The sequence below is a fragment of the Abrus precatorius genome, unplaced genomic scaffold, assembly GCF_003935025.1.
Source record: "Abrus precatorius isolate BTA unplaced genomic scaffold, Abrus_2018 Scaffold11, whole genome shotgun sequence".
Taxonomy (NCBI): domain Eukaryota; kingdom Viridiplantae; phylum Streptophyta; class Magnoliopsida; order Fabales; family Fabaceae; genus Abrus; species Abrus precatorius.
Window position 1 is genome coordinate 13,022,480 of NW_020874303.1, and position 66,984 is coordinate 13,089,463.

A 66,984-nucleotide genomic window follows, 5' to 3' on the forward strand; every position below is an offset into this window, starting at 1 on the left:
AGTGCTCCCAGGAGGCAACCTATGTCTTTTATTTTATTTAAATTTTATTTTTTTTTTGTTTATTTTAATTTTGCTATTGTTATTTTATTTTTAGAATAAAGAATAAGGATATTAAAAGATTGCAAGAACGAAGTTGATTGTTCCCACACTTTTGAGCTCTGATTTGGAAGCACGCCCGTTCTCGTCCCATACACGGCCGTGCATTTAGTCGCAGTTATGAGAGAAAGCTTTACATCATAAGCATGGGCGTGCTCAAGATTTCAGCATGGTCGTGCTCCCTTACCCGAAGTCGTCGTGCCAAGAATTATCAGGGAACTTCTTTCCTTTTATTCAATTGCCCTCTTTGCATGCTTTTAATTTGATTGTTTTCAAACATTGACGACAATGTTTTGCTTTAAGTATGGGGGAGTAGTTCCTAATTGTATAATTGTTAATTGCATGTTCTTGAGTAAAGTGTCTATGCTATTTTTTTTATGATAATTTAAAACTTTTTCCCTCATGGAACCCAATTTTTCCAGATAGAAGAGCATGTTGAGTGATTATTATTGGCATTATAATTTCATTTGAAAACTAATAATTAGCTAAGTTCCTTACTTTTATGCTCTACATTAAAATTTAACCCACAAATGTGAGTTTTGAGCCTTAAAGAGGATTTCTATCTTAATTTAATTAATTGTACCCCTTTTCTCATTGTTTTGTGTGATTATCTCCTTAGGATTTGTGCTCTAGAACTTGACTTGGAACTGACTTAAGACTTCTCTTTTCAATTGCACGTTTTAATGTGATTGAGGCATAATAGGATTTTTATTCTTGGCCTTCAGCATGTTTGAGATACAACTAGTTGTCCACTTTGAGCTTTATTGATTTTCTTGGTCCCTTGCATTAAATTTATAAAATATTTTGATGACCTTGAGTTTATGAATGGAGCAATTGAGTTGTTGAATTGTTTGATTAATTCTCCTATATATCTCTCATATGCAAAAAGAAAGAAAGAAAGTATGAAAAAGAAAATGAAAAAAAATAGAAAAAAAGAAAAGAAAAGAAAAAAGGTTATATATGATTGAAAGGAGAGAAGAGTAAAGATATTGTTCACATACAAAAATATAAAAATTACTCCAAGAGCTTCATTTGTAAACTTAGGAGATGTTTATAATTTTTATAATTTATTACCCCTTTGTATATTCCCTTTCATTTATCTCACCTCAATTATTATAACCCCTTGGCTATATTATAACCTGAAAAAGACCTCATGATTTTTACTTGCATTTAATTTATTTAGTGGAGAGTCGGTTTATAGTCAAGCCTATGGTAGTACACTCTTCTTTAAGAGAACTGAGTGATATCTTATTTGGTCCCTTAGTGAGAGAGGAAAGTAGAGTACCTCAGTTTGATGTTTAAGTGAAAAGTATGAAAATATAAGATTCTAATTGGGAATCCTTTTGATTGCTTATGCTTAGTGATATTACTCTTGTTGCTCTCTTTATCTCCTCATCTTGGATTCCTTGTGTGGTATTATATTTTAAGTTATTATGTTACTCTTAACTAGCACTTTGCTTGAGGACAAGCAAACAGATAAGTATGGGGGAGTTGATAAGTCTGTAATTAGGCCTTTTTTTGCAGTCCATATATTCATATTTGACTTTTATTTTATTTGAGTTTTACACTAATTTATATATATATATATATATATATATATATATATATATATATATATTGTGTAGTTTGGTATAAAGAGGCCGCAAGTGGATTTTGAGTGCATTCTAGGTCCAATTGATGGAAGATTAGAGCTTCGCAGTAGTCAGCACGCCCAGACCCATTCAATAAGCACGAGGTGCTTTGAGCCCATGCACGATCGTGCTTAAGGCCTTGCACGGCCGTGCTCATCTGCGGGAAGCTCAATTATGAATAGTTTTTAGGGTTTTTAAATCCTATAAAAGGGGAAATCTCAGGCATTGTAAGGGGACCATTTTTACATCTAGTCTTTGGCTTTTGGATACACTTCTGATCTCGTCTCTCTTGCACGGGATCCTTGGCATATGTTTGGCGAGACTTAGAGTTTCAAGCGATCGTACTTGAAGACCGAGAACACATCTCATACTCTAGTTTGGTATTTCTTTTGATTATAGCTTTGTTCATGATTGTTTTAGTTCTTTTCTTTAGCATGAGTAACTAAGTCCATAGCTAGGACTATGGAAACTATTGTTCATGAATTTATGGAATTTTTATATTTGAATCTAAATTTGATTTCTTTTTTGTGATTAGATTTTATCCTATTGTGTTTCTTTCTTAATCCTAATTAATTATATCGTCAGGCGACTGTACCTCGGTTAATTAATAGATCTATAAGGTAAAACGAGACAAAGGATTAGGTGGACCAAACCAATATTTCTCTTCTAATCGTTATTAAATTAACAAGTTCATAGGTTCCTTAAGCTTTCTTAAATTAATATCTTGCATGACCATTAGAGATGTTAATTTAAAGAAAACAATATTAATATTGCATGACCACTGAGTATTAATAGTATTCGTAGGAATGATTGGTAATCACAAGGAAATCGAATTTAGAGTTAAATAGAAAAATAACATAAAAGATTGAATGAGAAAAATCATATGCCCTAGGTTCTTCTCCGATAAGTTTAACCAAGACGTGCATTGTATTCCTTACTCTTAGTTTTATAATTGATTTTATAAATTTTTGTTTTTAATTAATCTCGTATCTTTGAAGGTTAAACAATTGAATTAGAAAATTCTTAGTAATTGGAAGTCAATCCTTGTGGGACGATATTTCGGGAACTTAAATTAAGAACCCTTTATTAATTCTCAATGGGTACACTTGCCCTCCGAACACTTTCCATCTTAACACAAAGCAAAACCAACTTAAAACATTAATAAACAGCCATATCTTAAAATTAATTATGCAGCTACACAGATAAACTACCAAGCATAGCACATATACAAATCAACACAACTAACCACACTGCAATACAGCTTCATTCATAAAAACACAGAATACCCTAATGCATTAAAATCATGTATGTCGTGGCAATTCAACTCATTCAACACAGTATTAATATTTACAAGTAATACAGCTAAGAGACATAATTGCTTCAACAACTCATCACAACTCAGCTTAGCAACACATAGCCCATGCAACATAACGTACCTATAGCTCACCCAAGCATCATATGTCAAAATTTCCTACATCTATCGTGTTAGAGAACTGAGGTGATCAAGCTCTTTCCCTCATAACTTGATGATTATAAATTATAGTACATGATCTACAGATAAGATTCACTACTTAAAATACACAATATAAACCTAGTAACCTCACCCTATAGGTTTTACCTAAACTATGCTCTGATACCACTAAAATGTCATGACACTTCCATAAAATATATATATATATATATATATATATATATGCCTATTGTACAAATTTATCCACTAAAATAAAGTCAATCAAAATATTCAATTCAATATGAATTACAGAAAAATTAAAACTCAACATCTCAATGACAGAGTAAAGCCTCAAGAGCATTCTCATAAAATTAATAACCATAATCATCTATTGACAATTTATAGGTATATACAAAAACTGCTCAGTATGGAGCTAAAAGTATAAATTTATCATATTTTTAAATATTTATAACTCATATTCAAATCTTTAATTAAGTAGCTCAGTCTCATAACTGAGGCCTAGATTACAAATTTTTTTTAAAAAAACTATTGATTCAAAAAGAATGTCACTCCACTCCTATCACTTCTCAGTTTATCACTCAGCATGTGAAGTGGAAGCATTACTTGTCACGTCTGCTCACGTAGCATCGTACGATCATCGCAACGCACACAACACACCAACACAGACAGAAAATGTAAGAGTGAGCTTAAGAAATCAACAATCATGATCACAAGATATGAAAATATAATATAAGTTATTATACAACTTTCATAATTGGTCACATAGATACTTGTGTTCTACCCTAAGGTTTACTCATAAATTGATTTATTCTTAGCATATCAAGATTCGCACACAAATATTTATATGGATAATCACAATAACTTAGAATAAGCTCCCCTTACCTGAAAATCGATGTTTTCCTAGATCACTCCTTTTCGTAAGCCCCAAAAAGGTATATAATGCTCAAAGAACTCATATATACTTATCATTACAAAACATAAAGCTCTTGAGAAGAGAAATCAAGGAAATAAGGAGTAAAGATGGAGAACTAAGCTCTTAAAACTTACCTAGATCTTGTATGAAATAGGCGTTCTTACTTGGATTGAGAAGAAGTTAGGCTTTGAGAAGGTTTTTCTCAAAAAGGGAAGGGTGGAAGAACAGAGAAAATCGCAAGAGGAAGATGATTTTGTGTGGAAAATGAGGAATTTTAGCTTAAAACATCTAAAATACCCCCTAAATACGCGATCTTTTCGCTATAGCGAGATATACCAAACAATGTATCTCTCTTACTATCTGTCATTTTCTCTACAACGAGCATCTCTTGCTATAGTGAGGGTCTCTCTCGCTACAACGAGAGGGTAGTTGAGTTAATCTTATCTACTTCTTGCTACAGCGAGAGAGCTCTAGAGAGCATCGTTCTAAACGACTTATTCTTGTTACAGCGAGATATCCTGTAGTTTTACACTAACAAAATATATTCAATCCACACAACTTGTATTAGTTCTATACTCAGCAACTATAACTCACACATAGATAAATCCATGTCATTTCAACCCATTATTAACATACAACATCGCATTCAAAATACAAAGACATCATAGTTAAATGATTACAACATCATCTTTAAAAGAAAATACACACACGCACACACACATATATAATACAGGCTTGATAATTGATTGGTGGCATCCACATATGGTGGCTATTAATAGGAGAACGTGGATTCGTTTGTACGGAGTGCCATATCATGCTTGGTCAGAGGCATTCTTTCGGAAGATGGTGTCACCGCTAGGAGATTTTGTGTGCATGGACGATGATACGACGTCCCAAAGATGTATGAATTTTGTAAGAATTCACCTATGGACTTAAACACATTCACTGATTAATGAAGACTTAAGGATTCATGTTAATGATCTCATGTTCTCAATCCGGATGGTCGAGAAAAATAAGGGAGAATTCTTTCAAGAAGGATAGTGGTATCATGATTTAAATGCTTCAGCGTTGGAGAGTTATGACGATGCTTCATTGGATTTGGACCCTTTGGAAGATGAAAGTTCAGATGATGGTGAGAAGGGTTGTGATCTAATGATAGGAAGCGTAACAAAAAATAGTGACCAAAGATGGTGTGGAGAGCACGGAGGAGAGGAACAAGGGGTGGATTATCAGGGACAAATTTTACGTGATTCCATGTCAGACATTGCATAATATCAAGAGGAGTTTGAAAGTATAGAATTAAACTTCATGGAGAACGTAGTAAATGCGCGAATGGGAAAAAATTCAAATTATGAAGTGAATATCAATAATGACTTGATTTTCAATTATTATGTAGATGTTGTGTGATTGGGTGAGGATGCGTTTGAAAGGAGGCTGACTGAGGTGGGCCTTTGTTGGTCGAAACTTATGAGAAAGAGAAGTGGTGGCACATGAGAGCTAATGAAGGATTATGCCAACTTGGTGTTATTGATAAAGGAGCAACCGAAGGCAAGGATGTAACACAAAAAGAGTTTATTAGCAAATCTAATAGCCTGATTATTAGACATTCTCATGGGTTAGACAAGGCTAATCACATATTGAGTCAAAAACTAGATTCCCTTTAAGGTGAGGAAAGAATTAATGTTAGGAATGCACTTTGCAAGATAATGAGGAAGAAGGGATCAAAGCTTGGGCCAAATGCTTGGAATATGTATCTTGGAAGCTACTTGCAACAAAGCCTTTAGAAAGATTGATTATGAATTGGATTAATGATCCCTTGACATGTATTGTTAATTTCCTTTAGAGGTGTAACGGGTTAGAGTACCCCTTATACTCTAACTTTGTCCTTTAATAAAATGTTGATGTTTAGTAAAAAAAGGAAAAATATTATTATGTGGAGGATAATTATAATGTTAAATATAAGAAAGATTTTCTAGTTATAGAAAAAGAGGATAAAGCAGTAAAAAAATTTACTTTGCTTGTTTGGATGAACAAAAAAGAGAATAAAAGAAAATATAATTTATATATAGGCTTAAAGTCATGTATAAACAAAAGTTATCTTAATACACATTATAGATCTCTTTCATTTTAAAGCATGTTATAGTTCTCATTTAATGAGTTATATGATTGCATTTGAGGGCACACAATGTTAAGATGTTTTACCTCACTTGAAAAGATAATTAGAATATTTTTTATAAGGCCTGAGTAACTCCTTTAAACTAGTTTTTAAGAATGACTTAAGCATAATTTTAAAATATGATATTAAAATCTATTCAATTTGAATGTAGGTTCACTGACATATATTTAGTCCTTGAGTTTGAACAGATACATCTTAGAAGGCTTAGACAATCTTTATTCTTTTAAGTTAGATTTAATTTTTTAATACAATCAATTATGTAGACAACAACTAAAGTGAAAGGGAAATGTAACTAAAATAAATACATGAAACAATTGTGTCATTTTTTATCGATCACTACATGTAAATTACACAGATCATTGTATACTATACTTAAGACTTCAGAGCTTGGAAAGAGAAGAAGAGAAAGGATGAGAAATGATAGTTAATAAAAAATATAATTTTTTAAATTAAAAAATTCGTAACTATAAACTTAAGAGGTTTTTGAATGATTTATAAACCCTCTTTTGTCTCCCTGACATTGACCATTAACATATAAATAATGTTGCTTGTCTCATATATCAAGTAATTATAATGTTAATTTCTATCAACTTTTGCTAAATTAATGTTCTGTCTTGGTGCATGTATTGTTTGTTTCATTGTACTCTCTTAGTATAAAATAACTTTAGATTGACTATACATGAGTTTTATTTATTTATTTATTTTTAAATTAAATTCTTCACCTTAAAATTTTATTCAATAATTAATAAAAATATAATAGAAGTATGTATTTTGTTGATTTATATAAATAAATAAATATATAAAACATTCAAATAAAAATACAAAAAAATATAATAATATAAATAATTTAAAAATAAATAACTTAATTTGAGCATTAGAGAAATTAAATTGAATAATTAAAATTATAAAACCAAAATTACAAATACATTATAATAATATATGGATCAAAATTGAGATTAAACCAATTAATTTTTTACTTCCACTTCACCATCTAAATCCTTATTTATTGAATTTAACTGATGGACATGATCCTTATTTTTTCTAATCAATTCACCAAGCAATTAGTATACCAATAATATGTTTTAAACAATTTTGAGGGATAACTTTTTCTTTTTTACACGTTAATGAAAATGATAGAGAAAAAATAAATTAAAAATAGTTGTGTATAGTATTATGTAACATCAATTTTTACTTGTTCAAATATCATAACTGATAAATATATAGTTTAATATGACCAAAGGGCAGCAAGCAGAACATCAACTTAAAAATTTCGTGTTCACAGAGCATATCAAAACTGAAATGAGAAGTATTAATAACGTATACTTCAATACAACTTTTTATTATTTATTATCGATTAAAATTTGTTAAAAAATAATTTATACAGCTCTCACTTTATTTTAATAAATTTTACTCTCGATAATAAATTTTAATCAATTAATAATAAATTTAACGAAGTATATTATAAAATCCATTCTTAAGAACAATTCTTAAACTCAAAAATATCGAAGATGACCTTCAATCTGCGATATACCTTATGTACATTATTACATATTACATAAGTCTAGTAGAGCGTATCAAAGCTGAAAAGTTCATACGGAAATTGTCGATTTAGTTGCTCCGATGAGGATCTAGAATGGAACTCGTTGTAACCAGGTTTCAACCAATTAGGCTCAAGCAAATAGGCATCATCAGCACTCCATTGTTGATTACTGGAACCCTTGTGAACAGCAGCATCATGAGCATCATCATTATTAGCCTCAACGAACATTTCCGCAACATTGGAGTATTGGCCAGTGAGTTCCTGCACAAGTTCCCTGAATTGTGAAGCACTAGTCTTCACCTTCATGGGGCTTGAAATGTAAGTCACTTTGACATCCTTTTTGTTCCTTTTGCTGTGCCTTTTCCCCTTCATGACATGGTTGCTAACTCCAAGCATCTTCATAAATGATAATATCGCACAATGGCTTATTTGTGCACAGAACAGTAACGGGTATAATTAGAAAGGTCGAAGTTGGGCAAGTATTTATAAAAGGGTAAGGACGAAAGGGGTGTTGCAAAGTCAAGGTGAATTTCGGGGAAAGTGAATAAAGGACGAGAAAGAGAGGCGTTGGGGGTGGAAACGGAAGCTAGTTAGAAACTGCACGCTTAGAAGGTTCCGCTGGGAATTAGGGATGCAACACACTTGTCCTCCACAAAATTTTGTACCATAATTTCAGATCACACACTCATTTTTTTTTTTTTGTCGTGTTCTAATAATTAACATCATATTTTAAATTATATTAGTGATTTTATTTCTAATGCAGCTAAATATAAGAAAAGATTTTAAAATTTATTTTAATTTAATTTTATATTTATTATACATAATGTTATATTGATTTTGTTAATCTTTTCATTTTATATATTAGCCGTAATTATGTGATCCATTTAAAGCATGGATATTATGGTGACACTGATACTTACGTTTTGATTCCTTGCAGTTGGTGTTTGAATGAACGGTTTGGTCATGCGCAGCCATGGATGACTGCGAAGCTTCGGGCGAACACCAAGAATCTATAATACCTAGAACTCAGCCTCAGCCACACAAGCAAACAGTGACATTTTATTTTCCTGGGATTCAAATAAAAAACTTTACTTCTCATTTTTTAATATATTAATAATGCGATATGAATATGACTGTATTTAGTTAAAAATATTTGTGGTTCAGAAAAAATGTTATATTATTGGTGAGTATTTTAAAATGATTATTGACATGATTTTTAGACATATATTATCGTTAAAAATATGACAAAAATTATTTTTAAAATACTTAAATAAAATTTAAAATTAATAATTTTTTTACCTGACAAATTCGAACTTTCCCATTTAAATAATTTTTGTATCAATAATAATAATAATATAAAAGGCCTTCTAATAATTTTTTTTACAACTTTTATTGTCATTAACAACTAATTTTAGATGTTGATTTTAGGATTTTAAATTATTTTCTTTTAAATATCTATATATCATATTTGAAATTTCACCAAAAATCTTAATTCATTTTTAAAATCTTAAAGTTACGGTAGAAATTCAAAATAAAATGCCAATGTCGAAAATTATGATGAGAAAATATATTCTTCTGAAGATAATTAAATTAAAATAAAATAAAGTATTACGCATTGATATAACAAAAGAAAGCAAGCAAATCTAAAATTTTAAATACGTCACTTTTCAGTTTGTGTTTAAAAATATTTGATTGATTTTATTCTTTACAAAGTTCATAATTTTTAAAAGTGATCCTTGACACTATTTAGTAAAACTATGATATTTATTTATATGTGTCACGTTGATGATCTTTGTCTGTGACGTGTATAATTAGATGTATGTCGCAATTACAATGATTTTTTTAAAAAATTACATATAAAGTTTGAAACACTAGAAGAATTAGGAGAGTAACAGAATTTAAATTAAAAAAAAAAAAACTTAATTTGCTTAAAATAAAATGAACTCTTAAAAGATGAGAGATATGTCATCTTGTGTGACAAGCGACTTGGATGGCCTTTCAATATATAAAATTAAACAATTATTTCTGTTATTTAATGAAAAGAAAATATAAAAAATGTTATTTTAATATTTTAATTTTATTTTTTTTATATATTAAATGTGAGTCATTATTTTTAAATTAGAGTATTCTTTTAAAAGTATATCTTAAAGGATAATTTTTTAAAAGTTATTATTTTCTTTGTTATGTCATGGGTTTTTTTTTGCATTTAAAATTTATTTTCTTAATTCAATCTTAACATGAATTTGAATTCTTTTATAATTTAAATTTATTTGTAATATAATTTTAAAAATTTTATCTTTTCAACACAATCTTGTATAATATAGTAAAATATTTGTTTTAAAACTTATAAAATTTATGAAATTTAAAAATATTTTTTTAAAATTTTACTTTAATTTAATAGTACATGTATACTGTGTGGAAATTTAGTACAGTATATTATGAATCAAATTGAACTTGTACCTAAAATTTTTAATCGTTTAATTTCAAAAATCATATTTATGTTTGAAAAGTTAATATGAAAAAGTATCACATAGAGTAATGATATTTCACACCTTATCATAAGATATGAAATAAATGTAAAATGAAGAAATATAAAAAGTAAAGGATGTAAAAGCAAAAACATAATAAATGAAAAAAAACAAAAAAATATAAAAATAAATTATGTAATAAAAATATAAATAAAATATAAAAGACAGTGGATGTGCAATATTATTATTTCTTTATTCTTGACTTTGCCAAAAGTAATATCTAGTTTATCTTCCAAAGAGCTCCAAGTCACGTGCACGTTTTGTTTATCTGGTTAGTCAAAGGGTTGATTTCCCGGAAGGTCACGTGGTTTGAAAACAAAATTGGAAAAGAACGAAATCTAAGTTATATATAATCAAGAAAGTAGATAAGTGGGCAGGAAGACGTTTTTTTTAATAAAACTATTTGAATGCAAAAATCATAGATTAATAAAAAATATTATTTATATTTTTTTATTATAATTTTCAAAATATTTGTTAATATAATTTTTAGTTAATTTTTATTATTAATTAAAATTTATTATGGCTCACAAAATTTTAAATAAATTATGATTTATTTAATTTTTTTATACATAATTTAGTGAATCTAAATAAACTCTAATCAATAATAAAAATGATAAAAATATATTGTTATTATTTAATTAAGAATAATTTTAAATTCTGTTATAATATTTTTCTACAAATTTTCATATTTACTGATTAAAGAAGAAATTAAATATATTTTATATTTTAAAGATATTATTAATTATATTTATTTAAGAGAAACTATTATAAGAAAATTCAAAATTATTCATTAATTTTTAAAAAGGAAAGTCGAAGGAAAGGACGGATAAGAAGATCCGAAAAAAGAAAACAATGTTGCTGTAACTTTTTGTTGTGACAGATTGTCTTAATCGAGCCCTAAAATTGTGACTATGGTTCAAGGTAGCAAACGTAACTTGGCAGCCAAGTATGACGAGTTGGATGTGGGGAGCAGAGAACCATTCCAAATTGCGAGTAAATAACAAACACCAAAGAACTTAACAGGTAAGCATTGTCTACCTAGCCATGTCTCACAATGGACTTCTCGAAGGCATAGATAAACGAAAATGATACTTTAAACGTTCCAAAGAAAGAGGGAGATAAAAAATAATGATAGGAAAAGAAAATAAATAAAAAAATTAATTATACATATATAAGAATTAAAAATAAAAAATAATTTTCATATTGAAGTTAATAAAATGTTATTGTAAATATTATTTTATTAGCTTGTGAGATATTTGTTTGTAAACAAGTATATTTATTAAAAAGTAATAAATAATTTTAAAATAAGTTTTTAAATATTATCTCACAAAAATTATTTTTAAGTATAAAAAATATCTTAATTCAATTATTTAAACTTAAGAAATATAAAATTAAAATCAAGAATTTAAATTCAAAAGAAATTAAAAAATAAAAAAAATAGTATAATTTATGATGATAAACTATTCAAGATGAATTCTAGGACGTATAGTTTCACTTTTACACTTTTTTTATATTTACTTTTAGATTAATTTTAATTTTGATTCTTTTATGATTACGAACTATTCGTACTAAATTTATTAACATTTAATAGTCATGTAATGTTTAATATTTTTTTTCTAATCATACAAGACAAAAAGAAGAAAAAATATAAAGATTTTATAAACTATTAATTTAATAATAATGGAAAGAGAAGAACTAAGTTTGGTTCACCTAATTCTTTGTTTTGATTTATCATATAAATTCATTATTATATGTGGTATGATTGTCTATAATATAATTAATTATGATATGTTTAAGAGTTGTTAATTTTGAATATATAAATATAGTGCAATAGAATAAACACCAACCAAGAAAGAAAACTAAAATTATCATTAATCACAAAGAACACATAGAATTATGCAGAGAATCTATCATAACTCTAGTTATAGATTTAATTAAACAAAATGTAATAGGAAATTAAAATAATAATATCCATAATAATTGCAGAAAAATATGAAGTGTATTTTTCTTATTTAGGAAAAATACAAAAGAGGTATAAATAGAATACAAGGGAATAAAACTGTACATTTAATCTATCCTTGAAAATCAGAGAAATAATTCTCCCTATAAATGTTGTACCTAAATAAGGAAATAAAACTGATCTTATTAACATTAAATTCTATTATGGGCTGATCTCCAACAGATTCTAATTGATATGCGCTGATCTCCAATACTCCCCATCAATCTGGGTGGTAGATGTCTATCATACTCGATTGGATCTAATGTTTTCATATGTGTTCCTTGGGAGAGACTTTGTCAGGATGTTTGCTATTTGTCTGCATGATAAAACATGGTCAACTCTTATAATGCCATGGTCAATTTTTTCTTTAATGAAGTTTCGGTCAATCTCCACATGCTTTGTCCTATCATGGTGGACTGGGTTCTTTGCAATGCTTATAGCAGCTTTGTTGTCACATAATATCCTCATAGTGTAATTGATAGGAATTATGATTTCATCCAGCAACCTCTTAAGCCAGATTCCTTCAAAATACCTTGAGTCATAGCTCTGAATTCAGCTTCTACACTACTCCTTTCCACCACAGGCTGCTTCTTACTTCTCCAAGTCACCAAGTTTTCCCACACAAAGGAGCAGTAGCCTGTAGTTGATTTCCTATCAGGGGGATATCCTGCCCAATCTGAGTCAGTATGGACTTCAATACCTCTGTTTGAGTTCTTCTTGAAGTAGAGCCCTTAACCTGGTGTACTTTGAGGTATTGGAGTATTCTGTTCTTTGCTTTCATGTGGGCCTCAGTTGCGACTAGCCAAGCTCACAGCAAACCTAATGTCGGGCCTAGTGTGAGTTAGGTAGATTAGCTCCCCAATTAGGCTTTAATATCTATCTTTATCAGCTGGTGGACTTTCTTCTTTACCTCTCTTTTCCAATTCTATGGGAGTATTGGCTGCCTTGCACCCAAGCATGCCGATTTCTTGAAGTAAGTCCAGTGTGTATTTCCTTTGTGACACATAAATACCATTCTTTGTCTGAGCAACTTCCATCCCTAGAAAATATTTAAGTTGTCCCAAGTCCTTGACTTCAAATTCTGTGGCCAAAAGTCCTTTCAGATGTTGGATTTGATCATAATCGTTTCCTATGATAACATATCATCAACATAAACGATAAACAAGGCTACTTTCCCTTCCATAGAGTGTTTGACAAATATAGTGTAATCTGTTTGGCATTGGTTGAACCCATCTTCCTTGACAACTCGAGTTAATCTATCAAACCACGCTCTCGAAGATTGCTTAAGGCCATATAGAGATTTTCGGAGCCTGCACACTATGCTTGAGGTTTTGGATGATTCAAGTCATGGGGGAATTTGCATATAGACTTCTTCTAGTTCACCGTTTAGGAAGGCAGTCTTGATGTCTAGTTGATAGAGTGGCCAATCTAAATTTGCAACTAAAGAGAGTATGACTCGAATTGAATTGAGTTTAGCCACCAGTGCAAAAGTTTCCTCGTAGTCCATTTCATATGATTGAGTAAAACCTTTTGCCACTAGTCGGGCTTTGTACCGGTTTATACTACCATCGACATTGTATTTGATGGAGAATATCCACTTGCATCCAATCGATTCTTCCCTTTTGGTAGAGTGGTGATTTCCCATCTACCATTTTGAACCAAGGCTTGGACTTCTTCTGTTACAGCTGCTGCCCATTCAGGTTGTTGGAGTGCCTCTTAAACATTCCTTGGGATATGTGTGCTGTCAAGAGCTTCCACAAAAGACCTATACCCCTGTGACAATTTTCCATAGAACACATATTTCTCAATGGGGTGTTGAGTGCAAGATCTTACCCCTAATGTCAATGTCATCAATAGGTTTAAGATTAGAGACTATATTACCTAAGGAAAACTCATTTTTTGGAGCCTGGTTGGATTTATGGCTTTGCCTTGGAGCTATGCTGGACTCTACTCCCTTCCTTCTCTTCCTAAATTACGTCGTCCAGTTATCTCCTTATGTAGTAGAGCCTTGATTCTGCTGAGGTGCAGTTCTTTCTCTAGCTTTAGTTAATACAATTTTTACTGCACCTACTGCAATTTCATCTACTGCAGGTGCATTCTCAGCCGGCCTTGCATTTGCTGTTGCAGTTTCTTCTGATGTAGGTACATTCTCGGCTGGCTCTGCATTTGGGGCAGATTCAAATGGTGCAATTTTCTATTACATCTACTGTAGTTTCCTCTGCTGCAGGTGTAGTCTCGGTTGGCTTGATTAGCTCAAATCTTAAAAGGCGGGATTCTATCACTTCAATTGGATAAGTTTGCTCCCCCTGAATGCCAACTTTGGGGTAATAAGGCTGATTCTCAAAAAAGGTGACATCCATGGTATGGTAGAATTTTCTAGTTTGAGGGGAATAGCATTTGTACCCCATTTGGTGAGGGGAGTAGCCAAGGAAAATGCATTTGATGGATTTTGGGTCAAGTTTGTTGCGACGAGAATTGAGGTTGTAGATAAAGACTGAGCATCTGAATATTTTTAAGGGAATGGATGTAAGGGTATGACTAGTAAGGTATGAGGTTTGGAGAGTAGAATAAGGGGTGTTAAGGTTTAGGATTTGGGAGGACATTCTATTGATGAGGTAGGTTACATAGAGAATAGCTTCTCTCCAAAATTAGTTTGATACATTTGTTGCTAACATGAGAGATCTGGTCACTTCTAAGAGATGTCTATTCTTTCTCTTGGCGACCCCGTTCTGCTAAGGGGTATCAACACATGAACTCTGGTGTATGATTCCGTGTTTTTGAAGGTAGGAATTGAGTGCAGAGTGATAGTACTCTCGACCATTGTCACTCCTAAGCACCTTAATTTTGCTTTGAAATTGTGTTTCCAACATAGTATGAAACAATTCAAATATTTTGCCAACTTCTAATTTTTCCTTCATTAGGAAAACCCAAGTGACCGTGTGTGATCGTTAATAAAGGTGACAAACCATCTTGATCCAGTGACATTGTTTACCCGTGATGGTCCCCATATATCACTATGAATTAGGGAAAAGTTTGAGAGGGTTTATAGGGTTGAGGTGGGTAGGAGCTGCGGGTATGTTTGGACAATTGACATATTTCACATTGAAACAACTCCTGATTTTTATTGAATAATGTGGGAAACATTCTTTTTAAATACATAAAATTTGGGTGGCCTAGCCGATAGTGCCACAACATTACAGAAGTTTTACTATTTGGAGGTACTGTTGCACAAGAGTTGGCCTTATATTCTGCTTCTGATGCTTCAACTTGGAGAAGGTAGAGTCCAACACATTCTTCAGCATTGCCAATCGTCTTCCCTGACTCCAAAATCTGAAATTCACATAAGTTAGGAAAGAATTTAGCGACATATTTCAAATCTCTTGTCAGTTTGCTAATGGACAACAAATTATAGTCAAGTTTAGGCACATAGAGGACTAAACTCAGGGTAGTATTTTATGAAATAATAACTGAACCTTTACCCATGACCTTAGAAAGAGTCCCATCAGCAATCTGAACTGTGTAATTATTGGAGCACAGAGAATAACTTTTAAACATAGTTAAGTCTCCAGTCATGTGATCTGAGGCTCCTGAATCAATGATCCATGACTTTGATTTTCCTTTGCTAGTATTTAGAACATGCAAGAAATTACCTTTTTGTGCTACTGCAGTTGTACTGATTGTTTGTTGGAGAATTTTTTATAGTGCTTCCATTTGCTCCTTGCCGAATGGAGATGAGTTAGAATTTACCTTAGCTTTGTTACCTCTGCTATCCAGGTTTTTGGCCTGTTTCGCCTTTGAAGGCTTGCCATGAATGATCTAGTAGGTGTCCTTCGTGTGACCCAGTTTCTTACAATGAGCGTACCAGGGCCGATTTTTCTTTTGAAATGGATGAGCTTGGTTCCCTTTTGTTGCCATTGCTGAGCCTTCAATGGGTGGGGCTACACTTGACTTTCCAAGCATCACTTTCCTCCTATTTTCCTCCCTTTTCACCTTTGAAAATACTTCCCAGATTGTTTTAAGAGGTTTGGTTCTAAGGATTCTTCCTTAAACTTCATCAAGTTCTGTGTTCAGCCCCAATAGAAACTTGTAGATCCTATCTTTCTCCACCAATTCTTTATACTTCTTCTGATCCTCGGTACAACTCCATTGAACGTCTTCATATATGTCCAGTTGCTACCACTGTCGACTGAGTGTATTAAAATACTTAGTGACTGAGAAATCACCTTGTCGCACGTCATGAAGTAAGCTCTTGATCTCAAATATTGTAGACATATTGTCCACATTTAAGTAGGTTTTCTTCACTGCATCCCACATCTCCTTGGCATTGTCATAGTACATGAAATTTTCTCCAATTTCATTAGTTATGGTGTTAAGCAACCATGATATGACTAAATTGTTTTCCATTTGCCATTTATTGTGCCTAGGGTCATCCTTTTTTGGACTCTCGAAGTCTCCTGTGATGTAACCTTCCTTCCCTTTTCCTTGAAGAAAGATCTTAATAGATTGCACCCATTGAGGTTAGTTCTGGCCATTCAACTTGTGATCAGTGGTAGGAAGAGCAGGTCCTTCGAACAAATTGGTGGCCGAACCTTCTACCTTGTTCTCTACCATGGTTGGCTGCACTAGGTTAGGGATGGTTCATATCGTTGGACTGCCCATAGATGTCCAGTCCTGTTGGGTCCACCTATGCAGATGTCCAATCCTGCAAATTTTACGCACCAGATGTCCAATCCTGGGTATGAGGAGGTTTGTTAAGATGTCCCACATTGATTAGAAATAGAGCTCGAGTACTCCTTATAAGGGTTAGGGCAATCCTCCTCCTATGAGCTAGCTTTTGGGAGAGAGTTAGGCCCAAGTTTCTTAACAATAATCATTCAAAGAGTAAATGCAAATTAAAGTAGTTTTTAATAGAGAAGAGATGAAGAGAGTTCTTGATCTAAAAATGTGCTTTCAAAGCTTTAAAAGTTATATCTAAATCGTAACTTAAAATCGTGACCGAGCATATGACTTGCAGCATGGGCGTGCTTGATATGACCCTATTTTCCATTCAATTTGGGTCAAAATGCACAATAAATCCCAATTGTGACATAATGTCAAAACCAAGTTATTGTATTTTTTTTTCTAATTTTTAATTATATTATAACCATGCCATTCAAAATAAAGAGGACAAACAATTATTAAAAGAGAATAATAGGATATTATAAATTAAAAAAGGTATTTACTATGGTACCCATAAATTTGAGGGGGTATTTATTATATACCATCTCTAAATTAACAGTTGTGATTTATCTAATTTATTAGAAATTAAAAGATATTTATGTCTTTTTTAAATAAATTACTAACTCCACTCTCTACTAATTTAAAATTAACAGAGGTAATTATACCATGTGTGAGAGGGCATAAAATGTCCTCTTAATTTATAATAAAAATTACTATTAAAAAATTATTTCATATAGAGAGAAATAATTATTTTTTAAAAAAGAGGGAGAAATAGTTTGTCTTTACTCAATAAATACATCCATTCTTTGGATATCTAATTTAATTTAAGAGAGACAAATAAGCATTCAAGAAATATTATATAAATTTAATAATTTAGATACCTATTTTGTGAATAAAAACAATTAAAGAATGAATATTAATAAAAAAAGATAAAAATATTTTTCAAAATAATTTAATTTAAAATTATATATCAAAATAAAAGATTGAGTCAGAAAACTGTTAAAAAAAAATAAATAAGAAAAAATTATATAGATGTCATGCCTTAAAACAAATAACATAATTTATCCTAATGACTTCTTCCTTTAAGGTAGCGTAGTAATTTTATAAAATATGATTCATTAAATTTGTTTTAACTAAAGTGATTGTTTGAAAAAAAGAGAGTTAATAAGCTAAAAATTGAGTAACAGACATAGTAATAATAACAACTAAAATTTTATGAAAAATATCCATCAAATTATCTTAGTTAAAGTGATTCCTATGATAAAGAGAGTTAAAAATAAGTACTTTTATTCTTTGCACAACTACTATTCCATGCTATAATTATAGAAATTTCTCTTAATTTTTATAAAATTTTATATAAATAAAAGAAGAGAGTTAAAGGAATGCCTAGACTCATAGCTTGATAAAATAAACACAACAGAATGTAAATTTTTAGTACAATGATCTACTTCAACTAAATTGCCGTATCTTGATGCTTTATCTTTTGACAAGAAAAGAGTAAATTTTTTCTAATTTAGTATATCAAATAACATGACCATTCTTTTTATTTTAAATTTATTAAAGCTTTTATTGTTTTTTAATAGGATCTAAACCTAATTTTTACTTATTAAACATATTATTTTTTATTAATAATTTAAATGATATACTAAAATTAGATGTTTATATTAACTTCATAAAAATATAAATAACTCATAAAAATGGCTTACCCTTAAGCCCTTATCGCTGCAAGCTCCCATCGCAAAACGTAGGTCCCAAATGTGAGCTTAGCCGCATCGTGGCAACGAGTGTTCAACCAGCTCCACTATCTATGCATCATCATCATTTGGATGCCTTATCTCTTGTTAAAAACTAAATAAGTGGTTAATTCTAGACTTTCTAGTAATACATGCTTGATTCTTTTGAAGTAAGGTTTCAGGTTTAAGTTGAAAAATTTCCTATTATTTGGAGAGTTTACCAGCCTTACCATGCCATGGATACTCTCGATTCAAATAAAATTATCTCTCTTAAAAGATATTTATGATATTTTGATCATAAAAAATGTTATTAAAATATAAATAATAAAACTTGAACAAATTCAAATATGCTTCACACATTTCATGATGACCACTACAGACCACACCATATCCTGAACCTTCCTCCTCTCAAAGCCTTCGAAAATTTGTACCCCCTCACTTCATATTCCAACACAAGACATAAATCTACTGGATTTAAGTCTCACAAACAGCGTTTTGGATTCTTGAAAAGTTGTGAGAAAAAACAATAATGTCTTTTTCTTTCAAAAATAAAATAAAATTGGATAATTACTTTCTTTAAAGAAATAAGTTAAACTATTCATACACTTTCGGTAGAGATTGTTTTTTAAGATATAATTGCTTATTTTAAAAAATTATCTAAAAATGAATAAAAGTAAATTATTAATTTTTAAAATAAGCTGAATTAGATATACATTTAATATTTGAATGAATTATCAATTAAATTTTGGTAAATATTAATTCGGGTAAAAAATGTTTGATGCAAATAAATTATAATAAATAATTGAAAATTGACAGTTAATTAGATTATTAATATTTTAGGAAATAAAAATATTCAAGTGATGCATCTAACACATGATTTTATGATAATAAATTTTATACTAATAAATAATAAAATAATTAAATATTATATATATTATTATTATTATTATCTATCAAACATATTTAATGCTTGCAGGTGACACATATATGTCTCCTATACTACTTACAGGTAGTTAGTTTAAGAAGAGTGACTTTATTTTTATGAGTAATATATGTGCAAGTTTGTCAATTTATAATTATGAAATTTCTTTGAGATTGTATATCAAAATTTAGATTTGTAGAATAGATAAGTATATTTTTCATAGTAAATTTTTAGGTTGTTATTAAATTCATAGTGTTGTGATTTCCAATAATTAATTATGTATCAATCATAAATGTATAATGTTAAGCAAGAATATTATAGCATTATTCAGTCTATAAGAGTGGGTTAATTATACTCTGAAGTGAGTTGACCACATAAAGTAAGCTAAGTTATTTGTTTTTGGTAGAGTTACTTGATTTATTTAAGGTTCATGGCTTGTCCAAACCTTAAGGATTTAATGAAATTTTTAGTACTATGAACTTTACTTTATATGGATTCTTGTTTTTTTCGGCTTTGTGAATTATTTAGACCTTGATCCATCTGAACTTGGGCTGAATAGGGTGGATTGACTCAATTTAACAGGTCTAGCTTCTATTTAAGAGCCCCTTTGAACAACAAGAAGAAAAATCCAAGGGTCCCATAGTTTTGGGAAGGTGGTAAAATGTCAAACAACTACATGATGATGATAAACAAAAGAAAAACAAAACTACATTTGAAGTACGCACTCTTCATTGTTTTTGCTTTTGGTTATTTGTATTTAATGGGAATATTTAGAGATTTGAGGGGCAAGTGATTTAAGGCATGTTATGTATGTGTGATGAAAATGATGTTTTGTCTAAAAAAATAAGATTTATTGACACTTCTGTAAGTTTAAAAGATTTATATCAAATCTCAATCATACAAATCAAATAATTTAACGGTTAAAAAATTATTTATTTTTAGTATTATTTTTCTACATATTTTTTAAGTAACTTTTCAACCGTTAGATTATTTGATTTGTGCAGTTAGGATTTGGTATAAGTCTGGTGTCAATGAATCATATTCTTTTGCTAATGTATTTTGTTTATTTTTAAATATTTTTTCTTGTACTTTTACAAGCCAATTGACATTCATGAAGTAAAGCTACCATGATAATGACTTATTCGTTGGTCAGCCAAGTTACATATATGACAAATTAAACGTTTAATGGAGGAGAAGAATTAAGGGTAGAATGGAGATGAGATTTCCCACATTGAAGTGAAAAGCTAGTGAATAGCACTGAGTGTCATTCCTTCATGTCTTTGTGGTATAGCCATCCCAAAGCTTGGACTTCCTAATGGATTAATGCTGTTGAAAAGTGACAAGGACGTATTAAAGTTGCCGAAAATGTCGGAAGGGTTTGAGAAAATTGATGTTTTCATGAGAGCATTTGATAGAATCCTTTATCCATGATGATGGGCAGACCAAGAAGAATGATAGGAAGCTAGAACTGTTAGGTTAAAAATCCTTTTGTATCAAATGTTTTATATTACATTTTGATAATTAACAAAGCTATATTAAAATCATTTGTTATGATGCTTTATTACTTATCACACAAAGATTCTTTGATTTGGTCTTATGAGTTGTGCCAAGTTTTGATGTGCAAATCCTTATTCTAACACTAGAAAGATTAAAATATACTAGATGGTGATCAAGAATGAAAACATACTTATATATATTAACTTATGAATAGTTGTACATGAAATTTGACACTAAACTCAAGTTTAAAGAACACCAATATTTTAAACTTTGAAACTTTCCATTTTTAATCTCTTCTATAACTCAAGTTACAAACTTAAAAAGCTATACTAAAAAAATGTATTGGGCATATTTTTCTTAGAGATAAATTACAAATTTTTTTAAAATGGATGTCTCATGTGTAAGAATTTTACCGAAGTTGGTTTCACAAAATTAAGATAACTATGACAAGAGTTACACTTTTTGCATTATAGTTTCGTCAAATTGAATCCCATAGTAATTATGATAGATATGTTATTTTAAATATTTTGAAGAGATCACTTGTAGGATAAAATAATATAATTGCTCTTTAAATATGACTTTCAAGAGTGATTAATATGTAACTGTTCTTTAAAATTACTTTTGGAGAGTAATTATGCATTAATCACTTTCTAAAGTTTCATTCAGAGAGTAATTATATACCAACCTCACTCACAATTAAAATTTTAAGATACCTTAACAACTTTTAACATATAAACACAAACAAGGGTGAGGTGTTGCTCAACTCTCAATAGCAGTAGCATGAATATCTTCTTCTTTATCTTCTTTTTCTTAACCTTCATCTCTTTCTCTACTACCAAAGTTGACTCTTTAGATCACCATTACAAAAATGATAACATGTCTTCTTCCACATCCTTGGACAGCCTTATTATATTTTTCTCTCTATTCTCTCTTTCTTTCTTTCTCTTCCTCTTAATAGTTAAATATCCCATTCATTACACTAGAAAGGAAATTGGAGAGTGATTCTGCCTAAATTTAGAAAGCGTTTTGAACTGCTCTAATATCTAGCATTATGCAAGTGTGTTGTTGAATTTTAGTAGCATTATGCAAGTGAGTTAGATTTTAGAGAGCGATTTAATAGACACTCTTAGAAATATAGTTTTGAAAGTGGTTCCATGAAAAATTACTCTCTTACTTTAGAGAGCAGTTTAACTCTAAACCACTCTCCAAAGTCGAGTTTTGAGAACAACTATTTTAACCGTTCTCTATATTTATAAAAAAATTGGTAGTTTATTTATTATTTTAAAATTTAAAACTTTTTGTTATACCTGACAAACCAAGTAATGAATAATTAAATACAATTGAGAACATTGCAATATCTCAAATACACATGATAAACCAACTTATATATCACAATAAATAATTAAATCAAATTAGAAACAATTAAATACCTAAAAATTTCAAAATAGTACGAAAGAGGAGAAAATTAATGTAACATTGATAAACCACAATGAATAATGAAAAATAGTCTACATACTTGCAAATACACTCTTTTTGAACTTGCTGAAGTCTATTTATTTATAATAAATAAAAATTATATTCTATTCAAAACTAAAAATATTTTGATAAGTATTTAAATAAGAAATTTATTTAATAATAAATTATTATATTTATTACATTTAAATAAACTGAAGAACAGTTGAGTCTTTGAGTAGAAATAGAATATAATCAAAATTAAATGAATTAAAATTTAAAAATAAAATAATAATATAATATTAATATAGTTTTTATATTTTTAATTCTATTATTAATATTTAATTATTTAATTATTATATCAATATATTATGTTATAGTTTTTTTTATTTATAATAAATAGAAATTTTTTAAATATAAATTATATTTTATTCCAAACTAAAAATTTATTAAAAATATGATAAGAAATTAAAAGAAGAAATTCAATATATATATTACCAATATATATGTAAATAATATATAAAAATAATAATAGAATAATGTAATAAATAATATAATTTTTAATAAATTATATATAATAATATATATTTTTTATAACTTGTCACATATTTTTTTTTATTAGTATAAATTTTTTGAGTATGATATCCATAAAATTTTTTTAGAATACCACAACACATACCTTAGAAAGTTTAGCTGTTAGTTGCATGTTTAGAAGTGATATATGTGTGACTGTGTTTAATACTACTATATTAGTATGTAGTAGACTCATGGTTCCCAAAGAACTAAAGGGAGTGTTTGGTTGATCTTGCAGAATTCTGCTCTATTTTTCAGCGGTTAAACTCTACATGATGATAATCTTTTGCATAACTTCTATTACAATTCACATAACCTGTATATCCACAATCTATTCCTAACTTATTTTTATTAGAAATTTGGGAGTTAGTCTTTATCTTAATGGAAGGAATCTACCGTCGGCGTCATGATCAACAAATTTGATGGTGGATTCATAAGTATTAAAATGTGAAAAGTTCACCTTAATATCTAATAATTAAGTAAACATGTGACCGATACTAATCCTTTGTAAGGATTAAGTAAGGTTTTAATAAAATGTTGAGGTTTTTCTTTTATCAAGGATTAATGTGTTTTTTTTAAGGACGAATTTGCTGTTTTACTTGTTATAAAATTATTGAAATAGTTACTTTTTCATCAAACCCCATTTAATTTTTTGTCTTTCTCCCGTGGAAGTAGAATTTACGTGGGTGATTCTATCTAAATCATCCACGTAAATTCTTATTGGGCATTGAATGGCATCACATCAAATGGAGGGTCTTATTAGACTTCTTACTCTTGTTGACTTTTTGCGTTTTTTCATTGACTTTTGCACACCTCCTGGCTCCCACTAATCTGAAAAGCTTGAAACTTCTTTGCAAATTCTGATTATGTTGAGAATGCATATGAAGTTTAAGTGTGGGCATTGACTTTAGATTAGCTCTCTCTATCAACCAGATGGGCTATACACTACATGAAAGGAACCATTTGCAATGTATTTGACAGGGAAAATGTAGATTAATTGACCCCACAAAAAGCCACTCTGCTTTTCTTTCCTCACTTTCTCCAAAGGAAGAAAGATATACATTATTTACATTGACTAACTTGGTTCAGTGTATAGAATTGTTAGTGGAGTAATATAACTGTACAATATGTTGTTTTAACAATAATTAACTAAAGGTTAGCATTTGGCATAAAGGCCACAAAGAAGCCTACATTACTTGCACGCTACTTTTCTTGTTATGTTATTCTGTATTGTAGCATCATATTGAATCTAAGGAAAACATGGCTGCGGCTTTGGTGGGTGAAGCATTCCTCTCAGCTGCTGTGGAGGTGTTGTTGGACACGGTCATTTCCCATGAATTCTTATATTTCTTTAGTAACAAGGAGCCTGATGTTTCTCTCCTAAAAAAGATGAGAATAACATTAACGAGTCTTTAGGCTGTGCTAAATGATGCTGAGGAGAAACAAATCAGCAATCCTGCTGTCAAGGAATGGGTGGATGAGCTCAGACATGCTGTCTCTGATGCCGAGGATTTGTTGGATGAAATCAACACTGGGGCCTTGCGATGCAAACTGGAGGCCAATTCTCAAAGTCAGTCCATTAGTGATCAGGTGCTCAAGTTGCTTTCTTATTCCAATTCCAACCAGTTTCTAGAAGTTATTCGTTCATAAATACAAGCACTGTTTCATAGATTATAACGATTTGCAGAGCAAAAGGACATCCTTCAATTGAAAGGCTTTTCCAACAGTGTTTGGCTAGGAACTCCTACAAGTTCTGTGGTTGATGAATCTGCTGTTTATGGCAGAGATGAAGACATAAAGAAACTTAAAGATTATTTGATGTCAGGAGATGCTAGTGAATGTGGCAGGAAAATAGGAGTGATTTCCATTGTGGGCATGGGAGGGCTTGAAAAAATAACACTTTCTAAACTTCTTTATAATGATCGCGAAGTAAAAGAGAATTTTGACTTGAAAGGATGGCGTGTATTAGAAAGGATTTTGCCGTTTGCAAGGTCACCAAAACCATCCTTGAATCTATCACTTTCAAACCGATTAATACAAATAATGGACATATTTAGTGTTAGGGAAATGGGAAGTAAAATCATCATTACGATTAGAGATAAAAGTGTTGCAAGAACCATGCAGACCTTTTTACCTATTTATTACTTGACACCTCTGGCTAATGAAGACTGCTGGTCTTTATTTTCTAAATATGCATTTGGAGCAAATTATTGCAGTGATTGGTCCAACCTAGAAGTAATTGGTAAAGAAATTGTGAAACAAATGTGACGGTTTACCATTAGCTGCAGTAGCACTTGGGGGTCTTCTTCGCACCAAATTATCAGAAAATTATTGGAACAAGGTATTAGAAAGTAAGATTTGGCATTTGCCAAATGTTAAGGTGCTACCAGCTCTGCTATTGAGCCATCATTATCTTCTTGCTCCTTTAAGACGATGCTTTGCTTATTGTTCCATACCTAGACATCAGTGAGACTAAACTGAAGAAGATACCTTCCCAAATAACCACTCTACAAAATCTTCAAACCTTGTCTGCCTTTGTGGTCAGCAAATTGCATGATGGATTTAAGATTGGAGTGCTAAAAAGCTTTCCCCATCTACAAGGGAAACTTTCCATTTCATCAAAGCTACAAAATTTTATTGAACTCTTTGAAGCTTTTCAAGCCAATTTGAAGAAGAAAGAACAGATAGATGAGTTAGCACTAGAATGGGATTGTGGCACTACAGAAGACACAAGTTGAAAGACTTGAACAACTACAACCTCCAACAAATTTATAGAAACTGATCGTGAAGTTCCATGTGGACCCAGCTTTCCAAACTGGTTGGGTGATTCTTCATTTGGTAACATGGTGTACTTGGGCATCAGTGGCTGTGACCATGGTTGGTCACTGCCACCCCTTGGACAATTAGTTAGTCTTAAGGAACTCTACATTTCTGGGATGAAATCAGTCAAGACCCTTGGTACTGAATTCCATGGGAGTAGTTCACCTTCATTTCAACCATTTCCCTCCTTGAAAATTTTGAGCTTTGAGGGGATGCTAGAATGGGAGGAATGGAACTTGATTGGAGATAAAACTATAGAGTTTCCTAGTCTATCATATCTTTCTCTCAAGGATTGCCCCAATCTCAAAGGAACCTTACCCAACATGCTTCCTCCCTCTATTGATTTGAGTTATCTGGCTGTCTTCTATTGTTTCCAAAAGTATGCCCTGAACTCATAAAAATCTCACCAAACCACCCCTTTCCCTTAATTGTGCTTAAGAGCACCAATTTCATTCTAGACTTAACTATCTCAGACATTACCTTTCTAGCATCCTTATGCGATGGTTTTCCCACAACATTGAAAACTCTCACTTAACCTGACTATGAGAAACTGTAATAGGATGTTTGGATTTCAGGGAGTTGAGTAACTCCGTTGAAATAACACTCTATGAACAGGGAAAACTAAACTCAGAAAGCTCTCTGTTGATCAAAGAGAAAAGAGAAATAAGAGCTGACGATTTTCTCAATTATTTTCATCTTGTTACAAAACAACATGGTATCAAGCCATATATGGTGTGATTTGTTACGAGGCGATAAATTAGAGAAATTAAATTCTGATATGTGCCGTGATTTTAGCGCCATCATATCATTTCCTAACAAAATTTGTTACCTAATAACAGAAAAAAATGTGCAAATAGTAAAATCCTAAAGTAGTTTATTGCTGTCACAATACCCCCTTCTTAGAGAACACCGTTGTCCTCAAGGGTGAAAGTCAGGAAATTTTTTCAAAAAATTATAGTAAAATTCCCACGTGGCGTGTTCTGCGGGCAACCGTTGCCACTTGATGAGGACTTTAGTGGCAGCAACTTGACCTCTCTTCACCATTTTTCTGTCTAAAATAGCTTAGGGAAGGAGCTGTTACAGGTTGGGGATGTACTATTTAGGAATATGCACTGTAGGCACAACAGATGGATCCTTGCATATCTTCAACTGGGACACATGAAACACATTGTGAATTTCAGAGGTAGGCTGCAGCTGTAGTTGGTAAGCAACCTTGCCAATGGTATCCACCACCTTATATGGGCCATAGTATTTAGGGAGAAGCTTGTGATGATGTTGGTTCCTAAGTGAGAATTGCTGGTAAGGCTGCAGTTTGAGATAGACAAAATCACCAATGGAAAACATCCTGTCACTCCTTCTACTGTCAGCATATTGAGCCATCCGATTCTGGGCACGTTGAAGGTGAAATTTGAGCAATTGAATCATTTTTTCTCTCTTTAGCAAGCTCCTTTCCACACTAGGTATAGTGGCTTCACCAAGGAGATACGAAAGATGTATGGGTGGGGTTTGACCATATAACACCTCATAGGGAGTAGCTTGGAGGGATGAGTGGAAAGTGGTGTTGTACCACCATTCAGCCAATGGAAGCTATTTGCACCAAGAGGAAGGCTTGTCCGAACACATACATCGTAAATAAGTCTCCAAACACTTATTCACAATTTCTGTTTGGCCATCCAATTGTGGGTGGTATGCTGTCAACCGATTTAGAGCAACTCCTTGTAGCTGAAAAAGTTCCTTCCAAAATTTGCTAACAAAAATGGGATCCCTATCACTAGTGATTGTGTTTGGGAGGCCATGAAGCTTGAAAACATGGTCAAAATAAACCTGAGCAACATCTAAAGCATTATATGGGTGTGATAGATTATATGGGTGTGATAGAGCCTAGAAATGGGCACTTTTGCTCAACCTGTCAACAAACACCAAAACAACCTGTTTGCCAAAGGAAGGGGGTAATCCCTCTATGAAATCCATACTGATATCTTCCCATATTCTGTTGGGAACAGGTAGGTGTTGTAAGAGACCAGGGTGTGCAGCGTTATCTGATTTGCACCGCTGACATGTATCACAGTTTCGAACATGGTTTTGGATATCTTTCAACATTCCCTTCCAATAGAAAAGCGACTTAATTCTTGCGGCAGTGGCATCTCTACCTGAATGCGCCCGTGTAGGTGAATCATGCAACCATGTGAGAATGTGAAGTCGCAGATCTGGTATGGCGCCCACAACCAGCTTATCTCTACGCCGAAGTTCACCCCTGATGAATCCATATTTTTATTGATATTTTAGCATAATTCTAGCTCATTTAATAAGGAAAATATATGAAGAAAGCAGAAAAACTCAGAAAAAGAGAATGATTGAAAGTTTTATTTCAATTTGTAGTTATTTTCGCATTTGTAGAATTTATGCTTAGTTCTTAAGGAATTTATCTTGTTTTTGAAGGAATAATCTGAGCAAAAGTCATGGAAATGGATTATCAATGGAAAGGAAGAGGAAGAATGGCAATGTTGGACTCCAAAATACAAGAATTATGGGATACAGGCTGGGCGTGATCACTATTGTTAGTGAAAGTGATCATTCTAGAGCCTAAATGAGAAGAGGAGCCTGTGCGTAATCACTTTTATTTACAAGAGTGAGCGTTGCCAGTGTGCGTTATCACTTTCGCCAACGAAAGTGAACGTTCCAGAGAGACTTCATTCCTGATATGCTGCGCGTTGTCACTTTCGCCAACGAAAGTAAGCGTTCCAGAGGCACTTGTATCAGGACAGCTTGTGCGTGGTTACTATTACTCACGAAAGTAATCACGCGCAGCCCTTGACCTCCTGCGTTGCCACTCTTATGAATTAAAGTGAATGTTCCAGAGAAGCCTTCAACTCTGCAAGTTGCGCGTGGTTACTCTTGCTCTTGAAAGTGAACACGCGCACTACATAAAGCTTCTGCGTGGTTACTTTTGTGAAGAAAAGTGACAACGTGCAGAACTGGGGTTTCTATAAATACATGATTGAAGCGCGAAACTAGGGGTTTTTTGCTCATTTTCTGTTTTGTTAGTTAGATTCTCGTTGAGAGAGAGTGGAGAGAAGATTGGGGTCGAAGCTTGAAGCTCCAAGAAGAGGGATCGGATTAGAGCTCGTGGCCATGGCTGCTCTGCATTCATCTTCATCATCATCATCTTCTTCTTCTTCTTTCTCTGTTTTTGTTGCAATGTGTGCTTAATTTCCCATAGTTAGGGGTTTATGGAACTCGAATTGATGTATTGATTCGACTTTATCTTCTGAACTTTAAGTTCTTGGATTAATTGAGTTGTTAATTCTGCTTTTCATGCAATCTTTGAATGGAAATTCATTTGATTAATCAAGAGGAATCTTTACCAATGGGAATTGGATTGTTTGCTCCGATCTGAATTGGCAACCAGAGTTTAGGGATTTCTTAGGGATAAGGAGACCTAATTCTGCAATCTTATAGTTCTAATTCTTAATGCAACATGAAATTGAATCTCACCTAAGGGATTAGGGAGGTTTAGTGGATTGTTAGGGTCAATGAGTTAAGGAATTAACCTTTGGCTAGGTATATGTGAAACTGATTGTCAATTATTCAATTGCTTGAATGTTCAGAGGATTTAATTGGATTGATATTGATATTCTTGTGAAGTAAATTCCTAACTATCCTTCATTGCTATTTCATTTCATCACAAATCTTATACTCTATTTTTCTGCAAGTTCTTTACTCTTGATTGTTCTGATTATTGCTTTTATATGATACAACTCTCTTCCCAAATTCGTATGGCTCAAATGGTTATTTTTCTATGAAGTGATAATTGAGTTCCTAATTCCCTGTGGAGACGATATTCGGATGTTAAATTTACTCATTACTTACTGCAATCCTAGTGCACTTGCTAGTGTTTAGATTGCAAACAACAACCCCTATACCAAGAGTATTTGGGATGCTTGGGAGAGCGTTGTTGCAATTCCTCAATAAGTAGTTGCAATTGTGGATCAGTGGCCCACGACCCTTTAATCCTATCAAATAAATCATCACCCACAGTAGTCAATAATGTAGTTAACAACTCAGCATGCGACCGTCTAGATAAGGCATCTGCAGCAATATTAGTGACGCCCTCTTTGTATTGGATGTCGAAATCAAACCCCATCAATTTGGCAACCCAGACTTGTTGAAATGGAGTATTAAGCCGCTGGTCTAGAAGGTATTTAAGACTCTTTTGTCCGTTTTGATGGTAAAGTGATTGTGTGACAAATAAGCCCCCCATTTTTGTACCGTATGAATAACAGTAAGAAGCTCCCTTTCATACACCGGCATAGCTTGCTGGCATAGACCAAGTGCTTTACTAATGTAAGCTATAGGGTGTCTGTTTTGCATGAGAACTGCCCCAATGCCAGTACCCGAGGCATCGGTCTCCACTACGAAAGGTTGAGAGAAGTCTGGAAGGGCCAACACTGGAGCAGATATTAGTGCGCACTTTAAGTCTTGAAAAGATGCAATGGAAGCTGAGGACCATTGAAAATAATCGTGCTTTAGCATGTCCGTTAACGGCTTGGCAATTTTGCCAAAATTCTTCACAAAACGCCTATAGTATCCTGCCAATCCAAGAAACCCTCTTAATTGGTTTAGAGTAGTGGGTTGCGGCCATTGAGCGACTGCCTGATGTAACACCTAAATTACTACCAAGATCCTATTTTTTAAAATATATATATAAGACTTTCCTAAGATGGTGTACCCAAATGAACATGAACAAGAAGTCATTCATTCGACATTAGTGTGAAACTAAACAACAAATTCACAATTTAATTCATAGATAAGTGTACATTATCCTTCAATCCTTCATTCAATCTGTTCATTACCAAATCATGCATAACGTATTGCGTTTTACTAGTGTACTTGAAATTTCCTCAAATTAATTTCTTTTTATGAAAAAGATAAAGGTGAGCGCTCAGCATCACATGCATTCTTGGACTGAAATTTTGAAATCATAATGAGAGACATGTAAATAAAGCGAAAATATGATTATATGCATATACGTCTCTAGTTCAAATGGTCCAAGGTAAAATCATTATGAAACAAACAAAATGAAGACCTCATAGTCCTGTATTTCAAAAGTAATTATAAACAGCCTCGAAAGAAAGAAAAAGAAATTATAAAACGTAAGAGCAGTGTTCATCCATGAGAAAAAAAATAACCATCTACATATAAAACACTGGTGGAAAGGAATCTTCACTAGGCTCGGACTCCATTCCATCAGAATCCGGTGAAGCATCCACGGGCTGAGGGCGAGGTGAGGGTGGCAAGTCGTTCGGGTCACTGTCAATCCAGCCGATAGTGGGTGGGGGCGATCGAGAAGCAGGTGGTGGTGGTGAAGGGTGTCGGACAGAGGGTTCAGCTTCGTCGGAAGGAGGTGCTCGAATCTGTGGAGTGTGGCGAGGTACTGGCCTAATGGAAGATTCGATAACTTCGACATCCTTTAACTCAGGAGCAGGGGTAGGACTGGAAGGAGGGGTAGGCTCGGGGTCAAGATTGATAACGGTCTTACCTTTGTCAATAAAAATTTTAAGACGTTTGGCTGGGGGTTCTTGTGATGGAGAATGAGGGGGTGAATGGATGATAATACTCCGTTCCGAAGGTAGAGGTACAGAGATGTCTGCAAAAAGGGTGTCACTCCAGCTCAGCTTCCAACCGCCTTCAGTGAGAGGTCCCATGGTCATGGAGACCATTCCTTGGTACACGAGACGGTGCATTGCCTGGTTGTATCTCCATACCGCTTTCTTATCGGAGTCCTCTCCCCATATTATTGCTCGCTGAGGGTCCATCTGTCACACAGTCACGCAATACATACAAACACGCAACAATAGAATACGAACAGAAAGGATGAGTTCCAAATACAATCAGATTTCAATTAATGAGTAAGGAAATCAGAGTAATATCAAGCACTTGCGAAGTTACATCTTAATAAACACACAGTCATAACAAAATGCCCAATAAACAGTTACAAAATGCAAGCAGAGTCACAGAGATTCGTCACAACATAATTTAAACACTAACGCTTAAAACGTCACTACTTCTTCAGTTTGTTCCCACCATTCCTCCAGTCAAGGTGATCTGAGGCCCTCGTTCCCTACAAGCACACATTGTATGTAATCCATCAAGAATATTCTCCCAATTTAACCATTTCGATCCCTCAGAAACGAGTCCTTCCACGATCCTTGGTAATGCTTGCTCGCGTCAGGATTAGTGGAGGTTTCGATGGTGACATGTCCCGGCCGCGGTGAGCTATTCCGCACAATGGGGCAACCCCCCTCCACTACCCCCAAGGTTCTTCCTTGTTGTTAGCAATCTACACTAGCAAGTGCACTAGGATTGCAGCAAGTGATGAGTAAAATTAAGATCCAAATATCGTCTCCACAGGGAATTTAGATTCAAGTATCACTTCATAGAATTATAACCATTTAAGCTTTTTCGAAATTGTAAGGAGAGTGGTAACATCTAATAATAGCAAACTGGAACAATTAAAAGTAAATTGAACTTGCAGCAAACAAGACAATGCACACACAGTTATGTGATAACAGAGAGAGAAACCATAGCTAGGGAATTGCTTCACCAAAACTCCAATGTTTAATCAATAAAGTTCTGAATTAACAAGCAATTGGAAAGAATGACAATCAGTTTCACTTTATACTATTCAGAGGTTAATTCCTTAACTCAGTGAACCTAACATTCAATTAAACCATTCTAATTCCTTAGATCTAATTCAATTCAATGTTGCTTTAAGTGTAAGAAACCAAAAGATTGCAAGATCAAAGTTCCTTATCCCTAAGAAAACTAAAATCTCGGTGATTAGTTCAGATCTGAAGAACAAATTCAATTTCCATTGACAAAGGTTCTTCTGAATTTAGTTAATCAAATTTCCATTCAATTCACACGTGAAGTTCAGAATCAATCACTCAATCTATTCCAAAGCTTGAAATCCAGATCCAAATCAATTCAACATGTTCATTTCAGATCTACAATCCCTAACTATGAACGAATTACACAGCCATGGCAGCAGAAGAAGAAAAAGAAAGAGAATAAGAGAAGAAGAAACTCAGAAACGCCATGGAAGCTTGCTCCACTCCAATTCCTCTTCGTGAAGCTCCAAGATCTGAATCCCCACTCCTCTCTCTCACTTCCTCTAACCAGAAACTAACTAAAAAAACTGAAAATGAACAGAATCCCTTTTTTCTGGATCGCTTGTGGTATTTATAAAATTTCCCAGATTTTCACGTTATCACTTTTATGAGAAATAGTAGTTACGCAGAGAGTTTTTGGTTGTGCGTTAACACTTTTCCCAGAAATAGTGGCCACGCGCATTTTTCTGATATTGAGAGCTCTCTGGAACTATCACTCTTGATGATAAAAGTGACAACGCAGAGCCAAGGTAGTTGCGCGTTATCACTTTTTCTGATAAAAGTGACTACGCGCAGTTCGCCAAGTTGAAGACTCTCTGGAACGATCACTTTTGATGACAATAGTGGTTACGCAGAGCTTTCCTGATATTTTGCCTCTCTAGAACTATCACTTTTAATGATAAAAGTGGTAACGCCCAGACTTCACTTCTTCTTTGAGCTCTGAAGTGATCACTTTCACTGACAATAGTGATCACGCCCAGTCTGCAATTTCTTATTCTTGAGTTTTTGGAGTCCAGACTTGCTTCTTTCCTCTTCCTTGTCATCAAACTTCCAAGAATATGATCCTTGCTCAATTTATTCCTACAAAAACAAGATTAAAAACTTAATTCCTAAGCAAAAATTTCACAATTGCTAAAATAACTACATATGTAAACAAAGTTTTTTCTAAGTTTTTGGTAGTAATGATCCTTGCTTCTTTTTCTAAGTTTTTTCTGCTTTCTTTATATATTTTTCTTATCATTTGTGTTAGAATTATGCTAAAATATCAGTCAAAATATGGATTCATCATTCCTTTGAACCTGAACACTCACATTCCCTAGCGGTGCCAAACTGTATCCTTGACTCTCCATCCTCCACACCACATGTGTAAACATCCACACATAATGACAATGATAATGTGAAATCGAGGCACACTCAAAGGGTTCACGCATGCAAAAGAGGGGTGTGCACACGCACTCAGGAAAAACAAAGGAAAATAGGGAAAGATGGAGATGAATGTAACAACTTCCACGAAATATTCAAACACCTCAAAATATACCATCTACACAAGTGCCATGAAATTTTTATAACATAATCGTAACCTAATCCCATATGTAAACTCATATTTTGAAGTTAGAAACCGACAACATCCATGGTTTATTGTTCAAACAAGTTTCATTTTTAACCAAAATAGGGTTCCTTGGCTCTCAGTCAAAACAAAAGAAATGGGTTGGGAGAAAAAGTTGATTTCATGGTAAAGGATTTCGAAAAACAAGATGGACAACAAGAGCCGAGAAGAGATAAAGGCTGTATCACGAAAATCTACCATTCAAGAATAAAATCATTCAAGATCATCATTTCCATTCAATAATCAATATGAATAAGCAAGGATCATGCAAGGTTTTCGGTATTATCAACATGTAGACAATGTTTTCACTCATCCATACTCATTCAAGTTACCATACACCATTTTTAAGTCGTATTCAAATAAAGGGGTAAGGAGATGAAGAGAAAGTTGTTTGCATGTCACTTTTAATCTTATTAAAAATGAAAATGGGAAGGAAGGATATTAATCACGTTCAATCACGCACACATGAGCAAGCACATTCATTCATACACACAATCACGAACTCCCCTAACCTTGTTTGGTTAAAAAAAAAAGACGAAGAATGGAAGGTTTGGTCTCGGTGTTGGTAAGAACTTCAACCACAGCTCGAATCTTGTGTGGCGGCACAATCGTTGGAAGGGAGGTGCAAGCGGTGTTGGGAACTCTCTAGGGTCCTTCGTATCTTCAGGGGGTGGTGACGAGAAACGTTGCTCACGAGAACAAGAGGGAAGGGGATTGTTTGGTGTGGGGGTGAGAGAACGTTTGAGAGAGAAAAAAGAGAGATAAGGTTAAGAGTGTTTTGAAAAATGAAAAGGGAAAAGGGTGCGTGAGAAATGAAGGGGTTCTTATATAGTGTCAGCATAAGATTCAGGTCTTTTCATCTCTTCAAAGGGCTGGCGGTCACGAACTGTACAAGGGGAAGTCTTTAGGGTTAGGTTAAGTGAAGTGGTGCAACTTTTCGCCTCCTTCTTGGAACGATCACGTCCCTTAGTGCGCTGGTGCAGGTGAGATGTCCTATTAAAGCATTAAATGCTCAGAGTTGGAAAAGAAGCAACGTTTAATGCTCCACATTTATCCAGCAATCAATCATTAGAGGAACACAGCCGTGATTGGTGAGTTGGTTCCTGCGAGGCTATGCAATTAAGGCAAGGTGGCTGCATAATTTTTCTGGTGGAGGGAAAAAGGTTTTGAACTTTCTACATTCTAGTCGCATGAAGGGTTGCGGCTTCTAACCTACTTCGTGGCAAGGGTGGCGCTTCCTCTTCCAAAAGTGGGCGTGGGGAAAAGCCTCCATAATGAGTGATGAATGCCATTAAATCATGAGAAAAGAGCATGCAATTAAATGAATAAGTAATTAAGGAAGAAATTATTGGTTGGCATGATTTTAGGGTTTTAATTACACCAGATAACAACTTTTCACGTTAAGTCGCCACTCTTAAATGGGCAGGTGGCGGTTTCAAGTTTCTATGGGGGAGAAATAAATTTAAACCCTCAACATTCCGTGCACATGAAACGTCGAGTCCTTTTGGGTGGCTAGGGAAAGGGTGACGCCTCCTCCACTACCATGCAAGTGCAAGAGTCCCACAAATAATTATTACTACCAATAAATGGGGAAACATAACATAAATGCTGGGCACGGTTTGAGGGGGATTAAATGTCCCAGGTGAAACGTTTTGTGTTGCTTGGTTTGGCCAATTAAATGCTGGCCGCGGTTGGGTCTATTTGGGGAAGGAATGGGGCGGTTGTCTCTTCATTTTCCCCCTTTGGTAATTAATTTAGGTGAGAGGCACAATTAGATACCAAATTAAGGTGGAAGGTCAGCCCTCATGTAAAAACAAAATTTGACATTTAATGAGAAGAATGGAGTTTCAAATTTTCGGTTGCACTATATATAAAAAAAAGGAAAGTTTTTAAATAAGGTCCAATCAGAATATGGCAGTCCAAGAGGTGGCGGCTGTATTTATTTAGGGTAACCTGGAACAATGGGATTGCATTAAGTATAGTTAATTTGGGCTAGAATCCTAGGCTATCAAATTCGGTTCTCTCTCCCTCCCCTAAACATAAATGACTTTTCGGTTACTAGCACTAAATGAGGGAAGATTAAAACTTGCCTCTTGGATCTTTTGTAGTACACGTGAGTTCTAGGATAAAAAGGATGGTGGCTCTCATTAATGGTTTAACTTAGTGTGCATGGAACCAGAATAATGGAAAACTTAAGTACACCCACTATTAAAACCTAGTGAACATTCAATATAAATAAAGAAAGTTACACGTGCAGTTCCACTCAAATTAAGAAAGCATATCACAAAATCAAATAATAAGATTTAAAAGAACTATGAAATATTAATAACAATCATCAGGGGAATAAAAAGAAATGGGGTCCATTCATCTGTCTTAAAAGACTATCTCGCCCTAGATTAATCTCACTAACCTTGGGTTAAGTCAAGGTAACTTCATCACATAATCATATAGACATGCACATACGAAATTAACTAAACATACCGTGGGAGAAATAATTATGCAAGCTGTGAACATAATATGATCAGACAATTGTAGCAAGATTTGAACTAGAGTACTAAAAAAAATCAAATAAAAGTGTTACTAATTAATAACTAACACTCTCTGCCATGCAGGCCAAAATTTGGGATGTTACACCTGAAGTTTGGTAAGTTTGGTAGGGTCAATTGAAACACCTTCCTTTGTAATAAAGTGACCAAGGTATTCAACTCGATTAGCCGCAAAGGAGCACTTGCCTTTATTGAGAAATAGTTGATGCTGTCGGAGAATCTCGAACACCATTCTGAGATGGTGGAGATGGGATTCCATAGATGGGTTGTAAACTAATATATCATCGAAAAAGACGATGATAAACTTCCATAAAAAGTATTTAAAAATAGCATTCATGAGGGCCTGAAACGAAGCTGGAGCGTTTGTGAGTCCAAATGGCATTACAAGGTACTCAAAATGTCCGGCGTGTGTTTTGAATGCCGTTTTAAACTCTTCACCATGCATCATTCTGACTTGATGGTACCCGGAATGTAAGTCAAGCTTAGAATAGATTGCTGATCCCCCCAACTCATCCATTAGATCCTCAATTAATGGAATAGGAAACCTATCCTTAACTGTTTGAGAATTCAAGCGGCGATAATCCACACATAGTCTCCAGGAGCCATCCTTTTTTTCTGACAAGGACAGCGGGAGAGGCATAAGAGCTGTTACTGTACTGTATAATGCCTTGACTTAACATTTCGTTCACCAACTTATCAACTTCATCTTTCTGAACTACCGAGTAATGGTATGGTCTTTGGTTAATAGGTAGGGAGCCTTCCTTTAAAGGTATTTTGTGGTCGAAAATACCTCGCGAAGGTGGTAGATGAGTTATCTGTGAAAAAATATTATCGAAGTCTAGGAGTAGAGCGACAAGTGGAGGAAGAATTGATGAATGCTGGTCCTGGGCAGACGAAAAACTGATGTTGCAAGTAAGAATCATAAACGGATCTGCCGACGAGCTAGGTTGTAAAAAACATAGTTGGGCTCCTTGCTGCAATGCCTGGTTGAAAGTTTTATTGTTTCTGAGTTTTGTGGAGGGTCGTTAAGCTCCACGCAGTATAAAGCGTTTACCAGAGTAGGTAAATTCCATTTGTAATTTAGTGAAATCCCATACAATAGGGCCTAGGGTAGTCAGCCATTGTATGCCCAAGACCAAATCACAGCATCCCAGCGGTAGGACCATGACATCAGATTGAAATAAAGTTTGTTGTAATTTCCATTGGAACCCTTTGCACATGAATTGAGCATCAATTTGTGTGCTATTGGCGACTGTTATGGATAAAGGAGAGATTGGTTCCAATCTACACCCTAGCTTTTTGGCCACATCCAAATCAAGAAAATTGTGGTACTGCCACTGTCAATAAGAATGTGCAACAACTTCTTACTGTGCAACCTGCCAATTCTCATAGTCTGATAAGTTGACAGTCCTGATAAGGCATTCATGGATAGTTGTGGGGTAGTACCAACAGATGTACTTCCAGTCACATTGTCATGGTCTTTATCCATAGTGAAGTCAGCATCTACCTCGTCGTCATTATCCAACTCCATTAGAAACACTTGAGCGCGCTTATGTTTGAGTTGGTGACTGGGTGTAAAAGCTTCGTCACAGAACATGCATAATCCTTTTGCCTTTTTTTCAGCCATTTCAGTTGCGTTAAATGAATGGGGTGTTTTAGTGAGGGGTTTGACAGTGTTGTTGGGATGAGGTTTGGGAGTTGGGTCATGAGGTTAGGGTGGGACAGTTCAGGGTTGGGTTTATGATTGGGGTTTATTGTGGGAAAGGTAGGAGACCGATTAAAATGCTTGGATACTTGGTGGGTGGGTTTCGAAGCTTCATGTAATCGGGCGAGGTTCGTAGCTTGAGCTAAGGATGTCGGATTAAACATGCGAACATGCATTTGGGTGTGATGTTCCAACCCGGTAAGGAAGATGCTAAGAGAATGCTCAAGGGGAAGGGTCACTTGGGTCAAGGCCAACTCAAATGCCTCCACATAATCTTGCACACACCCTGCTTACTTCACCTCTATCAAATTTGAGAGTGGGTCTTTGTAAATAGCACCAAATCTCATGGTAATATTTGCAATGTACTCTGGCCATCCTGGGTAGAAGTTGAATTGAGACCTCATATAATTAAGATGCCATTGTAGGGCACTTCCATCCAAATGCATAGAAGCTAAGCGGACTTTGGACTCGGGTGTATTATCGAGAGTGAAAAATTGTTTGCACTTGTACAACCACTCCTTGATGCGAGTTCCGTCAAATTGAGGAAACTCCACCTTAGAATACGCGTGGAATACAAAGTCTGTGAGGGAGAATTATGGTGACGAGGAATCTGGCTAGAGACCCCCTGGGAGTCTTTGTGGTTTTCCTGGCGAGGCTCGCCACTGCCCCGTTCGTTTGCAGGATCTCCAGTAGTGAGCAAAGCCTTGAGCTCTGCCAAACAGGTTGTAACCTGGTCAATCTTGTCTTGCATCGCTGTGTTAGACTCGGTGATTTTTCTGGTCAATGATCGCTGAACCTCCTGGATGGTTGTCTGATTGTGCGTTGCGTCAGTCTTGGAAACGACCTAGGTGATACCAATTGTAACAGGATGTTTGGATTTCAGAGAGTTGAGTAACTCCGTTGAAATAACACTCTATGAATAGGGAAAACTAAACTCAGAAAGTTCTCCGTTGATCAAAGAGAAAAGAGAAATAAGGGAAATAAGAGCAGACAATTTTCTCAATTATTTTCATCTTGTTACAAAACAACATGGTATCAAGCCATATATGGTGTGATTTGTTACATGATGATAAATTAGGGAAATTAAATTATGATATGTGCCGTGATTTTAGGGCCATCATATCATTTCCTAACAAAATTTGTTACCTAATAACAGAAAAAACATGCAAATAGTAAAATCCTAAAGTAGTTTATTGCTGTCACAGAAACTGGATTTCCTACCTCAGAATCCTTGTGCAATTACACGTCACTTAAGGATTTGACAATCTATAATAGTTGTAATTCACTGACCTCCTTTACCCTAAGCTGTCTCCCTTGGCTCAAAAGTCTCTGTATTACAAGTTGTAAGAATCTGAAATCCATTCTCATTGCAGAAAATGCTTCCTGGAGTCTCTCACTTCTTCAAATTTGAGCATAAGCAGTTGTGTTGAACTTGAGCCATTTCACATGTTGCCTACTCCAAACCTCATTTCCCATGTTCACCATTAGGAGTTGTCAATTACTGGAAGCAAATTATGGCAATTTCATCTGTGTAATTATGTTAAATAGGAAATTGAATACTCTGTAATCATTATTACTATTATTATTATTCATGCAGTAGAAACACACAAATTCATCCATATATTTTTTCACTTTTCTCTTTTCCAATATGATATCTAGAGCTTTAAGAGAGATTAACTTTAATTTATGCTTCTCCGGTGGGCCTATTGTCCATTGGTGATTTTTTTTTAACAAAAAACTGACTTTAATCTTCAAATTTGGGTCTTCTTGCACACTGTTGTAATGAATTTTCCATGTCGATCAGAGTTCAAAGGTGCCCTCGTGGCTGCAAAACAGCAGCGTGAAAAATCAGTTCAGCTGTCACCATCACTTCGTGTGGCGGTGTGTGACGCCATTTTTTTGGCCATTGTTGACGCTGACAACATTTTCTTTCACTTTTCCTTCCATAATTGTGGTTGGTTGGCTCAATTTTGCTTCCTACAATAGTTTGGCATTGCTCACGTCTTCATTAACCCATGGACAAGATTACACCCGCAAAGGCTAAAACTACAGCTTTTAGCAATTACGTCACTACCGAGATGCCTCCATGCACTCCTAAGCCTACGACTTCAGTTGTGCTTTTGTCTTTTCATTCTCGTCTTGCCGTTAGCTGTGAGATCTTCATTTCTTGTTTCATACAAAGAAAAAAAAAACCATTATTGAAGTTCTATTTGTTTAAAATTATAAAAGTATAATTTAGAATCTTTAAAAATAATTAATATTCTAATAAACTAATTATAGTACAAATAAAACAAAAATATGTATCGTCAAGGTAAAAAGAATGAATTATTTTTCTATTAAAGAAAAGAATAAATATTTATTAAATTAAAAATATTTACTTAAATATTATAATTATGCAATCATGATTTATTTAATTGATAATTATAAACATATTAAAATATATTTTTTTAACCATACTATCTAAGTATATTTAATTTTTTATTTTTCTTGTTAAACAAAGCTTAAAACCAAAAAACAACCAAAGTCAAAATAGAAAAAAGCCACCCCACAGTCAGCCCCTACTTTAATCAACTAATATGTACATTGATTAACTTCTTTAAAGACATGGCTAAGCTTAATGAATCGAATACCTTTTAGTAAACACCTAATACCTTCTTTAAGGACATGGTTGCTATTGAAAAAATTTACAATTAAGGAAATATTCTTCCTAGAATCACATTCAACTTAAATTAATTGAATGTTCTTCAAAATAATAAGCTTGAAACCCCAAAAGATACTCCAAAGTTCAACACCTACAGGGGTGCAAGGGTCAAAACTACTATGAAAACCAACAAGAAAACTTCCCACAGCTAGCTAATCTAGAATAATGTGAGACAGCTCCATCTATATTAAACTTGAGCTGTGTTTTAAATAGAGGTTGCCATCTAACAAGACTCTAGATATCTATAAAAGCAACACCACTAGCCTTCTGATTAGCCTTATCACAAGAGAGGTAAAACTCAAGATTACAAAGAAGAATTCTAGAAAATATAATTATTCATATCTTTCCACAAATTCTAAGTAACTATTCCAAACATATTTTTCCAGTGGGGGTAAGAAAAAAAATTGTGTTTAGACAAATTGTGCTTTAGCCAACTATGCAAGCCTTTGCTAAAGAAAGGAACCCAAAATTCAGGAAGAATAAGTTGATTTCACACATGTTTTACAAAATAGCAGTCCTTAAGGACATGAATAACAATTTCAGCTTCCTCTCCACACCTGGGACAGAGAAGGGAAGCTAGTCATGCCTCGAAGGCACCTTTTAGCATTTGTTAATAGCCTATCATAGCCTACTTTACACAAAAAGATAGCCTATCATATGCTTGAAAGTGTTGTTGTGATTGATCTTACTTATGTGAAATGTGTTAGAAACTACGTGAAGGGTGTTTGAGGTGAGTTTCTATGTTTGTGTGTGTTGGGTAGTGTAAAGTACTCACCCTTATGTTTATTTTTCAGGGGACCAAGACAATCAGCACCGGACTCAGTGAAAGAATGGATGAGACTGCTATAGGACTCTGATTTTACTTTGAAATTTTAATGTATTTGAATAATTCTTTTAGTAGTTTCCTTGATTAAAATTTGTAAACACTTATTATTTGGAAATGCTTTGTCAAACCGTGTATGGGAAAAACCTTTTGGAAATAAAATTTTTATTATTCCCATTTTTGCGAAATATATTATTTTGAAATTAAATTTAAGATGTTACAATAATTGGAAGGAATGATGTGGAATGAAGAACTCTATACAAACTGAAAATAAAGTCTGTGTAAAAAAGATTTTCATTGTTGTTTTGATGATGCATTGAATCCCCCTTGGTGTGTTTTAGTTTGCTTGAGGACAAGCAAAAATCTAAGTTTGACGTGGTGATGAATGCATATTTTACTAGATTTTTTTGTAGTTTTCTAAGTTATTTTTAATAAAAAATGTAATTTGGAAAGTGAAAACTGCACAAAAATATATAAATGTTCAATAAAGTAAATTGTTGTCTTTAGTAATTCAAATTATGTGAATTTAATAGAATTCTGATGTAATTTTGTTTGTTTTGTAGGAAACTTTGAACTTAGATCATAAGGTTGGAGGATCAAGAGAAAAAGTAGAAGAAAGTAACAATTTTGGAGACAAAGAGTAAAGAATAATGAAGCTAAGTGTTGGACGTTATCACTATTTCTGAAGAAAGTGATCATTCCAGAGCTTGAGTTTATAAGCTAACCTGTGCGTTATCACTATTTATGAGGAAAGTGATCATTCCAGAGCTTAAGTTCAGAAGTTAACTTGTTTGTTAACACTTTTTCTAACAATAGTAACTACGCCCATGAAGAAAGGCTCTGCGTTATCACTATTACAAATAATAGTGATTGTGCCAGAAGTGGAGTAAGAGGAATAAGCTACACGTGATCACTATTTTTTAGTAAAGTAAACACTTGTAAGTCTGAATGGCAGGAATAAGCTGCACGTGATCACTATTTTTTAGTAAAGTGAACACGCATAAGTCTGAATGGAAGGAATAAGCTGCGCGTGACACGCACAAGTCTGAAATGAGGCAACAAGTTGTGCGTGCTCACTATTTTTTAGAAAAGTGATCACACGCATGAGTAAAGAGCAAAACAAGTTGCACGTTGCTACTTTTGTCAATAAAAGTGACCATGCGCATGGTATTTGAGGCAATTCATCTTTGCATTGCTACTATTATAAACAAAAGTGGTTGTTTCAGCTGTGAAGATTACTAGAAAGCCTTCTATGTGGTTACTTTATTTTATAAAAGTAACCAAGCTAGAAAGACGAGAAATCTATAAATATGAGATTCACGCTAGAAAGGCGGGAAATCTATAAATATGAGATTAGCTCAAAAACTTGGAATATTTTCTCATTTTTCCTTTTCCACACCTTAGGAGAGTTAGAGAGGGAGATTGAGGGCGACTTCCAAATTCTGGACCTTGAGGAATCAGGTTGGGGATTGGATTTATGAAGAAATTCTGCAACTTCTCTTCTTCTACTCTTTCTTTTTCTTTTTCTTTTAGGAACATGTTCTGATTTCTTTTTGTTAAGGTTTGATGGATCTGATTTTGATATTGTAAATTGATTATGAATCTGGATTTTAAGATCTTGATTGTATTGAATGCTTAATTCTTTTCTTAATGCAATTCTTGAATTAGCTTTTCAATTGAATTGACCTAGAGGATTTTCATCAGTGGAAGTTGAGTTAATTTCTCAAATCTGAATTGAATGTCAAGGTTATAGATATCTTAGGGATAAGAATTTGTGATTTGTGATGTCTGAATTTCTCGTACTTAATGCAATGTTTGATTGATTTACACCTAAGGATTTAGGGTAGTTAATTGAATATTAGGATCATTGAGGCAAGGGATTGTCCTTTGATTAAATAAGTGAAATTGATCATCAATCAATTAAAGAACTTAGAGTTCAAATCTACTTCAGTTTTGCACTTGATAAAGAAGTGAAATCAATCCTAACTTCATTTACATATCATTTCATTACTGTTGTTTACAATTCTAAACACTAGCAAGTGCACTAGGAATTGTAACAAGTAATGAGTAATTTTTAAGATCAGAATATCGTCTCTACAGGAAATTAGGAAATCAATTATCACTTCACAGAACAATAACCATTTGAGCCATACGAAATTGGAAGAGTTGTATCATTCATAAGTAAGAAATAAGAACAATTAAAAAGTAAGAAACTTGCAGTAAAAATAGAGTATGAAAGTTGTGATGAAATGAGATAGGAATGAAAAATAGTTAGGAATTTACTTCGCAAGAATGTCAATATTGATTCAATTATGCCTCTGAACATTCAATAACTTGGTTAATTGACAATCAGTTTCACATATTAATAGCCAAAGGTTAATCCCTTAACTCATTGATCCTAACAAGCAACTAAACCACCCTAATCCCTTAGGTGAAGTTCAATTTCAAGTTGAATTAAGATTTAGAACCTTAGGATTGCAGAATTAGGTCTCCTTATCCCTAAGAAATCCCCAATTCTGATTGCTAACTCAGATCAGAGAAGCAAATCCAACTTCTATTGGTAAATGTTTCTCTTTGATTAACCATACGAATTTTCATTCATAGATTGCAATAATAGCAGAATTAACAATTCAATTAATACAAGAACTCAAAATTCAGAAGCAACAATCAAATCAATACATCAATTTGAGTTCCATAAACTCCCAACTACAAAGAATTAAGCAAACATTGCAACAGAGAAAGAGAAAGAAGGAGAAAAAGAGAAGAATTGCAGAGAAGCCATCTCCACGAGCTCCAATCCAATGCCTCTTCTTGGAGCTTCGAAATTCAACCCCAATCCTCTCTCTCACTCTCTCTCAATGAGATTCTAACGAAAAAAATGGAAAATGAGCAAAAGACCCCGAGTTTTGAGTTTAAAACATGTATTTATAGAAATCTCGATTCTGTGCGTTGTCACTTTGTTTCATAAAAGTGATCACGCAGAGGCTCATTCTATTTCTGGAAGACTGGAACATTCACTTTTGTTGATAAGAGTAGCAACGCAGGAGGTCAAGGAGTGCACGTGATCACTTTCGAGAGCAAGAGTGATCACGCGCAACTTGCCTTGATTTACTCCTCTCTGGAACATCCACTTTCGTTGGCAAGAGTGGTAACGCAGAGCTTGCTAAAATTTGCCTTCTCTGGAACACTTATTTTCGCTAGTAAGAGTGACCACGTAGAGCTCGCTGAAATTCTGTCTTCTCTGGAACACTCACTTTTGTTGGCGAGAGTGACAACGCACAACTCTGCTGAGATTGAACTTCTTTGGAACGTTCACTTTCAGTAATAATAATGATCACGCCCACACTCAACTTCTCATTTAAGCTATGAATCACTCACTTTTGCTGGCAAGAGTAACCACGCCCAGCTTAAACTCCATAAGCCATGTTCTTTGAGTCCAGACTTTCTACTTTTCTGCTATTTCTCTATTGATCTACCAGCCTCATGGACCTTGCTCAGAATTTTCTACAAAAACACACTTCAATTCTTAATTTCTACACAAAAAATTCAAAAATGCTAAAGTAACTATGTATTTAAAGAAATTCTTCAATCATTCTATTTTTATGATTTTTTTTTGCTTTTTCCAACACATTTTCCTTATTAAATGGATTAAAACTATAGTAAAATACTAGTAAAAATTATGGATTCATCAATTACTAAAATTCATAGCTCTGTTTTGTTGTGATTTTCTTATTTCTACACTTTATTGCTTTTGTTTGCAAATGCTCAAAACACTCAAAAAATCATTTAGCTCAACTAGTAATTGATTTGTGAAGTGGTAATTGATAGAATTAATTCCTGAGGATGATACTTGGGACTCAATTGAATTCCAAATTTTATTACTTGCTACAACTACCTGGAACACTTGCTACTTAGTGTTCTCTCAGCTTTGTGACAACCATATAGAGGAATCCATGATAAGAGAAGAGGATCCTAGAGAATTCTAGAGATAAAATTCCAAGAGAACTCAAAACTCGCACAAGTGTGAAATCTAAACAATTGAATTTCAATCTCAATTTTACAAGGGGCTTAACCAATACATAGGCAAGCTAACTCAAGGCCTATTTACTCCTCTAATGGGCCGTAAACAGTAAGCAACAAGGGAATGAGGATTGGGCTGAATACATGTCCTGAAACATAGCTCAATACGAGCCTAAACAAAAATACAAGAGACTCTATCCCAAAGCCCAATAGGCTGCCTAGCCCCACAACCAAAATACAAGGACCAAAATCCTATTCTAAACATGAATAATACAAGTAAAAAATATAGAAATGTGTGATCCTATAGTCTTTATGTGATTAGTCTTTAAAAGTGCTATAAGAGTGGATATGGCCTGTTGGGCCTTCTTGGCCCTAGCCCTGGTCATAGGCTCATGGAAAGCATTCAATTCCCTTGCCTTTGCTGGGTGCTCAGACTAGATCACATCACCCTATCTGAACCTTTATTCTCTTATTATAGCTCCTAGGGATGCTAGATGATAAGGGGATATTTGATTTTCTCATGAGAGGTTTCTTTACAAGCATTTAGGGACCAGGTTGATAAAGTTCTTGAATAAGGTTGCTTTCTTGATCGATCATTATTGTATCTTTGCTTGTTTCAAAATTTTTAACAAGGCTACCTCTATTATCTCTTGAAACACTATTCCTATTTCCCTCCTTATCTAAGTTGATTTTATTATGTGTAAGGTTTTCAGTACAGTGTGTAACACCCCTATTTTTATTATTTGTTAGTTTTTTATTTGGTATGAGTTGTTAACGTATGTTGCTTGAAATTAGGAGAGTTTTAAATTTTAAGTTATAGGATTTTTTGCTGTAGCGAGATGTGTCTCGCTATAGCGAGAAATCAACATCCAAAATCAGGCATTTTGATGCTCTCTCGCTGGAGCTCTTGCTGTAACTAGAATGACAGGTAGCAAAGTGCAATTTTGTCCAATTTTTTCGTTGTAGCAAGAGAAGGTCTCGCTGTAGCGAGAATATCGTGAATTGAGGGGTATTTAAGGGTTTCTAAGTTAAGAAACTTGGATTATAATCCAAGTCACGACCCTTATACGTTCTCTCTGACTTCTCTCCTTATTTTCTCAGCAAATCTTTTGAAAAAGCCCAACTTTTCTCCAATCAAAGTTTAGAAGATCACTTCTCTTATTCTTTGGTAAGTTTTGGAGCTTTGGTCTCTATTTCTTTGGTTATTTGTTGTTCTTCCTCCTCTGAAGAGAAACTCGTGATATTTAGGAAGAACTCGGGCTTTTGAGCATGATCCTTCGAAAACCTTTTATTAACTTTCATTTTAAGGTAAGGAAAGTTCTATTTTGTTACTAAGGAAGTGGTATGCTTGTATTCATGAAGATGCTGTTATGAAATGTATGATTTTAAGTATATGTTGGATGAAAACATGTTTTTGTTATATTTGAAGCATGTTTTGTGATGTTTGATGATGTATATGATTTTTGTTTTGACTGTATATGCATGTACATGGTGGACTGAGTCCGAGGAAACTAACTCTCGACAATGATTGATTTGTGTAATATAATAATGAACTAGAGGAAAAGAAATATATAAAACCATGAATAATATGTTGATAAATAGATAGTGAGAAATATAGAGATAAGATGAGAAATATGGAAAGAGAAAGTGAAATGAGAATGGAATATGTTAAGGATGAGTATGGATAATTTAGAGGTACACTGAGAGTGTGAAAGATGGAGACGACTGAGAAGTCTTGGGAAAATGAGGATGGTGAATGCTCCTCTTGAATTGCGCAAAACAAACGGGAGTAGGAGTGTAACACCTTAGATATTTTTAGTAAATAAACAAATTTTTATGGCGGATAAAAATTAAATTCATTTCAAATACATATAAATTTCAAATTTTCACTAAGGACAATTCCCAAGTGTTTTTCACAATCAAAATTTCTCAAATATTTAAATTCTAAAATTCTACATTGAAATCATTTTCAAATTTTGGTCAACACAAAATATAATTAATGAAACAACACAATTTCTTCCAACACCTTTGAATTATGATTCTTGGCCGGGCCAAACATCCCTTTTCTTCTTCACATCCAATTCCTGAAAACATTAGTAAGGGTGAGTATTTCCTGCCCCACTAAATCTCTGTTTAACATAAGTAAAATACTCACATGTATATAACATACTAGAAACATTACTTAACACGGATTAAATTAGTTATAGTACTCTAATCATCCAAATTACCGTCACAATGGAATACATATAGGATACAATCGATCATGTTCTTTCAAATCATGCATCTTTCTACTAATCCGCACGTCATAATAAATGTATTATACAACGTCAATCAATATATCACAACACGTGTCCTAATCGCACCCGTCGATATATTACAACACATGTATCATGACAACATCGACCGATATGTTACAATGCATATATTACAACTGCACAGTCTCTATACGACTTCACACACATCACACTTTCACATTTATTTCACATACACACGTGTGCTCACTACACGGAGCCACGCTCATTGTGGCACTGTGATCACAGATTCACACCATGAATGGTTGCTGGGTACCCCCGCCTCACAGATACCATGTGGGCGGTCACAAGTTGCTCAGCAAAGGTAGTGGTTAGAGGTCTAGTCAGGAAGAGAGTGTGCGGCCCGTGGTGCACCCACGCTCATTGTCAGTGTCACAACCACTCTCTCTTCCCCAAGGTAATCTTGCCGCCCCCATCTTCCACACCTCTAGTGTATCTCTGAACCATTCATAGCCCATTCATAACTGCATGTAACATGCCTCATTCACACGCATTTCTTATTCTTTTCCACACCCTTTTTATAGGGCAATGTGTCATAATACGTGAGTCTTAGCCAAATAACTTAGTGTATTACAATACATATATTATGAGTATATCTTTTCGAGTCGTACCACAATACCTGTATTGCAATCACATCAGTTCATCTAGGTTTGACTCTCGTATTATGATCACTCTTTCCAGCATTTCATTTACGCGTGCATCATATCATCAGTTCACTCATCTGGCATACCTCAATATTAAATAATACATGCACAATAGTTGTATCATTCACCATGCAAGCATCATCAATCAAATCATTCATTACCACCTAGTTCAACGATGGCCAACATACCTCAACCATCATAGAATACCCATCTGACATATAAAAGCATCATACAATTTCACATAATTCACACAATGTGGCAGAGGTCGGGCACCTCCGGACTCAGCCTAGATCATACAATTCATCACCTACATTTCTCAATAATGATAACAAGGTCGTCTATCCTAAGGTTTAGCATAATCCATCATACCTAAAGTATCAATTACCATATTTCCACTATCTCTAACAATGTATACTTAGTAAAATCCTAATATTCGTCGAAGACCATTTCATTTAGAGCCTTTATTACAATATACTTTTGGATAATCATCAAAGTAGTTAAGGATTCCCCCTTTTTACACTACCCAAGAGAGGTTAGGACTTGAGATTTACTGCCCTTACCTTAGAATGGAGACCCACCACAAAATCAATCGGTAGAAACACCTCTCATACATATTCTTGCCCTAAACACACGTAATAATCCATGAGAAACCAAGATAGATGAAGAAAGAGGTAAAATCGAGAACCCTAACTCAACATACTTACCTCCAAATGTCCCAAATTTGATTTCAACCTTTAATCTAACTCTCAAATGGCTTTGGAGGCAATTTAATCGGTAGGAACGAGTCGGGAGTAGAGAGAATCGAAAGGATTTCAAAGCGAGGGATGAGCAATGGGTTTTCCAAACCCTAAACCCTTCAAATACCCCTCTGATCATGACACGCTAACTACAATGACACATTCTCGCTGCAGCGATGCCCCTTGTCGCTTTAGCAAAAATCTCAGAGGAAACTGCACCCTAGTTTCTGCAGAATCTCGCTACAGCGAGAGTCTCGCTGTAGCGAGACTGCAACTAGAAATGCACCTCTCACTGTCGCTCTCTCGCTACGGCGATACACTCTCGCTACAGTGAGACTGCCCTGCAGTTAAGTCTCATTCTATATTTCCGGCCAACCTCAGCCAAAGCAAGGCAACATTCACACACACACACACACACACACACACATATATATATATATATATATATATATGTATATTAGTAATTAAAATATTATTACAAAATCTGGGGCGTTACAAGGAGCACCATAGGCCTCACACTCGTTTCCTAACTAATACTCCTGACTATGCTTTTGCTAAAAAGGGCCAGGTTAGCACACGTTGTATCCGTGTAGCTGTGGCTATCCAACGACTATCTATGCTAAGAAAGACCTCAGGGATCCCAGGGGCAATGAAAGTGAAATAAGAATCCCAACTATTAAGAAATAGATAAAGAGTAATAAGTTGAATACTTAAAGATTATTGCATGAATATAAGTATGACTTTGTAACATGATTGATTGTTGTATTATCTTTGTTTTACTATGTGAATAATTATGAATGTATGATTGGTAAGAAGAATAAAGACTCATCGTTACGTAAACATTTTAGGGAAACCAGATGACAACACCCACCGAGAGGATTAGATTAGTAGATAGCTCTGTAACTAACAGACTAAATTATGCATTTAATGAGTATCAAAGACTTTGTTTCTTTAGGATTGCTATAGAAGTAAATGATGTACCAAGTGATACTGTTATGATGGAAATAGAATTAGCTTTTAGTGTTCCTTTTGATTTCCCTTCAAGTAGAATCCATCATATTCTTTGTGTATATATCTTTCCTGGTATTATGAGGACCTCAGTAGCTTTGACCTACCTGTTCACGTACTATGACCACGATCATCTTGGGAGGTCATCTCATTGGATGTTTGAACAGATCACTGGTGCCCAGGTTACTGCGGATCTTGGTGACCTGTATCTCGAATCAGATGATGATCTCGACTCCGGTGATATTGCGATGATAGAGGGATGGCATGGGGATGACTAGTGTCTCCTTGGTCATGTGATGGATTGGCTGCTCATTAGGACTTATTATATTTTGTATCTTATAAATATTGGAAAAAAAGTCCTAATGTATTTTTATTGTACTGTAATGAATATTTTGTAAATGTTACCTTTGCATATATTATGAGAATAATGTATGTTCATATATTTTAACGTTTCTTCTCCAGATTCCGTTTAATCATTATTGTCTTGTTATTCAAAGTTCTGTACAATTGAGCAAAATGAATAGAACGCATGAAAATTTTATTGTTATATTTGGCCAGTAAATAAAAATTTATTTCATTTTCTATTTAGTTCTGTACAATTGAGCAAAATGAATAGAACGCATGAAAATTTTATTGTTATATTTGGCCAGTAAATAAAAATTTATTTCATTTTCTATTTAGTTCTGAAATTTTATTATTATTAAAAAATATAGGATGTTACACAGTGCTCCTGTTTATGCTCATACTTCCCACAATTAAAACAAATAAAATGTAAACCTTTATACTCAACTTTAAACTCCTGCCTTAGAACTTTGAAAGATGGGATCAATTTCTTTCTTAAATCTTCTATGCATATCTTAGCAAATTTTCCCTAAAAAGTAAAGAGGTATGTGGTTCAACTTTCAACATTGACCCCAAGCAAGTTCTAACTTGTCATAAGAATTTGTTATTATAAAGTTCAAGGGAGATATCAGATATCCTAGCCCAAACTGTTATCTTCTTTCAGTTGTAATCCTTAGGTCTAAATAGAGGTCTCCACCTCTGAACTAGGAGGTAGTGGTCTAGAATTAGCCAAGACCCTTCAAGCTTATCTTTAGCATTGTCGCCTAAACCATAGAAAAGAGAAACACATTTCAAACTCTATCAAAATATATACTTGGACTTATTTGATTTTGAATCATTTGAGACATGTGAGTCTTGTTTATTAAAAAATATGACTAAGACTCCATTCACTAAGAAAGGTGAAAGGGCTAATGATATTCTTGGGCTAATTCGTAGTGATCTATATGGACCCATAGGACTAATGGCTAGAGGTTGTTTCTATTACTTCATCACATTTACTGATGATTTTTGTAGATATAAATTTGTGTATCTAATGAAATGTAAATCATAATATTTTGAAAAGTTTAAATATTTCTTAGATATGCACTAAGAACGTAAATATTTATATATAATATTATAACTAGATATAAAAAAAACTATAGGGTCAGACACAAAGAATAAGCCCACTAGAAAAGTAATATTTTAGTTGGACTAAAATAGTACATTTTTAGGTCAAATTCATTAAGAATGAGATCAACTTTAATAGGTAAGAAAGAATTAGAGTTAGCCACCTCTGCGTACTTATAAATAGAGCATGAGATGGTAAGACTCAATACTCTCTCTCTCTTCCAAGAGCTACTAGCATAGCGAAAAAGGAGAATTTTAGTAGAAGCATTTGTGTGAACTTCCATAGAATCGTGATTACCACTACTATGTTTGTGCCCACGTAAAAGGTATTCCTTATTCATATTTTGTATGTTCTTTTTTGCTTTGAAACATGTATGTCATAAAAGCCACTATGAATCTTTGATGTTCTACTGTATTATCTGTGTTTGAGATTCCCAACAAGTTACACCTCATTGGATAGGAAGTAATGGAAAAATAATCATATAAACTCATCCTATTATTTTTTTATTGTGTTGTATTAATTATTTTTAAAATAAATGATTTGTTTGTAATGTAGATATTTATAGTTTGTAATGGAGAAAAAAATTAGTTTCACTATATTACAATTAATACAATAAATGGTAATACTTATAGTGGTTTATTTTTCACATCACAAAAATAAAAAATAAAAATATATGTGCATATTCAATTGCATATTAGGTTGCTTTCTATTTTGTATTAGGTTAGTATACTGCATTAAATTGGTTTATTTTAAATAAGCCTTACCTTTAAGGATGTGATCATGAACAAAAAGATAAGAAACTCCAAATAACTTGAGGCAAAATGGTAATACATTAAAGAAGCTTGAAGGATCATTAACAAGATCATAATCTAAGAAAGCAATAGAGGTACTGGGACAACTCATTCCAAGACTAGTCATGACAACATTTTTTCAACAGAATAAAGAATAAAAGCTTATCTTAAGAATTCATGTGATTAAACACGAAGCATGAGAACTGGTTCATAATTTTTTGTTTTGTTTAAGAGCATAGAGAATTTGTTTGCTAATAGCTAATTTTAAGGTTTACCCAATATTCAATGCATTTATTTTGTTTAATTTTTTCCCTTAAATTGTTACTAGGGTATGTAACACCTTATTTTCAATATTCATTAAATAATAATTTTGCAAATTTGAGATAATAAAAGTTACATTTCAAATAAAGTTCTCAACCCATAGTTTCATCAAATATTTCAAAATAAGAAAAAAAGGGTTACAATCTTCATCAAAACACTACTATAGGACCCTTTTAAATACATTATTTTCAAGTTTATATCCTAGTCCCATAGCAGTTCCATCCACCCCTTTCACTGAGTCCGGTGCTGATCGTCTTGATTACCTGAAAAATGAATGTAAGGGTGAGTACCCTACACTACCAAAACACAATCAAACATAGAGTCTCACCTCTAACTCATTTCCAATGCATTTATCCAGATATAACACAAACAACATCATTCTCCAGTACATTTCAATACATTAAACAAATACAATCACAGGCAGCATCATCACATCCATAAGCACAATTCATAAACCCGTGCATATGCACGCCAACCACACTCACTATGGCACTGTGATCACAGATTTACACCATGAATGGTCGCTGGTTACCCCTGTCACACTTCTAAGGAGAAGTTGATTTAACTAGCAAGTGTACTAGTGTTGATGTAGCAAGTTATAAAAAATGATAGAACTATGTTAGAGTCCCAAGTATCGATCTCAGGGAATAAAAGTATTCAATTACCGCTTCACAAGGCTACAATTAGTTGAGCTTAACGAATTTCAAAGAGTGTTTGAAATTAAAATTGACAAATATTGAAATCAGAAGAAAAATAGAACAATGAACAAACAGTTGTGAGAAAACAGAGGTAGAAACCATAGCTAGGGAGTTGCTTCACCAAAACTCCAATGTTGAATCAATAAAGTTCTGAACTTACAAGTAATTGGAAAGAATGACAATTAGTTTCACGTTGTATTATTCAGAGGTTAATTCCTTAACTCAGTGAACCTAACATTCAATTAAATCAGTCTAATTCCTTAGATCTGATTCAATTCAATGTTGCTTTAAGTGTGAGAAACCAGAGGATTGCAAGATCAAGTTCTCTTATCCCTAAGAAAGCTATAATCTTGGTGATTGGTTCAGATCTGAAGAACAAATTCAATTTTCATTGACAAGAGTTCCTCTAAAATTAGTTAATCAAATTTCCATTCAATTACTACGTAAAGTGCATAATCAACCACTCAATCCATTCCAAAACTTGAAATCTAGATCCAGAATCAATTCAACATATTCGTTTTGGATCTACAATCCTTAATTATGAAGAAATTACACAGCCATTGCAGCAGAGAAATAAAAAGAAAGAGAAGAAGAGGAAGAACGCAGAAGAAGCATCTTCAACCGATCTTCAATCTGATTCCTCTAGGTTGAAGCTCGTTGTTCGTCCCCACTCTCTCTCTCAGACTCTCTCCACACCCAAGAACTAAGTGAAAATGAAAATGAACAAAAGATCCAAAAATCTGAGCATTTTTGCAATTTATAATTTTTCCTGACTATGGGCGTTGTCACTTTGCTTCATAAGAGTGGCCACACAGAGGCTCATGTAGTTTCTGGAAGACTGGAACATTCACTTTCGTTGATAAGAGTAGCAAAGCAGGAGGTTAAGGAGTGCACGTGATCACTTTCGAGAGCAAAAGTGACCACGCACAACTTGCCTTGATACACTCCTCTCTGGAACATCCACTTTCGCCAACAAGAGTAATCACGCAAAACCTTGCTGAGATTGAAGTCCTCTGGAATGCTCACTTTCACCAGCAATAGTGATAACGCCCAGTGTGTTCTTCTAAGAGACTCTCTGGAACACTCACTTTTGCTGGTAAGAGTGACCACGCCCAGACTATATTCCTCATTTATGCTCTGAAACGATCACTTTTACTAACAATAGTGATCACGCCCAGCTTTTATTCCATTAATCTTGTTCTTTGAGTACAGAATTGCCACTTTTCCTCTATCCTTCCATTAATCTTCCATCTTCATGCACTTGGCTCAGATTTTCCTACAAAAACATGATAAAATTCTTAAATTCTACATAGAAAATTCACAAATTCTAAAACAACTATGTATTTAAAGAAAATCTTCAATCATTATATTTTTATGAGTTTTTCTGCTTTTCCTAACATATTTTCCTTATTAAATGGGTTAAAACTATAGTAAAATACTAGTAAAAATATGGATTCATCAACCCCCGCCTTACAGATACCATGTGGGCAGTCACAGGTCGCTCAGCAAAGATAGTTGTAACACCTTAAATTTAATTTCAATTAAATAGTAATTTCGCAAGTCAGATAACCAAATTTTCATAAAAGATTTCTAAATAAGTGAAGGGTTACAAATTAATATGAAATAACTGTTACCGGACTAGTTCAATTACAACAATTTCAAAATAAAATCTAAGTCCTATAGCAGTCCATCCGTCTCTTCACTGAGTTCGTTGCTGATCGTCTTGATTACCTGAAAAATGAATGTAAGGGTGAGTACTTTACACTACCCAAAAACACATAGTCAACATAGAGTCTCACCTCCAGTACTTTTCCAATACATTAAACAATTACATTCACAAGTACCATTCCACATCTATAAGTATAATTCATAAACCCATGCATGTGCATGCCAGCCATATTCACTGCAGCACTGTGATCACAAATTTACACCATGAATGGTCGCCGGTTACCCCCGCCTCACAGATATCATGTAGGTAGTCACGGGTCGCTCAACAAAGATGGTAGTCAGAGGTCTAGTCAAGAAGAGAGTGTGTGGCCCATGGTGCACCCGTTCCATAGTCAGTGTCACCACCACTCCCTCTTCTCCAAGGTATTTCTACCGTTCTCATCTCCCACATCCTCAGTGCATCGCTAAACCATTCATAGCACATTACAACGGTGCTAACAAGCCCATTCACACATTTTTCATTCACATATGCAATAGTCATGCTTACACACGGCACACAGCCCACATGACACTCAAATACATGGCACTAGGCCCACATTCATTTCATATTACACGGCACATAGCCCACATTTATTCACAATATTATTAATTCACCAATCAATGACATTCCATCACACACAATCACCCTCACGGGGTCCAATTATTCTATCACACATCACATTACATATCAATTTCCATCAAACACACAATTTTTATCTTCTATCTCAGCCACATTGCATTAATTATTAGAACACACAAAAATTACAATACATTGAGATAGGGTAGAGTCCCCCCTTACCTTGGAGTGACATTCCACACTCAGATTCTACCACGGACGTGCTCCCTACACAGATTTCGGCCTAAAACACATGAAAAAACTGTATGAGAACTTTAAGAAACCGAGAAACAAAGAAAAGGGAATGAGAAACGGAACCTAACCATTAAAACTCACCTCCAAGCGTTTCCCACACAGATTCAACCTTCAATCAAGCTCCCGAACGACTTTGGAGGCAATTTAATTGGTGGAAAAGGGTTTTGGGTCGAGGGATTCGAAGGGATTTTTGAGAAATAACTTCTCAAACCCTAAACCCCCTTTAAATCCTTTTCTAGTCGTGACACTCTCACTACAACTAGATATTCTCGTTGCAGCGACATGCCCTCACGCTGCAGCAAAAATATCAGACGAAACTGTACATTAGTTTTTGCAGAATCTTGCTACAGCGAGACCCTCTCGCCACAGCGAGACTGAACCCAGAAATGCACCCCAAATTGTCGCTTTGTCGCCCTGCACTTAGGCACTTAGCCCATCTCAGCCCTATCTAGTCATGCATACACATAAAGACACACATCCATGTACTTAATACACATAAACATTATTATCAAATAAATCAACACATATATGAATATATATACATATATATAATAATAATAATCAATATTACTAAAATTCAGAGCGTTACAATAGTGGTCAGAAGTCTAGCCAAGAACAGAGTGTGTAGCCCGTGGTGCACCTGTTCCACAGTCGGTATCACCACCACTCTCTTCTCCCCAAGGTATTTCTACCGTCCTCATCTTCCACACCCCAGTGTATCACTGAACCATTCACAGCACATTACAACGGCGCTAACATACCCCATTCACATACATTTCATTCACACATGCAATATTCATGCTTACACACGGCACACAACCTATATTTAATTCACATTATATGGCACCCCTTCATTTATTCACAATATCCTTAATTCACCAATCAATGACATTCCATCATACACAAATTCCCCCACGGGGCCTAACTATTCCAACATACATCACATTGCACACTAATTTCCATCAAACACACAATTCCTATTCTCTATCTCAGCCACATTGCATTATTCATTGAAACACACAAGAATTTCAATATATTGAGACAGGGTAGCCCTTACCTTGGATTGAAGACTCACACTTGGATTCGACCACGGACGTGCTCCCTACACAGATTTCGGCCTAAAACACATGGAAGAACTCTATGAGAACCCAAGGAAACCCAGAAACAGAGAAAAGGGGATCAGAAATGAAACCCTAACCGTTAAAACTCACCTCCAAGCATTCCCCACATGAATTTAACCTTTAATCAAGCTCCCGAATGACTTTGGAGGCAAAGTAATTGGTAGAAGAGGGTTTAGGAATGAGAGGATTGAAGGGATTTCGAAGGGAGAGGGAGAAATAACCCTCCCCGAACCCTAACCCTCCCTTAAATCCTTTTCTGGTCGCGACACTCTCGCTACAGTGAAAATATCAGACCAAAACTACACCCTAGTTTCTGCAGAATCTCGCTATAGCGAGACTGCACCCAGAAATGCACCCCAAACTGTCGCTCTCTCGTTACAGTGAGAAGGTGACAGTTTCAGTTCTTCCTCCCAAGGCCCTCTCACGAGAATCCTCTCGCTGCAGCGAGAACAACTTAGTATTACGCCCTGCACTTAGGCACTTAGCCCATTCAGCGCTATCTAGTCATGCATACACTCAATACACACATTCATATACTTAATACACATAAGCATCATCATCAAGTAAATCAACACACGTATATATATATATATATATATATATATATATTCATTTAGATTTATGTAAATAACAATAATTAATATCATAAAATTTGGGGTGTTATATGGTAAATTTACCTAAGCTAGATAGGGTTTTAAGAAGCTGAAAGTTAGTATAATTTTAGGTTAAGAGTGACAATTATTCACTAATTCTTAATTACTTCACAATTAAGAGGGGTATCACATTTTGTTTTACCTAAGAGGGTGGTTGCTTATATGACAAATGTATAGAAGGTTGTGGAAACACACAATTCAAACTTTAGAGTAGATAATTTTTGGATTGGACTTCACTTTTTTGACTTTTCTTTTATGTTCTTTCTTGGAATAAAAAATTGAACTTGCCAAGGATCTCTATCACCTTCTGTGACATTCTTCACTTGACTTATCAATTTTTCTTCAAATTGTGACATCTTCACCTAAGAATTCTTCATATTCTTTTCTAATTGCTAAATTTTTGTTTTAAATATCCCTTGTTCATAACTTAAGTTGTACATAGAATTTGTATATGTTCTTAAGTCTAAATTGAATTTCAGAACATATACTTTCATGTTTTTTTAGAGTCATTGTATTTCAAAGTCTATAGCGTAAGTTATCAACACTTAACGAGACATGCATGTTCATGTTTAAGTTCTCCATAATTAAATCTCAAAATCTTAACACCATTAATTATATAAAAAATTAATATCTTGAGGAAAAAAACTAAAGTCAGTCTTTAACACTTTCATTTTCTGTATTCAAATAAACAAATTTTTATGGCGAATAGAAAATGAATTTATTTCTATTCATGGATTTAAATTCTAAAATTTGACATTAAAGTCATTTACAAAGTTTGGTCAACACAGATTATAATGTTCCTCAAGACCATTTTGTTTAGAGCCTTTATTACAAGTTACCTTTAGATAGTTATAAAAATAATTAAGGGTTTCCCATTTTAGGCTATCCAAGAGAGCTTAGGGTTTGAGATTAACTCCCCTTACCTTGGAATGAAGACCCTTCACGAAATCTACGATATAATAGCTCCCCACACGGATTTTCATCCCTAAAACATGAAAATCCCCATTAGAAACAGAGAATACAAGAAAGTGGGATGAGAAACCGAAAATGCTAACTCATAAACTTACCTCTAAGCATCCTAAACTCGATTTCAACCTTCAATCTAGCTTTCAAACAACTTTGGAGGCAAGTTAATCGGTAAGAACGGGTTGGGAGTAGAGAGAATCGAAAGGATTTCAAAGGGAGGGATAGAAAATGAATTTTTTGAACCCCAAATCTTTCAAATACCCCTCTAATTGCGACACGCTTGCTACAGCAACAGACTCTCAATGCAGCGACGCCCCTTGTCGGTATAGCGAAAATCTCAGAGAAAACTGCACATTAGTTTCTGCAGAATCTCGCTACAGCGAGATTACACCTAAAAATGCATCTCTCACTATCGCTCTCTCACTACAGCAAGAAAGCGACAGTCTTGCGCCTTCCTCCTAGGGTCCTCTCGCTACAGCGAGAACACTCTTGCACTATACACTTAGCCAATTTCCAAATCAACCAAATCAGCCACATAATTCAACACACATACATTCACATGGATAAATCAATATATATATATATATATATATATATATATATAATATCCTTACAAAATTTGGAGCGTTACACAGTCAAAGGTATATTACACTGAGCCAATCTCAAATTCTTTAAATATCCTATCTTTTCATCTCTATCCTTTTGAATCTAACTAAAGTCTTTAAATACCACCACATATGTAAATAGAACGACACCAAACAAGAAAAGGAAACACATTTAAACATAACAACAAAAAATTAAAGCAGAGCATGAAGAATTATTAAATAACAAAGAATGTTATCAACATACTCTTTTTAACATATTCTTAATTATTAACTATAATTTGTTGAAAACTACAAAAATAATGTGAGTTTTTTTTTATTCATAATTAAAAGCGTACTTACAAAATATATTAGTACATTTTTCGCTACAGAATAATTTAAGTACAAGTTTAGAAGAAATAATTTCATAATTTAAATCTTAATATCAAATAAATATATAACACTAGTATACAAAATCATTAAAACTATACATTTTTCACGCTTGTCAATAGTAAACATAAATCATGTATTCAGTGCATGCTAATGCAATGTGGAACACGCTTCAACGGCTGGATATTATCCAACGCAAATAATTTTGAGCTTTTATAGTATTTTTCAAATTGATGTATTCTTATTTTAAAGCTTTTCAAAGCTATATCATTTTTTTTTATTTCTACATAAAATAACAATTTTTTTCTCTTCTTATTTTATCATTCTCTTATTACCCTATTTCACTTCATAATATATTTTCATGACCACCTTTTCAAAAAACATTTCCCTAATATTGGCCAATTATGGTGAATTCAAACCCACTATAATTCTCTAGTTTCCAGAAATAGCTCCAAACGCGTTCATCAACTAGAACCGTATAAAAGTGCAAACCATTCCTTGGACCATTCATCAATGTTTTCACACTAGTCTGATGACTAAATGGAACAAGTCTAAGGTTGTCGCAGTCTAAGAACATTCATTAAGTAATTGTCCACAAATGAATATTTTATGGTTTATGTCAACCAATGAGATCGTTATTTGAAATACAATTATCCATTTCATTTATTAAGTTAGATATCTATTAAGGATTGAAAAATAATAAGCCGTATATGTTGAATTTAGTATTGGCATCATAAAGTCCACAACACAATTTGAAAAGCAGCTAAAAGTGCTGACTATATTCTCCCTCTCGAATCCAATTAAAAAATGCCCTGTAATACAATATTATACGAGGAATTTGCTGTTGAATTGTGCAAGTATCAAATTAGAATCCTTTGAGAAGCGTAGAGGTTGCATTGAGAGTTTAAAAAATCGTATAGAATCATTTAAGCATAGTCTAGTGGCTATTTAAACGTTATGTTCAAGCCCACAGAAGATCAGTTTAAAAATTATTTTTTTTAATCTCATTAATTCTGTTTGGACTATTCAAATTCGTATAATTTTTTCCTCCACCCAGCAACCTTTACAATCGCACGTAGTAAGAAGAGATATTGGAAACCAGGTTACCCAAAAGTTTCGAATCAATCTTGAAGTCCAGTAATCCTTGAAAAATAAAAACACATGAACAAAAACACATTTTAAAAACTAAAAGGACACTTAAGAGAGGAAGAAAGTCGTGTTAGCAAATAGGAGTAGAAGAAAAGTTGTGTGGTGGTATTAAAGAAAATAAATTTCTGCTGAAATTACTGTTCAACGCAAAAATTGTTGTTTCTGTTTTTTGAAATTATTAAGTTTTTATATTTAATTATATGTTTTGTTTTTTTTTTGTTAAAACACAAAAATTCATTGCTATAAACTCAATTGTTGCTAAAATTTACTTAGAACCATGTAAGGCCACAAAATTTTTATGTAAATTTGAGTAAAAGTGGTATAAGTCCCAGAACAAAATAGATTAGAGTTTAAATCCAAATTGAATTAGGAAGAAGAGTTTGAATCTAACTTGAGTTCTAAATATTTTGATTACGAAAGAAATTAGAACTCCAACTTTGTTAGGGGATACTTGTATTAACAGGATAAGGACAGATGTGTCTAAAGAGAAGGCTAAAAAATTGATGATTAGAATAGACCTATTTATAATTTAGTAAAAATATAAAGACTTAATTATAATTTAAAGAAAATATTAGGAAATTTTTGGAATAAATTTTATAAAGATTTAATTTGAGTAAAGAATATTTTATATGAATTAAATTAGTTATCAATTTTCTAAATTGAGGCTTTAAATGAAACTTATAAGAAGAAAGATAAATCATGATGATTAATCTTTCTCTTAATGAAACAATTGTGAAAATAATTGATGTGCATTATTGTGACTCTCTTGAAATGAGAGTGATAGGTTACAAAATAAGTACCCATAATTTATTAAAAAGAATATTTATAATTACACCAAATGGATGAAATACAATTGGTACATGTAAGGGCAAAAAGTGATTGGTCAAGTTAAGATCAATGGGGATAGGATGGTATTGTCACAAAGCTGAGAGAATACTAACTAGTAAGTGTACTAGATAGTTGTAACAAGTAATAAAATTTGAAATTTATTTGAGTCTCAAGTATCGTCCTTAGGGATTAGTTCTATCAATTACCACTTCATAAATCAATAACTAGTTGAACCAAACGAATATTGGAGATGTTTTGAGCATTTGCAAACAAAAGTAATAAAGTGTAGAAATAAGAAAATAATAGCAAAATAGAGTGACGAATTTAGAAATGAAATGATGTGTGAATGGAGTTAGGATTGATTTCACCTCATTATCAAGTGCAAAACTAAAGTAGATCTAAACTCTAAATTCCTTAATTGATTAATGATCAATTTAACTAGATTAATCAGAGGATAATTTCTTGCCTCATTGATCCTAATATCTAACTAAACTACTCTAATTCTTTAAGTGTAATTCAGTCAAATTGCATTAGGCATTAGAAATTAAGAAATCACAAGATCACAAATTCTTATTCCTAAGATATCCATATCCTTGACATTCCATTCAGATCTAAGAAATTAACTCAACTTTCATCGATGAAAATCCTCTAGGTTCAATTCAATTGAATAACTAATTCAAAAATTGCATTAAGGAAATAATTAAACGTTCAACACAATCAAGATCTTAAAATCCAGATTCACAATCAATTTACAATATCAAAATTTGATCCATTAATCCATAACAAAAAGAAATCAGAACATGTTCGTAAAAGAAAAAGAGAGAGAAAGACTAGAAGATGAGGAGTTGTAGAATTTCTTCATAAATCCAATCCCTAGCCTAATTCCTCAAGGTCCAAAGCTTAGAAGTCGCCCCAATGTCCCTCTCTAACTCTCCTAAGGTGTAGAAATCGAAAAATAAGAAAAGATCCCAAGTTTCTGAGCTAATCTTATATTTATAATTTTCCCACCTTTCTAGCGTAGTTACTTTTATAACATAAAGTAACCACGTAGAAGGCTTTCTGGTAATCTTCACAGTTGAAACAACCACTTTTGTTTATAATAGTAGCAACATAGAGATGAATTACCTCAAATAACATGCGCGTGATCACTTTTATTCATAATAGGAGCCATAACAACTTGTTTTTCTAGAATGCTCTCTGGAACAATCACTTTTATTGACAAAAGTAACAACACACAGCTTGTTTTGCTCAGATACTCTCTAGAACGATCACTTTTATTGACAAAAGTAGCAGCGTGCAGCTTGTTTTGCTCTTTACTCATGCGCGTGATCACTTTTCTAAAAAAATAGTGATCACGCGTAGCGTGTTGGCTCTTTTCATACTTGTGCGTGTTCATTTTACTAAAAAATAGTGATCACACGTAGCTTATTGCCTCTTTTTAGACTTGTGCGTGTTCACTTTACTGAAAAATAGTGATCACACGCAAGTTGTTCCTCTCACCCCAACTCTGGAACAATCACTATTATTAGAAATAGTGATAACGCAGAATCTTTTTTCATGGGCGTGGTTACTATTATTGAAAAAAATGTTAATGCAGAGATTAACTTCTAAACTTAAGCTCTGGAATGATCGCTTTCCTCAGAAATAGTGATAACGCCCAACACTTAGCTTCGTTATTCTTTGCTCTTTGTCTCTAAAATTGCTACTTTCTTCTACTTTCTCTTCTTCAATCCTTATCCTCAAGACTCTTAGCTTAGAATCTCCTGCAAAACTAATAAAATTACATTAGAATTCTATCAAATTCACATAATTTGAATTACTAAAGACAAAATTTTTTTTATTGAACATTTATATATTTTTGTGCAGTTTTCACTTTTCAAATTACATTTTCTATCAAAAACTACCTAGAAAACTACATAAAATCCTAGTAAAATCTGCATTCATCATGTACCCGACATAAGCAAGAGACCAGGACTAGTTACTCTGTGTCATGATAAGGGACTAATGCTCGACTATCCTGATTAGCCCTTAAACATCCTATGATTGATTTGAGTGTGCACTGCTTGAAGTGACCACACAGATTGATGATGTGCACAATTAGATAAGGATCATGAAGGGATCAATTTATCATGTGACACTGTATGGAGTGCGGGCACAAAACCCTAATTCTTCAACCATGAAATTAAAGTAATAATAGATTGATTACTCTACAGAGAAAATAAAAAAAGAAAAATAGTAAAAAATAGATGAATCATTAAGTCTTAATTAGTACTAATATTATTTTATTAGTGGTGTATTTCCTTGTAAAACAAGTTTACAGGTTTCATGTACTTACCCTTCCCATTTTGTGTGATGTTTTAATATAATTATTAGAAACAAGATATACATTGGGACAAAGCAAAAAAGATAATAAGGCAAGACATAACTGATACCTTATGGATAGGGACTAGTACTGGAAATTTTTGGCCTCAACAATCTCTCATTTGTAAGATAGTGTAGTAAAAGGAGAACATTTTTGTAATAAGTTTTGGTGTCCTATACTTGTAACTTGACTCTATTATGCAATATGAATTATATTTTACTTAAGAGTTTTTGTAGTTTCTTGATTTAAAAATGAGTTTGCTTCCTGAAAAGGGTGTCTCATCTTACTAGAGCTTGGGTACCTTACTATCTCCATTAGTAGTTATTTTAACCAATCACTTTTTGTCACACATCTATACCTTAGCATTTTCAACCACTTTTATTGTGAAATCAATCCATAATCACAATATTAATCACAAACAAGTCACAATTATCATTTAGTCTGTTTGGTAAAATTAAACACTTTTCTTTTTCAAGAGAACAATTTTTCATTATAGACATGGCAATTTTCTAATTTTCTAGATTTTATGCATCAACTTGCAAATTCATAATTAACTTAATACAAGTCAAAAAATCATGAAGTTGTTGGAGTTTTCTTTTTTTAAGTTTCTATTTTGACATAAAATTCAAACACAATTCAGACACTTAGAGACTAACACAACACACAATTTCACTCTCTTGTACACATAATCTAATTCTTAGAACTCAGTTTACTAAAAAAATTAGAACAAATTCATTATAACTCCAAAAATTATCAAAACCAACAAGGTTATATTCTTTTAAGTGTCTATTATTTGAAAAAAAAAATACTAATATAGAACAGACAATTACAAATTATAATTCAAGTCATAATTTCTTTCTGCGGGTCACAAAGTATCATATATCAATGTCAAATTCTTTAAAAAATTATAACTTATTCATTTTAAATCTAAAAGTTATAAAATCAACGAGGTTGTTCTCCTCTATATATCTTTTTTCAAGGAAAACTACATGTACAAACTTGATATTCACAAAATTTATTTCATGGTCACTTTCCAATTTTGAATCATTTTCCCTTAAAGTCTTTTTCCAAAATCTTCAAAATTTCATTTAAAATATCCTTTAAATTAATTCAATCAACTCCAAAATAATAAAATTATATGTTCTGGCCTATTAGAATAATTTTCATGATTTTAGAAAATTTTGAAATTCAAAAAACATAAAAACTATCCTATATATTCCAAAATTATAAATTTTTTTAAAAATTTGTGAAATTCCCTTTTTATACTCAATCAAATGTATAATCACAAAACTCATATTTATATTGCTATAATCACACCATGCAAGCATCAAACAAAGCTTTAAAACTCCATTCATGTACTAAAATAGTATTCACACTAAGTATTGATTTTAAGATAGAAAACAACAATATTTACAAAAATTCTCAAAAAAAAATTCAAATACTTTAAAGCATGAAACAACATATATTCATTATAATATCATGAATATAGCACGTAACAAATAAAGACATCAATAAAATTGCCTCAAAATATCCATCTATAATTTGTTAGGGTTTTTCTACAAAAAGGTATGATTTCATTGTTTATAGTAATTTTTTTAGTTTTTCTTTTTTCAATCAATGTTGTTCTCACTAGGGTAATAAAATTTTTCATCAAATAAAAGGGTTAAGGATTCTTTTTTACTCAAAAGTTCATTACCATAGCATTCCCTTGATTTATGAAATAATACTCCTCTTACATAGTTTTGTTTTCTTTTGTTGAAGCATATTTTAGTGGTTGATCTTGCTGATTACACTATTTGGTAAGTTTTAGACCTCCTCCCTACTCCTTTAAGTCAACTTTCCCATGTGCCAATTAAGCTCCTAAAAGATTAGAGTTTTCTACTTAATTATTTTGATGAGGTACTTTAGTATTTGTTGATAAGTCTATATTTTAACACGTTTTTGTAGCTCATATATTTATATTTGACTTTTATTTTAATTAGGTTTTACACTAATTCATATATATATATATATATTTATATATATACACGTCAATTATTACTCATTCAACCATACAAATTCTCAAGGTGTTGTCTCCAAAAGAATTCGAAAAAAATCTGAACTCTTATAAAATATTCTCCCAGTGTATTGCCCAACAGGAAACAACTATGGGACTATATTGATGCCTAGACAAGAGTTTTTTGGTTCCAAAATAAACTTAGTTAATTTATTTTAAAAGGACCCAAAACTATGGACAACATTATGAATTTCTAA

The 66,984-nt window shown here is 33.4% G+C and overlaps 2 protein-coding genes and 1 pseudogene across 2 annotated transcripts; 1 reads left to right on the forward strand and 2 right to left on the reverse strand.

Annotated features, from left to right (window-relative positions):
* Positions 1-7,756: 7,756 nt before the first annotated feature.
* On the reverse strand, positions 7,757-8,434 carry LOC113856444. Its single transcript, XM_027488259.1, has one exon. It carries the CDS (start codon positions 8,227-8,229, stop codon positions 7,849-7,851), a length of 381 nt encoding a protein of 126 aa, XP_027344060.1. The 5' UTR covers positions 8,230-8,434; the 3' UTR covers positions 7,757-7,848.
* A 16,076-nt stretch (positions 8,435-24,510) lies between these two features.
* Positions 24,511-40,086, forward strand: LOC113855637 (annotated as a pseudogene).
* On the reverse strand, positions 31,140-40,604 carry LOC113855434 (vegetative cell wall protein gp1-like). The gene is made up of 3 exons (XM_027487077.1): positions 40,277-40,604; positions 39,889-40,099; positions 31,140-33,821 (listed from the first exon to the last, which is right to left on the reverse strand). Exon 3 carries the CDS (start codon positions 31,884-31,886, stop codon positions 31,263-31,265), a length of 624 nt encoding a protein of 207 aa, XP_027342878.1. The 5' UTR covers positions 31,887-33,821; positions 39,889-40,099; positions 40,277-40,604; the 3' UTR covers positions 31,140-31,262.
* Between the last annotated feature and the right edge of the window lie 26,380 nt (positions 40,605-66,984).

What these genes read in the sequence shown, in the direction of transcription:
- LOC113856444 (XM_027488259.1), bottom strand. Translation starts at nt 8,229, where the DNA reads ATGAAGATGCTTGGAGTTAGCAACCATGTCATGAAGGGGAAAAGGCAC.
- LOC113855434 (XM_027487077.1), bottom strand. Translation starts at nt 31,886, where the DNA reads ATGGACCCTCAGCGAGCAATAATATGGGGAGAGGACTCCGATAAGAAA.